The 72089-nt window shown below is 42.5% G+C and overlaps 4 protein-coding genes and 1 pseudogene across 5 annotated transcripts; 2 read left to right on the top strand and 3 right to left on the bottom strand.

The window, feature by feature from the left end:
* Window positions 1–19490: 19490 nt before the first annotated feature.
* On the bottom strand, window positions 19491–25443 carry LOC139028719 (dihydroxyacetone phosphate acyltransferase-like; annotated as a pseudogene).
* Window positions 25444–26716: 1273 nt separating this feature from the next.
* On the bottom strand, window positions 26717–46802 carry LOC111973204 (E3 ubiquitin-protein ligase TRIM9-like). Of its 2 annotated transcripts, XM_024000487.2 has the most exons (11): window positions 45958–46802; window positions 40090–40185; window positions 39249–39371; window positions 36765–36875; window positions 35351–35504; window positions 34550–34618; window positions 34148–34308; window positions 33635–33773; window positions 32107–32410; window positions 29923–30085; window positions 26717–29640 (listed from the first exon to the last, which is right to left on the bottom strand). In XM_024000487.2, the coding sequence occupies exons 1-11, from the start codon at window positions 46714–46716 to the stop codon at window positions 29590–29592; spliced, it is 2130 nt and encodes a 709-aa protein (XP_023856255.1). In that variant the 5' UTR covers window positions 46717–46802; the 3' UTR covers window positions 26717–29589. The 2 variants fall into 2 exon arrangements, with proteins under 2 accessions (XP_023856255.1, XP_023856256.1); XM_024000488.2 differs by lacking the exon at window positions 34550–34618.
* A 4936-nt stretch (window positions 46803–51738) lies between these two features.
* LOC111973362 (exocyst complex component 8) lies at window positions 51739–54327 on the bottom strand. The gene has a single exon (XM_024000705.2). It carries the CDS (start codon window positions 54178–54180, stop codon window positions 52111–52113), a length of 2070 nt encoding a protein of 689 aa, XP_023856473.1. The 5' UTR covers window positions 54181–54327; the 3' UTR covers window positions 51739–52110.
* A 460-nt stretch (window positions 54328–54787) lies between these two features.
* On the top strand, window positions 54788–57854 carry LOC111973363 (DNA-dependent metalloprotease SPRTN). Its single transcript, XM_024000706.2, has 6 exons — window positions 54788–54866; window positions 54985–55304; window positions 55494–55593; window positions 55725–55853; window positions 55934–56252; window positions 56377–57854. The coding sequence occupies exons 2-6, from the start codon at window positions 54994–54996 to the stop codon at window positions 57363–57365; spliced, it is 1848 nt and encodes a 615-aa protein (XP_023856474.1). The 5' UTR covers window positions 54788–54866; window positions 54985–54993; the 3' UTR covers window positions 57366–57854.
* A 2189-nt stretch (window positions 57855–60043) lies between these two features.
* On the top strand, window positions 60044–62417 carry LOC111973364 (protein FAM89A). Its single transcript, XM_024000708.2, has 2 exons — window positions 60044–60446; window positions 61694–62417. The coding sequence occupies exons 1-2, from the start codon at window positions 60195–60197 to the stop codon at window positions 61952–61954; spliced, it is 513 nt and encodes a 170-aa protein (XP_023856476.1). The 5' UTR covers window positions 60044–60194; the 3' UTR covers window positions 61955–62417.
* The last annotated feature ends 9672 nt before the right edge of the window (window positions 62418–72089 follow it).

Raw genomic sequence — 72089 nt, 5'->3', positions numbered from 1 at the left:
GAATTTTAAAAATAATAATGGGCAAATGTTGCACAATCCAGGTGTGGAAAGGTCTTAGAGACATACCCAGAAAGACTCAAAGCTGTAATCCGATTGCTGCCAAAGGTGCTTCTACAAAGTATTGACTCAGGGCGTGTGAAAACGTATGTAGTAAATTAGATATTTCTGTATTTCATTTTTTATAAATTTGCAAAATGTTCGAAAAACATGTTTTCACTTTGTCGCTATGGGGTATTGTGTGTAGATGGGTGAGAAAGAAATGATCTTTAATCCATTTTGAATTCAGGTTGTAAACGAAATGTGGAATAAGTCAAAAGGTATCAATAATTTCTGAAGGCACTGTAGGTGAAATAAATGTTTTTACATATTGGTATTTTCTTTGTAAATGTTTGAATTGTTATCCATGAACAATTATGTTTGTTGAAAAGGGAAAGGGAGAGCTATATTTCAAACCTAATGGTGCTTGGGGATGGTTGTCACATGGAATGTGGAGTTGGTTGTCAATATCAACTCCCTTCGTTGCTTTTTTCTGTCAATCACCCACAATCTGCAAAAACATGCAAGCACACACACATTTACTCAAAATGTCATACGTTATTCTCACGGCATAAAATTATTAATTTTGTTAGGAATATCATTCGATCAAAGAAAGGCTATTTCTAAGACTGTATGCTATATTGCTTAATTTCCTGTTACAAAAGGAATAAGCTACTAGCACACAATCAACCCCACACTGTGTGACATCCAACTCCGCGATGGGGCTGGTTGTCACAAGTGGACAGAATGTTTTTGACAGCTTATAATTCCATGTTGGAATAAGATATGAGGATTAAACGGGTGCCCATTTCACCCAAGACCTTGGTCTTTCTACTAATATTGAAAATAGTCTTTTAAGATATACTGGTGCTGAAAATACACATGAGACTAAAAAGTGTCCCCTATCTCCTGTAAGCTACCTCTCAACCCTCCTTTGATTAATATTTCATGGTTCGTCTAACCTGGATGAACAGTGAGGAGACACACCCTGTTGGAGGGACACACTGTCAGACACAACCCTTTTTAACTGTCACTTCTGAGCTGAGGGCGCTGACAGCGCTGACAGCTGTCGCTTTGCCCTCCCCCGGGAGCACCATTACCTGGGAACCATCACACCGCCAGACGACAGCGTTCAACAAGGCCAAAAACTTTAGTGGAGTGAGACAATGATCTTGTTTGCGTGCTGCTTTTGAGGAATTCCCTGTCGAGTGAAACTCAGAGTTTCATTCTGGGTCAGGGGTACAGATTAGGAAAGATTTTCTAGAGTGGAGAACTTCTTATACTGACAAACTTCCAAACTTGAACATTTATGAACACCTACAAGCGTCTTTGTATTCATAGATTGATTCAAATGTGTTCTTGTGACATGTTCTTCGGTTCTCGAGTCGTGCGGCGGTTTAAGGCACTCCATCTCAGTGCTAGAGGTGTCACTACAGGACACCCTGGTTCGAATCCAAGCTGTAATCACAACTGGCCGTGATTGGGAGTCCCATACAGCGGCGCACAATTGGCCCGGGTTTGGCCAGTATAGTCCGTCGTTGTAAATAAGAATTTGTTCTTAACTGACTTTCCTAGTTAAATAAAAGGTTAAATAAAATAAATCAATAAAAATGTAGCAACTGTGAATAAGCTAGTACAACTGTAACAGATGCCCATCTTCATGGAACCAAGTTGATTGAACTGTCAAGTTGATTGAACTGTCACTTTCTGGAACACTGAGTATACATACAGGCTCATGCTGTACTATTAACCATGAAGTTATTAACCTATTGGCCTTGGAGTCATACAATAATAGCATTAATAGCATTAAGTGAAGTTTGAGGACGGGGAACGAGAGCGCAGCTGTGACCCTCTAGCCATCTGCTCATGGTTTTACTACATGAGACTCGGCCCCCTCCAGTAGTGTCCCTGTACTCCCCACACCACCTCAGCAGCCTGTCTTTCTACTGCTGCCCCTCACTTCACTGATGACAGAGGCTGACCTCTTGGGGAGGTGAGGCACACAGCGCACTGCTTCACTGCAGCATTCAGATAACCTTGCCCTGTCATTGCATTCTTAGAACAAATCTCCTCTTATCGGAATCTTGTAGCAGCAGCAAATGCAATTTCCCAAGCACTCCTGGGTGCACGCTTCAAATCCACCACAGACAATCTGGTGGTTTGATCTGACATCTTTAAGAGGGACCTGAACCGTGCCAGTATTAACCCATTTGATAACGTCTGCTGATGCGCCGGCGCGCTCGTTTTGTTCCAGCCCACAGATCACAGGCGCACATTAGCAACTGCAGAGACCCTGTCACTGTGTGTGACGGGAACACTCTCAAAGGTAGAGGAAGAGTGTATGTGTGCGCATGTGTGTGAATAGGATTTTGAATGGAAATAAATGTAAGGTCGTCACAAGGATAGTAAAAAATATACTGTGTGTGTGTGTGCTTGCGCGCCAAGCCTGTGCGCATGTGTCTGTGCGTGGGCAGTAGGTAGATTGCTGGTTCGAATCCCTGAGCTGACTAGGTGAAAAATATGTTGATGATGCGCCTGTAAGTCGCTCTGGATAAGAGTGTCTGCTAAGTGTGCGCACGAGGCACTCTTTGTCACATTGCAGAGCAGCACTTCATCTTCTGGGTGCCCCATCCTTCCATGAGAACAGCAAATCAGTCGTGGAGGAAAGAGTGATGTATCGGGTCGCATGCCCGGGGTGTTCAAATAAACTACTTGTAAAATTGCCTTACTCATCATTTCTGGGTTGTTCCAATTCCTTTTTTATGATTATTTTTTGTCATTTTTATCCACGTTTCCCTCAGATGAAGCTGATGAAGAATGGAGCTATGGAGAGAGAAGAACCGAAATGAACTGCCTCCTTTCTCATCAAATTACTATACACATACCCTTATGGAATAACATTCAAATATTTACTTGTGAAAAAAATTGTGCATCGTAAATTGCATTACACTAAAACAAGCATTGAATTTAACAAACATATATAGCTTCATATTCAAATGTGTGTGTAAATGTCTCTTTGCATTGCAAATAAGTCATATTTACAGGTGGAGATATCCAATGGGAGCGCAAAGCGATATCAATCAGGGACCTACTTTTAGCTGGCTTCCTCTCTCTCCCACATACATTCCCAGCCATTGTCCGGGAGGAAGAATAGAGTCCATGTGAGTCACTCCCCATCAGGCCATCTGAACATTGATGATGACAAACTCATATTCCTCAGCATACAGGATGCAACGTCAAGTTGGAATGGGAGAATAGTAGAAGGTGAATTGTCTGCAGTAAGAAGACTTCACTATCTACCCCAGTCTACTACCAGAATGCATCACTGTGGCATCTGTTTAGCCTGTAGTCACTGGAGCTGACATAGAAAGGCTATAGGACCTGTGTTTTTTCTGGTAAGGGGAGTACAAAGTCAATTAAAACAGCCAGAGGTTGTTAGTGGATGTATGTACTAACTGTACAAACAAGGAGAAACATGCTATCCTGCAGACCCTATTCAATCAAACAATTCAAACATCACCCAACCTATCATGTCTCTTGTCAAAACCATATTTAAAACTGATTACAATTTCTTCAACTGATCCAATTGAACCTCCTAGAGTTAATTTCCATGCCCCCGCATAATAACAAATCCCCACAAAGATCCATCAGTTTAAGCAAGAGATAGCTGYGGTTTTTGCATTGGATGRGTCTCAATCAGTGGCGGTCGATGCCGTTTAAGATGAGGGAGGATGATAKATTTTTTTATGGGCATGACCTTATTATTTTACAGCATTTTGGATGACTGTCATTCCTATTCCATTCACCCAGTTCAATGCAACATTGATCTGTTTAGGGTACTACATGATACTCTAATTTTCCCTGTACTCATCATGAGGTTGCTACAACCTAGCCTACGAATTAAATTTTACAACGTAGGTGCACAGGTGACAGACAGTGACACATTCAATACCGGCTTGCACATTCCTGCCTGCATCTAGCTGATCAAGGGTGTAATCATTAGTCCAACAGTTGCAAATTAGACTTTCTACTGGACAAATTCAGGTATGTTTATCCCTGTTTCGTTCCATTTGCTTCCGTTTAAGAAACGTTTTCAACAGAATTGGCAGAATGAATACACCCCTGATCACACGCAAACAGTTCACTTTCATAGCAGCCGCATTGAAACAGCATGATCACTTTACTCGTTGTATATATATACGTGCTCTCCTCCTCTCACCTTTTCCTTTTGCTTGTGGACTTCATTGCACAACATATCAGCTGTCTGTGACCAGGCGAAAAAAAACTTTTCAAGCCAAACCCTCATATCATGACCGATAACTTCCCTGGGCGCCGAGGACGTCGATTAAGGCAGCCCTCCGCACTTCTCGGATTCAGAGGGGTTGGGTTAAATGCGGAAGACACATTTCAGTTGAATGCATTCAGTTGTACAACTGACTAGGTATCCCCCTTTCCCTTTCCCTAACCACTACACACAGCTACATCGTTGTCACGTCATAGTCAACTAGAACTACTAGAACTAACACGTTAGAAAACCCGCTACAATCACGCAGTACAGTGTACAGTCAGAAAGCAGTCTAGCAGTTACACCGGTGGGCCCCGGGGGCAATAAATTAATAAAACCAAACGCTTACCTTGACTAGGAAGAGTTCCAGTGTTGGATAGCCATAGCCAGCTAGGCAACATAACAACCCTCTCTGTTTGAGCCGGGTGTTTCAGTAGGCTAAACTACCTAGATGCATAGGCAGTTTAGCAGTTGGCCTACAAACTATTATGACCCCTCTATGGAAAGATGAGACTCTCACAAACACGATGGTAATCTACGACCCCCACAAGCGTCTTGGGACTCGTCTGAAGTCGGTACAGCCAATCTGCCAACTTCTGTACAGCCAATCTGCCAACTTAAAGCGTCTGAACAGTTTGGGCAACACACTCATGTTGGTTGTTTTTCTCTAGGACACCCACAGGCCTCACAAGACTCGTCTGAAGGTCCCCTGGTACCAGTTGAAAAAATGGAAAGTGTTGGTCCCATGTTTCATGGGCTGAAATGAAAGATCCCAGAAATGTTCCACACACACAAAAAGCTTCTTGGCATATCAAGAAGCTGATTTAACAGCATGATCCTTACACATGTGCACCTTGTGCTGGGGACAAAAAATGACCACTCTAAAATATGCAGTTTTGTCACACAACACAATGCCACAGATGTCTCAAGTTTTGAGGGAGCGTACAATTGACATGCAGGAATGTCCACCAGAGCTGTTGCCATACCATAAGCCACCTCCAACATCTTTTTAGAAATTGTGGCAGTACGTCCAACCAGCTTCTGCACCTAGTCAGCTCAGGGATTCGAACTAGCCACCTTTCAGTTACTGGCCCAACGCTCTTAACAGCAGACCACCGCAGACCACATGTATGGCATTGTGTGGTCGAGCGGTTTGCTGATGTCGACGTTGTGATCAGAGTGCCCGATAGTGGCGGTGGTGTCATGGTATGGGCAGGCATAAGACTAGGACAATGAACACAATTGCATTTTATTGATGGCAATTTGAATACACAGAAATACATGACGAATTCCTAAGGCCCATTATGAGGCCAAAAATAAGGGGTTAAATACATGTTTAAAACATTTTTTAAAAAGSTTCCTTATCTTTCTTATTTATTTATTTCATTTTTATGTCACATTTATTTAACTAGGAAAGTCAGTTAAGAACAAAATCTTATTTACAATGACGGCCTACCAAAAGGCAAAAGGCCTCCTGCGGGAACAGGGGCTGGAATTATAAATAAAAATATAGGACAAAACACACATCACAACAAGAGAGACACCACAACACTACATAAAGAGAGACCTAAGACGACAACACAGCATGGCAGCAACACATAACAATGCAGCATGGTAGAAACAACATATGACAACAACATGGTAGCAGCACAAAACATGGTACAAACATTATTGGGCAGACAACAGCACAAAGGTAAGAAGGTAGAGACAACAATACATCAGGTGAAGCAGCCACAACTGTCAGTAATGATTGAGTCTTTGAATGAAGAGATGGAAATAAAACTGTCCAATTTGAGTGTTTTTTGCAGCTCGTTCCAGTCGCTAGCTGCAGCGAAATGAAAAGAGGAGCGACCCAGGGATGTGTGTGCTTTGGGGACCTTTAACACAATGTGACTGGCAGAACAGGTGTTGTATGTAGAGGTTGGGGGCTGCAGTAGATACCTCAGATAGGGGGGAGTGAGGCCTAAGAAGGTTTTATAAATGAGCATCAACCAGTGGGTCTTGCAACGGGTATACAGAGATAACCAGTTTACAGAGTATAGAGTGCAMTGATGTGTCCTACTGTATAAGGAGCATTGGTGGCAAATCTGATGGCCAAATGGTAAAGAACATCTAACCGCTCGAGAGCACCCTTACCTGCTGATCTATAAATGATGTCTCCGTAATCTAGCATGGGTAGGATGGTCATCTGAATCAGGGTTAGTTTGGCATCTGGAGTGAAAGAGGAGCAATTACGATAGAGGAAACCAAGTCTAGATTTAACCTTAGCCTGCAGCTTTGATATTTGCTGAGGGACGGACAGTGTACCTTCAAGCCATACTCCCAAGTAGGGGATCCTGAGTGGTACAGGAGTCTAAGGCACTGCATCGCAGTGCTAGAAGCATCACTACAGACCCGGGTTTGATCCTGGGCTGTATCACAACCCGCTGTGATCGGGAGTCCCATAAGGCTGCAAAATTGGCCCAGCGTTGTCCGTGTTAGGGGAAAGTTTGGCCGGGGTAGTTCATCATTGTAAATAAGAATTGTTTTTTAACTGACTTGCCTAGTTAAATAAAGGTTAAATAAAAGTACTTGTATGAGGTGACTACCTCAAGCTTTAAACCCTCAGAGGTAGTAATCACACCGGTGGGGAGAGGGGCGTTCTTCTTCCCAAACCACATGACTTTTGATTTGGAGGTGTTCAGAACAAGGTTAGAAAGAGAAAGCTTGTTGGACACTAAGAAAGCTTTGTTGTAGAGCGTTTAAATCAAAATCCGGGGAGAGGCCAGCTGAGTATAAGACTGTATCATCTGCATATAAATGGATGAGAGAGCTTCCTACTGCCTGAGCTATATTGTTGATGGAAATTGAGAAGAGCGTGGGGCCTAGGATCAAGCCTTGGGGTACTCCTTTGGTGACAGACAATGGCTGAGACAGCAGATGTTCTGACTTTATACATTGCACTCTTTGAGAGAGGTAGTTTGTAAACCAGGCCAAAGACCCCTCAGAGACACCAATACTCCTTAGCCGGCCCACAAGAATGGAATGGTCTACCGTATCAAAAGCTTTGGCCAAGTCAATAAAAATAGCAGCACAACATTGCTTAGAATCAACGGCAATGTGTCTCAGATATAGGACAGACACTTAAGAACAAACATATTTTAGATTTTATTTTGTTCCATGTAGTGAATATGTTATTCAATGCGTATGTATGGGCTAATACCAGCAAGGCCAAATTCATTTTTTTTATTTAATTTTTTATTATTCAAAGGGTCTTAAAAATCTAAATCAAATAGCTAAATGATCATTGGCATGACTGACCCCCCCTCCCTCCGTCCTAGAATGTTTCAAATGAGAGTTGAGCAAACCACTATGACAGCGCAGCTCGGGAAGGCTTATTTCCATATTTTATATATAATCACTCCACAACTTCAGACTGATATTCTCCTCCTCATATACTCACGCCTCTGGAGACCGAAAAAAAGAGGATCAGTGTCATTGTAATTATGAAAACTATTTTGGCAGCTGAGTGCACTCGTAAAACGAGAGGGGAAGTTTACCTATCCACTAATTTTAATTAACTAAGGTTTGCTATTCACTTAATGAAAAGGCTCATTGAGACCCAATGGAACTCATTTCGTCATGCTAATTGAAAGGCCACAGCCAGCGAGCCTAATGCTGTGTACCCACTAATTTGAATTGTGCTGATCAACCTGCTGCTTTGTAATTTCATAATTACATTTCCAGAACTGCAGTTCTGTTGCCTGAGGGTACGGCTAGGCAATGCATCATCAACAGACTTTGATTAAATATAGCGCTGGTATACAGGAGGTGGGAGGAGGAAATCTAGCAAAAGTTAACTCCAGGAATGTGCTGCATGTAGCCTACAATCATTGGGCAGGCTAGGAGAGAGGATGTCGTATATAACTAAACAATCCAGAGGCGCATTTTTGGTTTTAGAAGTGGGGGGGAATATTTTAATCGGAGGCATCTGCATGGGCCTAAAGCTTCCCCGTTGCTTCGTTTTGTATCACATTCCAATGATAAAACTGGGGGGGACAAAAATGCTATTTCAGAATGTGGGGGGGACATGTCCCGAGTGAAAGTTTCACCCCTGAAACAATCTGAGCATTACCCACCAAATGACAATCTATGAGATCCTTTCAGTTTAAGAAATGGCTTCCTCTCCTCCTGAGCCATAGTGAATACAAAAGATCATTAGATGTAATTTCCTCTCTGTGGCTTAAGCACTTAACATATACAACTCCCCATTGTGCCCAGCAATCTGCATTTTCCCTTGAATAACCAAAGCAGGAAATAGTTTAATGCCGTTTTTTTCCCTTATACTGGGAGCATATTACTCCATAGGGTAGAATGAATATAGTGTATTTATTACGATGGGAGGTATGAGTTTAAGAGCAAAATGCAGGTGCCTTTACAATGAATAGATGTCACATTATCTCTACACATGTTGTACCTTCATTGTACCTTCAGAGCTGAACAGACTTCTGTGATCCTCATGTCTCAGTATTGGAAAGGAAATAACTAATTGAGGTGTTAGTTAAATAGTTAACCAAACTCACCACTTCAATTAGATTGTATTGAATTTTATTAAATCGTCTCCGGGCTCACTTCATTGCGGTCGCCATCCGAGGATTATTATTTATTTTCCTGTCAAACTGGCATCTCCAGAAATCCCTCATAGCTGACACGCTGCTCTGAGAAGAGAGAGGATTAGAGGACGGTGTAAGAAATGACTGCTAATGGATACACTCCCTGGTGTAATTTAATACAATGTGTTCGACATCGTGGGACATCCTCACTTGGAAGACATCTTGGAGTGGCTCTCTGCCAGGGGTGGACTGGCCGTCGGGAAGTGCGGGTCTATTCCCGGTAGGCGGTCTGAGCCGCGTGGGCGGCGCTCGACTGGCATTTTTTTAAACTCTCTCTCTCTTTCTCTCTCTCACACACACACACACACACACACAACGGCCTCTCTTGGATGGACCGATATTACAATATTTAAGGGGGTACATAATTGAACTTGCAGAACGGGTTTGGTCAATAGCCTAAGCAAAGTTTATTTTCGTATTCGTTCCGTCTTCCGCATGTTTTGCAAAGAACTATTCTGAGTAGCCGTAATGTGTTGTCGTAATGGAGAGGGGGAAAAAAGGTGGTGCGGAGAAATGAAGAGAGAAAGGCAACAGTCTCGGGAGGCAGATTCTGCACAACGGACCGGCCAGACATGTTCCGTAGGCCTAGGCTGGCTGCTGCCAATAGGGATTGCTAGGGAGATGCTTCTTGTTCCCAAATCAGTCAGCCCAAAGAGGAGAACAGATGCAGCAGCATAGATGGGATAATAAATATCACACTTAAATATTCCTACTCACTCTGTCTGTCACTCAAGTGGCACGTGAAAGGAGTTTGTCTACTCTGAAGTTTGTAAAGAAGCACCATGTCCCAAGACCACTTGGCGGGGGTTCATGTTGATGGCTACAGAGAAAGAGATACTTCTGGCCCTAGACAGTGATGGGGTTATTGCCAGGGTTGCAGAGAAAACTGCACTGCTGCGCCGCCTGCTGACCTTGTAAGGTAGGACATTCTTCCAAGGAATTTGGATGAAAATGCTGACTCTATTTTGAGATATGACTCTGTATAAAATTTAGAATCCTCTGAATTGAATTAGATCCACATGGACACGTTATTGATCTGCCAGTATTTTCATTTAGAGATTCTGGTAAACTCTTTGACGTTTCCTTTCATGTGACCTACCAATTATTATTGGATTATTCACCATGGCAACCACGTGTTAGTATAAAAATGAACTTTTCTCAGTTCGGTTGGCTTTCGTGGAGATTTTGTGTTTGTGTTTGTTTTTTAACAAATGTAAGTCAGAACAAATACTTATTTTACTTTTATAATAATCCTGTTGCTATTGTTATATGTAAATACAAGAAATGAGTGTGTAGAGGGGTAACTTTCTTCACCAGTTCTCTTACCATTTTGTACAATTATGTGATTAGCCTACCAGTTGGTGTAACTGTAATGTAAATTTTCTTGAAAGGAAGTATGGTGTGTTATTTTTCTCTTATTGTAAATCTCTGTGTACAGAGATAGCTGACATTACTGTTTAATGTCATATTGTTTATTGGATTTACATTGTAGTAATTCTCTATTAATTTTATCCTGTTTCCCTCTGTATACAGACCGAGTGTATACTCTGTTTCATCATTAAACTCCTAGACTGGGCTTCTGTGCCTATCATCACTCTTTGACCAGAGTGCATTAGAGAGCACCAGACTCAGTTTTAGACTCAATTTGGACTCAATTGAGTGAATGGTTTCTAAAATTGACAAATAGAAATTAGTCTACCTGTGATTAGAATTACATTTACTGTCTTGTTATTAAGCCTGCTATTGACAGACCTACAGGCTGAACTAAGGGAGTACAACAGCAAACAGTGCCATGCCACTATTCACTGGGGCTGGTACACTTTAAATTCCCGAGCCTATATCTGGTCCCAATTTTCCCCTGCTCTCTGCCATATCAAGAACTCTCTCCTAATGCAATGCTGTCACTGACTGTTTCATGCAACAACATTTGAGTCTTTTGAGTCTTCAAACTATTCCCTGCTGCTCCAACCAGGGTGTGAGACAGCATAGAAAGGTTGAATCTATTCTTTCTCTCAACCCCAAAGCATTACATCACTGTCATACATGCTCAGGTGGATATTACGGTGCAAGGTTACCTATGGAAATTGCCAAGGCTTACAGTGTTCATATTTATGCAGGAAGTACTCAAGGAAATGAATGAAATCAGTCAGAGACTGGCCAAGGTTAACTACAAGGCAACGACCCCTGGGGAGTGTTTCAGTGAATATCTCACATTAATGATGAGGCCACAACTCCCAGGAGCACACTACCACAAACCCAAAACAGACCAAATCAAGAGGTGGGTCGGAAGAGTGGCCTAATAGGAAAAGCAAAGATTGGTGTTTAAAACAATAAACACCATAGATGTAGATGGACAACACACCTGGCCTAATCTGTTCTACACAGAGCCGCAGCACCCCAGTTGAGCATCATTTATCTGGTTCAAGGCCCTTAAATAAAGTATGTCATGAGAAAGAAATAAAGTGCTGATATACTGTAGCTGTTAAAAGAGCTCAGAGGGCTGGATTGAGAAGGTAAAATAGTGTGTTTGAGGAGTGTGGTGACTTTAGAGAACCCAACAGTTTGTCAGGGAGAAATGGATGGAAGCTGGGGGATTGGCTGACCATATTTTCTTACTCAGCAGCATGACCACAAAACAATATGATGAAAAATACTTCCCTGATATGACACGTCCGTCCACATTACTTCCCTGGAAATCGACAACAGTATTTCATAGAAAGAGGAACAAGCCTGCCATCTATGGGCAATTCATAAATACATTTCTGCCTATAGATAACCACAACACTGGTGCAGTGGTCTAAGGCACTGCATCTCAGTGCTTGAGGCGTCACTACAGACACCCTGGTTTGATTCCAGGCTGTATCACAACCGGCTGTGATTGTGAGTCCCATAGGGAGGMGCACATTTGGCCCAGCGTCCTCCGGGTTTGGCCGGGGTAGGCCGTCATTGTAAATAAGAATTTGTTCTTAACTGACTTGCCTAGTTAAATAAAGGTTCAATTAAAAAAATTATATTGAAAAGAAATTGTAAAACATTACACAGAACTGTCAGACCATCTAACATTAGATTTCGAATCTTATTTTTTAAATGTGACATTTTCGGCCTGTAGATCTACTTCAAAAGGCATCATTGATCAAGTTTTTTTTAACAGCATCATATAGTTAAATGTTACTTTACAGAAACAGCAGTCACTAATGTTAGAACAACATTAATTCCACTTCAAAAACACACATACACATTGCACCATACTGTAACATGTAAATATATACTTTGGCAGGAAACCAGGAGTCCATGCATCTGCTGGACTTGGTAACAAAGATCTTTGTAACAGAGCCCATGGTAACATTCTTCATGTATTTGTCAAATCTGCAGTTTAAACACAGTCATATCAAAACAGTTTAGAAACAGGCGGTATAGWAAATGGCAAATCCTCAGTGGTCGGCTTACCTGTGTGATATTAGGTCCTAAATTGTAACTGAGTATTACACAATAGTCGTCATATATCAGAGTAACAATGATGTAACAATGATGCTCCAGAACCATAGCAGTTGGATATGTAACGCTGCCTATGTGTATTAAACTGATGGAAACAACATATGGCTCTCATGGAACATGTTTGGATATTTTCCCCTCAGCATATCTGATGAAATCATCACAAACCTTTTGGCTTTGATCACAAGAGGGGGTGTCACTTATTCCAAATCTGTTTTTATAATATAATCAAATAGTAAATACAATTTCTTATCTAGCCAGTGTTTACTTTATCTTAATAGGCTGGTATCCTCAATTGGGTCCATAAACAACATGATCCGACCAACTTTTGGAACAACSGTTTCCCCGATAAACACATACAAAGGCAAACGATCCCAGTGGAGGAGAAAGGGAGAGGTCCACACCACCCATAGCCACGGGAAGTAGGGGTTCTGAGGGTTCTGCAGCACCCCCTGAAAAATCATAATAAAACAAATATATTTCCCCCCCCCCAAAAGTAGTGCACTGGGCCTTTACTAGTCCTGTATTAGCGGCCCGATATAACCATCTGTAGTGCAGGCAAACATTTTGGTTGGCAATTTGGTTGGCAACCTCCAGAAATTATTCAAGCGTTGTCATATACAAAATTCGAAGAGCTRGTGTGTATGAAAAGTGTCCCAGATGGTAGCCCTGTGAAGTCCCTTTTAAAAAACGATGACAAACAGCCTTTGTAGTTGGCTAAGCTGTGCTCTCCTGGAAAATGTGGCATTATGGTAATGAAGGCAGAGTTTACTCTCCAGAGTTTTCATTGGCCCACGAAGTGAATGAATTACAGTCGAGCATGGACAGCTTTCTGAGTGGGACATTTTCTCCTGAACAGAGAGAGAAAAAAATCTACCATCAGGACTCATACACTTGTGTTGCGTAATGGAAACCCACTATAGGTTAGCTGTCATGCATGTGCCAGTGCCACATCATCCAAAGTGGGTCATAAAAATGTATGTAACAAAAAGTGTAAGTAGGCCAGCCCTCAGTATTATCATAATGTCTTCTGAGGAGAAACTGATGCAGCCATTTGAAATGAAACAGCACTTTAACAAGCCTATGTGACCCAAATAGCATGAAATACTGTATACCATCCTCTTATCTAACTTCCTGTCAACCCATCTCTATACATCTCTTCGACTACAGTAATAAGCAGGAGACGTGGACTGATCTGACTCTGATTTGATATAATTCCACTCTTACCCAGTGTATCTTCTAAAGAGTTCACAGCCATCTTGTTAACTTTGAGACTGACTTGATCAGCTCTGAAGTTAAAGAACAACTTGTTAAAGAACAACTTATTCAGTCAGTAGGGGAGAGTGGGGTAAGTTGAGCCAAAGAGTTAGTTGAGCCACCCCTTTTTCCTAGGGAACCATACACAAAATGAATCATGTGGCCAAATACTTAGGAAGAGGTCATCATTTCATAGAGTCTGTGAAGGAGGAAACCCTATGGAGAAAATGGTAAAAGCAAGTGCGGTAAAAAAACAGATTTTCACAAAGTAAAACTAATTTGACCTAGGAGCTACAAAGATTGTTCAGCCTTGAAAACAGCCATCCCTGCCTTCCCGACCAGCCTAGACAGGTAGCTAACATAGCTTACTCATACACCTTATACACAAACAAACAAACAAACAKACACACACTGTAATTCACACAGGTTCCACCTCTAACACCTCAGACCATGACATCAYTCACATGTACTGCATCTTCACTACAATGACATGTCAAGTTACAGAGTTACACCCAACCATTGGCATGTTTAGTTACAGAGCAACACCCAACCAATGGCATGCTAAGTTACAGAGTTACACCCAACCATTGGCATGTTTAGTTACAGAGCAACACCCAACCAATGGCATGCTAAGTTACAGAGTTACAACCAACCAATGGCATATTAAATTGCAGAGTTACACCCAACCAATGGCATGTTAAGTTACAGAGTTACACCCAACCAATGGCATGTTAAGTTACAGAGTTACATCCAACCAATGGCATGTTTCGTTACAGAGTGACACCTAACCAATGGCATGTTTAGTTACACGAGTAACACCAGCCAATGGCATGTTTATTTAATAGTACCCAACCATGGCATGTTTAGTTACAGATTACACCCAACCAATGGCATGTTCGATCTAGTTACACCCATAGGCATGTTTAGTTACAGAGTTACACCCAACCAATGGCATGTTTAGTTACAGAGTTACACCAACCAATGGCATGTTAAGTAACAGAGTTAGACCCAACCAATGGTATGTTTAGTTACAGCGTTACACCAACCAATGGCATGTTTAGTTACGAGTTACACCCAACCAATGGCACGCAATTTACAGAGTTAACATTCACCAGCATGTTAAGTTACGAGTTACCCCAACCAATGGCATGTTAAGTTACAGAGTTCACCCAACCAATGGCATGGTAAGTTACAGAGTTAACATCTAACCAATGCCATGTTTAGTTACAGAGTTACACCCAACCAATGGCATGGTAAGTTACAGAGTTACACCCACCAATGCATGTAAGTTACAGAGTTACACCCAACCAATGGCACGTTAAGTTCAGAGTTACACCCAACCAATGGCACTTAAGTTACAAGAGTTACAGCAACAATGGCATGTTTAGTTAGAGTTACACCCAACAATGGCATGTTTAGTTAAGAGTTACACCCAACCATGATGGTAAGTTACAGAGTTACACCCAACCAATGGCATGTTTAGTTACAGAGTTACACCAACCAATGGATGGTAGAAGTTACAAGTACACCCAACCAATGCATGTTTAGTTACAGAGTTAGACCCAACCAATGGATGTTTAGTACAGCGTTACATCCAACCAATGGCATGTTAAGTTACAGGTTACACCCAACCAATGGCATGTTAAGTTAACCTTCAGACCATTCCATGACATCAGTCACATGTACTGCATCTTCACTACAATGACATGTCAAGTTACAGAGTTACACCCAACCAATGGCTGTTTAGTTAAAAGTTACACCTATAACCAATGGCATGTTTAGTGTAGGTAACACCCAACCTGGCTGTTAAGTTACAGAGTTAACCGCAACCAATGGCATGGTAAGTTACAGAGTTACATCCAACAAATGGATGTTTAGTAGAGTTAACCCAACCAATGACATGTTAAGTTACACTTCAGAACATTCATGACATCACATCACATGTACTGCATTTTCACTACAAATGACATTTTCAAGTTACACGAGTTACATCCAACCATTGGCATTTTTAGTTACAGAGCTTACCGCAACCAATGGCATGTTTAGTTACAGCGTTACACCCAACCAATGGCATGTTAAGTTACAGAGTTACACCCAACCATTGGAATGTTTAGTTACAGAGTTACACTCAACCAATGGCATGTACAGGAGGGGACTAAGCACGCACCCCTGAGAGTCCCCCGTTTTGAGGGTCAGCATGGCAYATGTGTTGTTGCCTACTGTGTTGTTGCCTACTATTGAATGCTGAGCTGTAGTCAATGAACAGCATTCTCACGTAGGTGTTCATTTTGCACAGGTGGGAAAGGGTAGTGTGGAGTGCAACAGAGATTGCATCATCTGTGGATCTGTTGAGGCGGTATGTGAATAGGAGTGGTCCAGGATTTCTGGGTTGACGGTGTTGATGTGATCCATGACCAGACTTTGAAAGTATTTCATGGCTACAGGTGTGAGTGCTATGGGACGATATGCATTTAGGCAGGTTACCTTGGTGTTCTTGAGCACAGGGACTATGGTGGTCTGCTTGAAACATATAGGTATTAAAGACTGGGTCAGGGAGAGGTTGAAAATGTCAGTGAAGACACTTGCCAGCTGGTCAGCGCATACTCTGAGTACGTGTCCTGATAATCCATTTAGCCCTGCAGCCTTGTGAATGTTAACCTGTTTTACCCACATAAGCTACAGCGTGATCACACAGTCGTCCGGAACAGCTGGTGCTGTGTTACTTGCCTTGAAGCGAACATAGGTCCTGTGTGGCTCAGTTGGTAGAGCATGGCGCTTGCAACGCCAGGGTTGTGGGTTCATTCCCCACGGGGGGACCAGGATGAATATGTATGAACTTTCCAATTTGTAAGTCGCTCTGGATAAGAGCGTCTGCTAAATGACTTAAATGTAAATAGAAGGAATTTAGCACGTTTGGTTGGCTCGCGTCACTGGGCAGTTTGGATATTCCTTTCTAATCAGTGATAGTTTGCAAGCCCTGTCACGTCCGACGAGCATCAGAGCCGGTGTAGTAGGATTTGATCTTAGTCCTGTATTGACGCTTTGCCTGTTAGATGGTTAGTCAGAGGGTTTAGCAGGATTTCTTATTGTCACGACTTCCGCCGAAGTCGGTCCCTCTCCTTGTTCGGGCGGTGTTCGGCGGTCGACGTCACCAACCTTCTAGCCATCACTGATCCATTTTTCATTTTCCACTGGTTTTGTCTTGTCTTCCTTCACACCCGGTTCCAATCTCATCAATTACATGTTGTGTATTTAACCCCTCATGTCCTTGTCGGAAATTGTTTGATTCTATGTATTGTGCAAGTCATGTGTTCGGTGTGCGACGGGTTTTYTACCCAAGTTTATTATTTTTTGTATATATTGGTTTTGGAGTTTTATGAGCACTTATTAAACGACTCCGTTTAAACCAAGTTCGTTCTCCTGCGCCTGATGTCCCTGTCACCAACACGCACCCTTTACACTTATAAGCTTTGTATGAGTCTCTGTGTAAAGGTGAACTAGAGATTTTCTTCCTGTAGTTGCACACTTGTAGAAATTAGATCAAATGGATTTCAGTTTTCCTGTATTAAAATCCCCAGTAGCATTTTCTTGTTTGCTTATGGACCTGTACAGCTCGTTGAGTGCAGTCTAAGTGCAAGCATCGGTTTGTGGTGGTAAATAGACAGCTACCAAACATATCGATGAAAACTCTCTTGGTAAATAGTGTGGTCTACAGTTTATCATGAGATACTCTATCTCAGGTGAGCAAAACCTAGAGACGTCCTTAATATTAGAGATTGAGCACCAGCTGCTGTTGACAAAGAGACACATCCCACCTCCCCTGATCTTACCGGAGGTTGTTATTCTGTCTTGCCGATGCACGGAAAAGCCCAGCTAACTATATATTATCCATGTTCTTGTTCAGCCACAATTCAGTGAAACATAGGATATTACAGTTTTTAATGTCCCGTTTATAGGATAGTCTGAAATGGAGCTCATCCAGTATATTCACCAGTGATTGCACGTTTGCCAATAGAACGGAGTTTAAAGGCGGGTTATCCACTCATCAGGTATCCCGCTCGCCGCCCTCTTTTAACGAATGACGTGGACTTGGGCCTGGTCCAGGAAGAGCAGTATGTCCTTCGCTTCCGACTCATTGAAGGAGAAATCCTTGTCCAGATCGAAGTGAGTACTCGCTGTTCTAATGTCCAGAAGTATTTTTCAGTCATAGGAAACGATGGCAGAAACATTATGTACAGGAAAAGATCAAATCAATGCAAAAAAACACTAAATAGCACAATTAGTCTGGAGCCCGTAAAACGGCGGCAAACCCCTTCAGCGCCATCCAGTGTTCATATTGTTTAACATACAGTATGTCAATGTTCTAAAAAGAGTGCCCCAAAGGACACTGTTAAGGTCCTAAGTTATTTGCAAGACAACTACTGGTATTATTTAGTCACGGTACACATGTTTCACTCAAAACCCTGCATTTCATCTTCTCTCTCTCAGTCTGTCTGTCAGTTTGTCTGTCTCTCTCCCTCTCTCTTCCTCTTTCAGAGCTCAGGGGACACAGAGAGCTTAGTGACCTGGCAAGCAGCCAGTTGAGAGCCAACTGAGCTTCAGTCTCAAGCCTGAAGAGGACACTGGGTAAAAACAACTCTGTTTATACTGTTTACACTGTGCAGGCCTTGGTCAAATGCATTAAGGGAATGTACCACCACTTACAGGCAAGACTGCCATGACGCTCCAACTTAACAGAAACTGTGCCAACACTTCTAATGCATTTCAGCTATGTAGTATGATTTTATACATTTAGTAGGTACCCTCATCCCATCATTGACCCTCCTCTCCACCACTCCACCATCTAAACCTCTCTCTGTCCCCCATCCTAACCTCTACCTCTCCCTTACTCCACGTTCATCCCTCTCTTTCTCCTATCCCCCACCCCACTCTCTACCTCGCTCCTCAGGTTTTCTGTGAAAAAATACTACACAGAATGCTCACATCTGAGAGTTGGCAGTGGCAGTGTCATCTACAGCCACTAGACGGCAGTTTTCATTGTGTCATATAAACCAAGAGCAAGAGTGTAGWCATGAAGCCAAGGTAAGGGTTATAGCTATGGCTAAGGTAAGGGTTCAGCTAGGGTGTAGACATGAAGCTAGGATTAGGGTTAGGGCTAACCCAGGATGTGGACATAAAGCTAAGGTCAGGGTTAGGGCTAACCCAGGATGTGGACATAAAGCTAAGCGTCAGGGTTAGGCTAACCCAGGATGTGGACATAAAGCTAAGGTCAGGGTTAGGGCTAACCAGGATGTGGACATAAAGCTAAGGTCAGGTTAAGGGCTAACCCAGGATGTGGACATAAAGCTAAGGTCAGGGTTAGGGCTACCCAGGAGTGGACATAAAGCTAAGGTCAGGTTAGGGCTGACCAGGATGTGGACATAAAGCTAAGGTCAGGGTAGGGCTACCCAGGATGTGGACATAAAGCTAAGGTCAGGGTTAGGGCTGACCCAGGATGTGGACATAAAGCTAAGGTCAGGGTTAGGGCTGACCCAGGATGTGGACATAAAGCTAAGGTAAGGGTTAGGGCTAAGGTTAATGAATAGTAAGTTAAAATGTTGTTGACAATGAACATCTACTGAACATCTTCAAACTATTAATTTAGGACTATCCAAATAAAGTGATAACGTTCACGTTTGTTGTAAACTAGAGTTGTCGTCCAGCTGACTGAACCCAGACCACTCTCAAAACTTTTCAGAGAGTGAATTGAAGGTACCTGCTTGGATGAGTTATACAGCGAAGCTGCGGACAGCAGGGATGTACTGCTTCTCTGTAAAACCCTCACTGGCCTCCTCACAGAGGTACTGACATACCACCTACAGAGGACACACACACAGGAATTCAACACCACAGTCAACTCACACACAGCCACTGACAAACACAGAGTGGCACTATCCAGAGGAATGTGTAAGTGCAGTGCTGCTTTGTAGACACCCAGTAGTAACACTATAATATGACAATGCTCTGGTTATAGAGCTCCCTCTACTGGAGACTGAGCATGAAACAAGTTCATATTTCACAATATAGGCAAGACAGTTTGCCACTGTGAAATGCATTTGAAGCTTTTCGTACCTCTATCAATGTCCACAATACTGCTCAATCATCAGGTCACTACAAGTCTCTTGAGCGCTTTGAGTGAAATGTAAGAAAGATGTTATAAAGCTATTAGAAAGCTATCAGGAAGTATCATGCTCAGATAGAAACATTACATTATTGCTAGACAGAGGGCCAGTGTACCTGGTAGTGTTAAAGGAATGGTTCCAGCAAGCCATTGAAGAAGGAAAGTAGGGGCTGACCTCTGTCTGTCATCACTATGTCCTGCTGCAGCATCTGAACAGCACCAGTCTTCACCAGCAGGTAACACGGCACCTCAAAGTCCTGCAGGGATATTCCCATAGGCTGTTGACAACATGTAAACTATACTTGAAAAGATAATTACATATGCGCAATGAACACTTGTCTTCTCTCAAATACATCGTTACAGTTGTTGATTAGCTAGCTAGCAAATTAGACATGACATCAGTCAACACACCTCAAAACAAGACATGCGTCAATAATACCCAAGATAGAATGAGCTGAAACGAGACACCTATGATTCCCCACATGGCAGCTTCTTGTCATTGTTGCTAGCTATCTGACTGTTCAGAATCATAACGCACGCCTTCCAGTCACCATATATTACACAAAAATCATCACTCTGCATCTAAGTATTTCCTGGACAGTGTCCACAGGACAGAGGATGAAAGAGACAGTTTGAAAAACACACATTCAAAACCTCAGCCAAGCACCCTATTGGGACGACATAAAAGCAGCTATATTGAGTGGAAACAAACTGGGACTATACATTTATTTCAACCCTAATCAAATATTTCTAGTAAGTTTCTTCGGGTCCATGAAAAGCGCTATATAAAACCTGTGTATTATTACAAATGAGAGCAACAGCCAGGCACTCACCCTTCTTGAAGGAGGCTGCAGTGTGCATGGCCACAGCCAGCATGGTGGGCCGGAGGAACACGTGGGAGACCTGGTTCCTGTAGGAGGCACAGGAGAGCACGCTGATGGCCCGGTTAAAGAGAGCCTCTTCTGGGGTCACCGGGCCCTGGGGCTCCCCCACCACCAGACTATCCAGGCCCCCTGAGACACACAGCAAGCTCCTATGAAGAGCCAGGCTGGACGACACCACCTTAGTTGTGGGAGCATGGTCTGGAGGAGAGAGAGAAAAGACAAAGACAACGAGAGACAGATAGACAACAGAAAAGGGAGTCAGACAATGTAACAAGGTGACATGAGGCCCAGCAGTGAGCTCCGTCTGGACAGGCACGCCAAGGGTGTCTAACTGAGACGATCCTACAGACACAACATCTTGTCACAACACCAGTGACTCATTAAGGATGGCAGGTGACATCCCCAAAGCAATGACAAGGGACTCATCTGAGGCCTTGAAGGGCCATGAGAGCACCATCTGGCTCTGGTTAGCAAGCCGAGAGGTTCACACTGAGCTAATTATATATTTTGACATCAAAGGGAACTGGATATCAAACATCATATTGCATCAGGAGCAATGGGTGTAATAAATCATATGAGTCCAATCAAAGTCAGTGAGTGAACTGAGATTCTGAACATTCAGATGGCTCATGAAACACTTTTGTCCGAGAAAGACTTCAGCAAGGAAATTAAGATTCATTCCCTGGCTAAATTCCAATACGACCATATTGCAATCAATTCCCTGATTACATATCTTGGGTTTTTGCGGGGCAGTTTTTTTTTAAAGATAATTACATTGCCTTTGATTACATTCTAAAGCAATGTGTATGACATTCACTTGCTGCCTGGAGTGGCACCAGATGTGCTGCATTTATATTTAGGCTAAGTTGTGCTGAGGCTACATCAATAACAAAACACTAAGCAACAGCAACAAGGAGCTTACTGTATCATTTGAGGTCAACTGGAGAGTTAAAGCCAGAAGCACAATAAACGTGGAGTTAAGAGTGCCTTTGGCTGGGTTTGGATCCTACCAGACCAGTCCAGGAAGGCACCATAGGACAGGGCCAGGTTCTGCAGGAGGAGAGAGGCCAGTCCAGACGCACTATCCTGTAGGCCGTGTCGTTCACAAACTACTGGGTCTCCTCCAAGGGCTTCATAGGGATGTGTCTGTAACAGGATAGGACTCAGTTAGGAGGACCAGTGGTTACTGAGGAACATGACAAACCAACTCAAATTAAACAGGGTCTCAATTCAACAACAAAAAATGACAAAAACTGAGAGAAAAATACACTTAAGTGATAGTGGAGAGAGTTATCAGTTATCGAAAGTTATGAGTGTAAGGTTTGTCCGACATAGCCCGTGATATGGGTCCGCTAATACAGGACTATTAAAGGCCCAGTGCACTACTTTTGTGAAATATATTTTTTTTTACAAAATATAGTCACAGTCAAAAGTTTGGACACACTTACTCATATACAGGTTTTTATTTATTTTTACTATTTTCCACATTGTAGAATAATAGTGAAGACATTACAACTATGAGATAACACATATGGAATCATGTAGTAACCAAAAAAGTGTAAAACAAATCAAAATATATTATATATTTGTGATACTTCAAAGTAGCCACCATTTGCCTTGATGAGGGCTTTGCACACTCTTGGCATTATCTCAATCAGATTCATGAGGTAGTCACCTGGAATGCATTTAAATTAACAGGTGTGCCTTGTTAAAAGTTCATTCGTGGAATTTCTTTCCTTCTTAATGTGTTTGAGCCAATCAGTTGTGTTGTGACAAGGTAGTGGTGGTATACAGAAGATAGCCCTATTTGGTAAAAGACTAAGTCCATATTATGGCAAAAACAGCTCAAATACGCAAAGAGAAACAACAGTCCATCATTACTGTGAGACATGAAGGTCAGTCAATACAGAACACTTCAAGAACTTTCAACGTTTCTTCAAGTACAGTCGCAAAAACCATCAAGCGCTATGATGAAACTGGCTCTCATATGGACCACCACCACAGGAAAGGAAGACCCAGAGTTACCTCTGCTGCAGAGGATAGGTTCATTAGAGTTAACTGCACCTTAGATTGCAGCCCAAATAAATGCTTCACAGAGTTCAAAGAACAGACACATCTCAACATCAACTGTTCAGAGGAGACTGCGTGAGTCAGGTCTTCATAGTTAAATTGCTGCATAGAAACCACTACTAAAGGACACCAATCAGAAGAAAAGACTTGCTTGGGCCAAGAAACATGAGCAATGGACATTAGAGCGGTGGACATCTGTCCTTCGGTCTGATGAGTCCAAATTTGAGATACTTGGTTCCAACCGCCATGTCTTTGTGAGATGCAGAGTAGGTGAGAGGAAGATCTCCGCATGTGTGGTTCCCACCGTGAAGCATGGAGGAGGAGGTGTGATGTTGTGGGGGTGACACTGTCAGTGATTTATTTAGAATTCAAGGCACACTTAACCAGCATGGCTACCACAGCATTCTGCAGCGATACGCCATCCCATCTGGTTTGCGCTTAGTAGGACTATAATTTGTTTTGTCAACAGGACAATGACCCAACACACCTCCAGGCTGTGTAAGGGCTATTTGACCAAGAAGGAGAGTGATGGAGTGCTGCATCATATGACCTGGCCTCCACAGTCACCTGACCTCAACCCAATTGAGATGGTTTGAGATGAGTTGGACCGCGGAGTAAATGAAAAGCAGCCACCAAGTGCTCAGCATATGTCGGAACTCCTTCAAGACTGTTGGAAAAGCATTCCAGGTGAAGCTGGTTGAGAGAATGCCAACAGTGTGCAAAGCTGTCATCAAAGCAAAGGATGGCTACTTTGAAGAATCAAAAATAAATTTTATTTGTGTAACACTTTTTTGGTTACATAGTTTTGATGTCTTCACTATTATTCTACACAATGTGGAAAATAGTACAAAATTAAGAACAACCCTTGAATGAGTAGGTGTGTCCAAACTTTTGACTGGTACTGTATATATTTCCTTTTCTATTCGGATTTTTCAGGGGGTGCTGTAGCACCCTCAGCACCCATACTTCCCGCGGCTATGATGACAGGCAGGACAAGGTCATAGGTGTACAGAATGTAGGACATCAACAGGAAGTCCATGTAACTACAGTGACTGGGGAGCAGCACCACAGGATGCTCCTGGATGGCCTGTTTGAGCTGAAGAAATGAAGAATGTGTGGATATGAATTAACTTTATTAACAGGGAAAATAGTTAATATCCCACATGCCCCATAATCCTTAATGTACTACTTTGCATTACATTCATAACAGACCTCAGACTCAGAATAGTTGCATTAATACATGTTAATACAGACATGTTGCAAGAGCGTTTTGAAGTCCTTGCTAAGGGTGAAGGCAAAGAAGTGGACGGTGCTGATCTGGAGCCGGTAGGCCATCTCCTCCAGAATGACACAGGACTCTTCCTGGATGATGTCAGGGGCTTCGCCAGACTCTTGTGACACCTGGGCATGATCATCAACCACAATTTTAGTCTACATGTGTAGATGACAAAATGTGTTGATCAAAGTGTGCAGGAATGTAACTTTGTATTGCTTTGCATGCAGGGTCATACTTGACCTTATCACTAAGGGTTAATTCCATCCCTTCAGTGTTTAAACCAGTTTGACCACCAATGACTAATGTCTTGACAACTTTCTCTGAAACTGCCTTTGGGGTTAGGCAATGCATGTATTATAAGGTCAAGTATGAGGTCAAGTATGCCTACCAACTATGCCTACCAACTATTAATAATACATGCATTGCCTAACCCCAAAGGCAGTTTCAGAGAAAGTTGTCAAGACATTAGTCATTGGTGGTCAAACTGGTTTAAACACTGAAGGGATGGAATGAACCCTTGAGTGATAAGGTCAAGTATGACCCTGCATGCAAAGCAATACAAAGTTACATTCCTGCACACTTTGATCAACACATTTTGTCATCTACACATGTCGACTAAAATTGTGGATCAGAGGGGTCGAGATGTCACTGTGGTGTGAGGCTCAATAGAAACACTGAGATTTTAACACTTCACAACCTATAACAACCATGACAACCTTTGCACATGCGGCCGATGGTATTAATTACCTACCTGATTAATCACATAGCGTAGTTTATCAGAATAGACGATATTCTTGAGCATGTTTGCATTGCAGGGAGTGAGTCCCTTGTAAAGAACCGGTGAATATTTCAAGTCGTTGGAGTTCCTCCTCTCTTCCAAAATGTCTTCATAGTCATCTCTCTTTTTTAGCGTCGGTTCCCTTTGCTATAACGTTAAAAACACAATGGCAGCTAAATATGTTCTCAAGTCCGATCCAAGAGTTGAACGAGCACAAGATGGCGCGCGCGAGCAAGATGAAACATTGCGCGAGCAAACGCAATCGAGAGAAGAAAATGGGCACGCGAGCAGACGGGTCCAGCGAGTGCACGGGTCAGTCAAGAGCGCACATTAAACTTAAGAGCTTCATTGTCACAGATCAAAAATAAAACGTTCTCAATTGATCAAATTGCTCTCTCAAGTCTTGGCACCTTTGGGTTTGGATTTCAGGCTGATGGAGGTTTAGTTTACCGTGGATGGGTGTCTAGAAACCTTCGATTGGTCACTTTCACTGGAATGATGGATGAACTTAAAAAATGCCTACCATTGGCCAGTCCAGTGTTCGCCAGTCCATTGGCCAGTCCAGTCTGTTTGCTATGCACTGCAGAAGTTTCTGTTTAGCTAAGTGTTGCCATGTTCGTAGTTTTTCAGTCAAATTGGGCTACTTTGAAAAAGATGTCCCAGGTGAACAGGTATTGGCCACGGGTTGCGCTATTTCTAAATTGCTATGAATGTATATATATATATATACACTACCATTCAAAAGTTAGTTGACACATAGAAATGTCCTTGTTTTTGAAAGAAAAGCACATTTTTTGTCCAATAAAATAAAATAGATCAGAAATACAGTGTAGATATTGTTAATGTTTTAAATGACTATTGTAGCTGGAACCGGCTGATTTTTAATGGAATATCTACATAGGCGTACAGAGGCCCATTATCAGCAACCATCACTCCTGTGTTCAAATGGCACGTTGTGTTAGCTAATCCAAGTTTATCATTTTAAAAGGCTAATGGATCATTAGAAAACTTTTGCAATTATGTTAGCACAGCTGAAAACTGTTGTACCGATTAAAGAAGCAATACAACTGGCCTTCTTTGGACTAGCTGAGTATCTGGAGCATCAGCATTTGTGGGTTCAATTACAGGCTCAAAATGGCCAGAAACAAAGACCTTTCTTCTGAAACTTGTCAGTCTATTCTTGTTCTGAGAAAGGAAGGCTATTCCATGCGAGAAATTCCAAGAAACTGAAGATCTTGTACAACGCTGTGTACTACTCCCTTCACAGAACAGCGCAAACTGGCCCTAACCAGAATAGAAAGAGGAGTGGGAGGCCCCGGTGCACAACTGAGCAAGAGGACAAGTACATTAGAGTGTCTAGTTGAGAAACACATGCCTCACAAGTCCTCAACTGGCAGCTCCATTAAATAGTACCGGCAAAACACCAGTCTCAACGTCAACAGTGAAGAGGCGACTCCGGGATGCTGGGCTTCTAGGCAGAGATCCTCTGTCCAGTGTCTATGTTCTTTTTCCCATCTTAAACTTTTATTTTTATTGGCCAGTCTGAGGTATGGCTTTTTCTTTGCAACTCTGCCTAGAAGGCCACCATCCCAGAGTGGCCTCTTCGCTTTTGATGTTAAGATTGGTGTTTTGCTCTGATAGGTTGGATATATAAAACCGTCCAATGTGAAGAATTGAAAACAGTGATGAAGAGTTGCATTTTTGTTGCATTTCTAGGAGTTTTGCAGAGTTCATATGAAGATACAGATTGGATAATTGATGTCCACGCCTCAATCAACATAACCCCAGGAAGACTACAGAAAAAGATACTGACGAGCCCATTCATATCCCATCACAGTTACTKATTTATTAATTTTAAAAAAGGAAAAAAAATACATTGCTTTTTGCTTTTCTTTTACACTGTATAATATGAAAACAATGCCAAGTACAACGCATTTCATATACAAACCACTTAGAAGTACAAAACGTTTACATTGTAGGAGAGATGAGAACTAAAGAACATACACATGAACAGAATTCTAGAAAAAGAAGCACAGCTTTTTGTGGACACATACTGTGGACATAGATGCCACAGTGTCCTAAAGGACCAGTTGACATTCCCCATGAGGTTTGGTGGTGCACCCGGCCTAGTTCTCTGGTAGTGTGGCAGTGAGGGCAACAGGCACCCCAGGGCATGAGATGCGTGCCTGCCTTTAGAAGAGAGATGCCCCACAGACACTGCAACATCTCCTCCCCCCACATGCCATAGTCAGGGTGGGTACAGTAAACATGGGAAAAATAAAAAGATTCAAATGCAAACGTAATCTGACAGTAGTGACTTTCTAGCACCATTTTTTGGTTCTTTTTTGGGGGTTCACATTCAGAAGCAGGCTACCATGTTGGGGAGGGGAAACCCATGCCAAACACACTAATATACAACACTTAGAGAGGATAAACTACTATCTGCATTTACTACTAAGGTTCTTTTGATATTATGGTCTGCAACTGCAGTGTTTTTTTTGTGCCATTTCCATAGTGATTGCTGAGAGGCTACATGGACCCCATTTTGTTTGCCTTTGGGGTTTCGTTACACCTCACACTTCCCTATACTGTAGTTGCCGTCACAAGCACTAATTCCGTTTTATATGAATGTCTTCATAAAAGGGACGGTTCTGTAATTGACAACATTCACTTGGAGACACTTAACTCAAAATGGGGTCCACTTAACCCAAAATGGGGTCCAATAACTCAATACATGCTGGAATACAAAATGGCTCTAGCCAATGATCAGTCCAGCCTAACAGCTGTCAACATTTCATGTACATTTCCCATCCATTTTATTTACCCTGGGAATGGTCACCTCCACGTTTTAGCTATGGACATACTTTAGTTCCATCAGACAGTCTGCTCTACATCATATCAACATGTTTAATGTACAAGGCAATGGTTCTGTTCAGAAAACACCATTAACACAGCTAAATAACCCCAATATTAGATTTAAAGACTATTAAAAAATGCCAGTACTATATTTGGTGTTTTTACAAAGAGAAAATATTGCGAAAGCAGTACAAATCATTTTCACCAATAGTGTACCACAGTGCTTCAACACAGACTCTGAGCAGAATGTTCTTCTAATGGCAATAGCTTTGGTATCCTTAATCCAAAAACATATTACCATTTTGGATTAAGGGCACATTACTTTGAAGCAACACTTTTAGTAGCAGAAAGAGATCAAGATGTTCACAAAATTATAATTAAAGAATATAATACAAAACTCCTAACTGCATCTAATGCAGATTTATGATATACCTGTACGTGAACTCAAACATAATGAGGACATGGTCAAATCTAAATGTGGGATAATAAGCCCGCCTAGTATCTACAATTCCATAAAGATTCCCTCTGACAAATCACAAATGCACTGCTTAACCCTCTTCATTCATTTTGTCATCTGACATGGCATGTTAATATGCTTTAGCCCCATAAAATGATTTAACATGTCACATAAAGATAAACGATATACTGTGGTGAAATTAATCTGATGCTGTAATGCTAACTCAAACTCTAGGGGGCAAACTGTTATTGTACTGTAATAGGTTGTTTGAAAGGCTTCCGTATAGCACTGTTGTGCATTGTTTTACTATATACAGATAGAGTTTTAAGTTAACTAGTTAGCTTAGAATACATGCTTGGGAGACAGTCGTATTTACAGTTTCCTTACATATCATGCAAACTTGACCCTCTGGTGGTCTGTCAATACAATACTTTTAACTGATTTAAAATACCTTTAACAATACCTGTTCATTCAAACATCACATGAGCATACACCCTCTTAATAAATATTTCAATAGTGTAGTAAAAGTCAATGCATTAAACAACAAATACTTTGAAAGAAGATACTATCTGCTGTATGTAGATAGTTTGACAACATACACATGGCAATGTTACATCTCAATGTCACAGTGGTTTGGCTTCACTTCGACCCAAGTTTTGTCCTCTAGCGACAGAATTTTGTGTTTGATAAGATACAGTTTGTCCTCTGATTTGTCCCTTATACTGATTTGTTCTTTATACTGATCTGACCACCTTTACTCTCTTATTGAAAGTGAGGCTGGGGTGAATTCCATTTCATTTTCATGATATGGAATTTATAGGGTATAAAATCCCCAATACGTCATTTTCAATTGACCAGAATTGAAACTGAATTTACTCCAGCTCTGGCAAGGCTTTGTAAAGTTGAAAAGACAATACAGTATATCACCAATAATATGTCTGAGAAAATCTATTAATCTCTATTTATGAGTTAGATAGGCTGACGTTCCGTTTCCTCTAAAGAAATAGGAGTATACAAACTCTCTATGAACTAACCTGAGAGAAGAAGATGAATACAGTAGAGACATTGTACTGTAGGGCATCTCATGACTCTACCCTAGTATGGGATTTTGTTTCAGAGATGCACTTAATTAAAGCACCCGGTGGCATTTTGACTGTAAACACAGAATCTGATTGTACGGATTGAGATTAAATTAAGACTTGGAAAATTATAAAAAACAATATAATTGATGTACAAAAGTCCCTTGTATATAAGATTCCCTCTAAGGGTGATATTTGATCATAGGCATTGAACAGCATAAGATATATAGTAGAACTAAGGGGGGGGGGTGGAGCAGGAGGAATCCATGTTAACATTGGTGGGACTGTGCCTAGACACCTTGGGAGGCTACTGCTGCTTAATATTCTTTGGCACCTCCATTCCTGTTAGTAGGGTGACCTGCGAAGGACAAACAGTTCCAAATGAGATCATGACAGATTAAACTGCTGACTCGAGGTCCAGGATTTGAACCACAGAGCTCATTAACTCAGCATGATGTATATTTGCTGGTTAGTAACAATTGAAAAATATATATGTGTACAGCCTATGTAGTTTAGCATATCCTCAATCTGGAGATGAATTTCATTTATAAAATAAGCCGATAATCCTTGAATTTCGAGACAAAACTATCTGAATGAATTTCTGAAATCTAATCAGCTCTGTCTGACTATCAGTGCTCACCTGGACATTTCTGTTGATGCTGACAGCAGGCATGAAGACTCCCTCCAGGTTCTCAAAGGCCACGGGGCCATGCTGCTCTTTGTTGATGAAGAACGTTAGAGTGTACTTGTTCAGATCCAGCAGGATGCCCACAGTGGCTCCCTTAGAGATTCCCCCCTCGGCCCTGCAGAACACACACACACAGAGAGTCTAGGCCTAATGTACTATATCAAAACAGATCACACAGGCCCTTTGAGAGTGGTCTGGGATCTCTGATGGGTAGAGGGATCCCAATGAGTCCAAATACAGTTTGGAGCAAATGGCTTTGAGCGGATAATTGTTTTCTCTATTCAAGACATTAGATTTGACCTAATTGCTAAATCTTTCGTGTTTGTATGTAGGCTATGTGTGAATTGATGTACAGTAAATCCCTAATATATTCGGAATACTTGTAGTCCAACAAATATATGAAAACATTCCCAAGCTTCTCCTTCAGGGTGTATATCTTTTCTCCATTCCAATGGAATAAAGAAAACAACCTTAGGCACTAAGTCAATAAACGCATCCATATCCAAACATCTGAAACACTTTGGCAGTGCAAAGCCGTATGTAAATAGTTACACTCAAACCAGTCAACTCATTGGAAACCGCAAAAGCCAGCAGTGTTTTTGTTTTTGAGAGTGAGCAGCTCAAACAACAAAATGGTGGACGTGTGAAAGTGTGCCCCCAGTCAAACAGCTATGTCACAAAGCTAACTGTAACGGCTTTCGTTGGTGGAAGGAGAGGAGGACCAAAATGCAGCGTGGTACGTATCCATAATATAATTTAATCAAAAATGAATACAAAATTAACAATAGAATGAAAACCGACACAGTCCCGTATGGTGCAAACACTGAAACGGAAAATAACTACCCACAACCCATAGTGGGAAAACAGGCTACCTAAGTATGATTCTCAATCAGAGACAACGATCGACACCTGCCTCTGATTGAGAACCATACTAGGCCAAACACATAGAAATATAACGTACAGAACAAAACATAGAAAAACAACATAGAATGCCCACCCCAACTCACGCCCTGACCAAACTAAAATAAAGACATAAAAAAGGAACTAAGGTCAGAACGTGACACTAACTGGGCTCTACAGGGGCTTCCAGAGAAATCCGCTAGGCTAAAGAAACAAACAAGCAGGATTGCGGCACGATCAGCCTTTGATGATTACCTGACATACAGTACATGTATCGTTGGCACTTTAATGAGGGAAATGAGTGAGTCATTGTGGTTGATAGGCTCCAACGTAACAGCTGACAGGAAGATAAATAATGAGGTTGGAGAAACAAAAAGATGATGTGCTATGAAAGACAAAAACAGGGAAACTCTTTAATCAGCGACTGAAAATAGTAACTACTACTGTATTATTGGTTTAACGAGGAAGGAGGATTCTGCTCTGGATATTCATGTCCCTGGGGCTACTGTAGGTTGCTAAGCCTGTGGCCTCTTTGTCTTTGAATCTATGTATAATATTACTCTATGTTACCCTGTGTAAAATTCAATCAAAACGGATATTCACAAAACATAAGAGGACTGCCCTGAGAATAATCTCTTCCATTTCCAACTAACTGCCTGTCACACCCTGATCTCTTTCACCTGTCTTTGTGCTTGTCTCCACCCCCCTCCAGGTGTCYCCCATTTCCCCCATTACCCCCTGTGTATGTATACCTGTGTTCTCTGTTTGTCTGTTGCCAGTTCGTCTTGTCTCGTCAAGCCTACCAGCGGTTTTTCCTGTACTCCTGTTTTCGCTCTAGTCCCTGTTTTCTAGTTTTCCTGGTTTTGACCATTCTGCCTGCCCTGAACCTGCCTGCTGTTCTGTACCTTGTGACACTGCCCTGGATTACTGACCTCTGCCTACCCTGAGCCTGCCTGTTGTTCTGTACCTTTCGGACTCTGCTCTGGATTACTGACCTCTGCCTGTCCTTGACCTGTCATTTGCCTGCCCCCCTGTTTTTGTAATAAACTTTTGTCACTTCAAACTGTCTGCAACTGGGTCTTATCCTGAGGTCTGATACTGCCTGCCAAGTATTGTAAGTGCGTACGTGTTTTAGTCCTGACAGCATGACACACAAAGCACATGATGGCTATTTCTAAACTCTGAAGCTGCGGAGGAGTAGGAGTCAGCCTTCCTCCCCAGAGATGTCCCACCTACCTGTTGGTGTGGGAGTTGTTGTGCATGAACCAGCTACGGTTGTTGTCCACGTACATGGCCCAGGCCTTATCATCCTTCCCCAGCATCATGTCCTTCATCGTGTTGATCCTCGCCACCCCGAACGCAGGGTCCGGGTGGTTGTCATAGCGATCCACCCTGAGCTCCCAGTAATGGACCCCCTTGGAGAAAGCGGCTGTCCCCAGGACCACACGGTCATCGTAGCTGTTGCAGCTCACTGTACGGTTCTCATTGGTCAACATGATGTCCCTGTGAGCCGAGGTGGGGTCGAAGGTGAACCAGGCCACTGCAGGAGAGACAAAGTAGAGCAGTAGGAGGAGTCAGGGCAAGATAAGAGCATTTCCAGGTCTCTAGGGCATGGCTGTCTTGAGTGAACCTCATTGGAGGATGGAGCCCCATAAGAGCATGAAACATGATGCCATTATAGAACGGCACGGTCAGCTAGGACCCCATGCTGGGCTGTATACTGTGAGATGACACATGAAATATTCACAGAGCACCACAAAAAAATTCTACTTCTCATTTAAAAGTCAAGCACTGGATTAATTTTCATTCAGCAGCTCCTTGCCCATAAGGCACTGCTGTGTCAAACCATTGCAGTGTATTGCCTTAATTAGCCCCATTCCTCAAAGAGGCACTGCTATGTTAGAATAAACAGTTAACTGGCACACGACAGGCACTCACTAAGGCCTCCACATGCAGAGATCCATTGTTATTGCAGCTGGCAGAGCCAGAGCTGGAGCCGCCTGTACTCTGCTCAGTCTAAATTCTCTCCTTGTCCCGCTGCTCTGTCAGCTCAATCAATGGCATCAACAACCTATCCTCTCTCCCTCTCCCTGTCCATCCCTCCACTCCCCATCCCAGTAATGGGAGGACAGGGAGAAGGAGGAGAGGGAGAGAGGATAGGCAGTTTATGCCATTGATTGAGTGCAAGGCTGGGATGGGGAGTGGAGGGATGGATGGGGAGAGCACGGCAATGCGTTGACAGCTGGCAGGCTAGAGTAATCACAGTCTGGCACTCTGTCGCTGTGATACTTTGCTAAACTGCGAGACCACTTCCACAGTCTGTCAGCCCTATATCAGGACTGGACATCTCTTTAGTGGAGCTCCTTCAGCTCTGGCTCTGGCATGGTGTTTACTGCTCTAAACCTGGAGGTTTCTGGGGGCCCAGAGCTGACTAGTACCACCACACCCAGCCAGGACAGTGACAGATTGCACCAGTCACCAGTTCTAATCCACCATTGCTGTGGAATAGAACTCCGTAGTTAAGGACACAAACAAGAGCGTTGATGGGAGGGCGAGGCTTTGTCGGCAAACAGCAGGCCTGGATGTCCCAGAGGACTAGCTCGGCTCAGGAGCGGTGAATAAAGAGTATCATTCTGTACCCCGGGCACTAATTAAGCCTGGTGTCCCCTGGTCCCCAGTTGGATGGGGCGGGGGGTTCTTCTCTTCCTTCCCTTTCATGTCTACAGTTAGGTCAACACAAAGTGACAGAATACAGAACACCCACCATCAGATGTCTTCAGCACCACAGTCTTGCTATAGGGCCCCACCCCGGTGGAGTTGTAGGCCTTGACTCTGGCATTGTAGGAGCTGTTGAAGTGGAGGCCGTCCACAGTGCACACGGTCTCCTTCCCTACATACACCTCCTGGGACACAGAGACATACAGTACAGCACAGGACCATCTGGCGTTAGTTAGAGCTCTGACTGCAGCATGTGCACTATGAATAATAAAATACGTGGCAGAAGCGACAACTGTTATCTGTAGGAAACGGGTAGGACACCCTACTGCACATAGAATTACAGTGGAACTGTATTACGCATATTGAAATGTGCCTGGCTAAATAAAACACAGCTCATGCAAACCTTTCATTGCATAATGAGCATCAAACGTTTACATTCTTTGACTTAATCTACTGTTAAAACACCCGAGCGTGAAGTGCTCCATCCTAGTGTCAGACTACATGGAGCGTCGGACATGATGACACGTTCTCTAATGTGTGAAGTGAAGGATTATCTGACCCTGTATTGACCCCCGTTGCCGTCGTCGAGCTCCAGGATGTAGCCTTCGATGGGGTTGCTAGGGGGCACAGTGACCCTCCAGGCCAGGGTGGCACTGTTGTTGCGGGTGCAGCACTTCTCCAGCTGCAGCAGGGGGGCCGGGGGCACCGTGGCAGACTCCACTTGAATAGAAACGGATGGCAGGAACATCACAGAGGAGTTAACATCTATCTCTGCATGGATTGGTTGTGGTTGATAGTTGTTGTTGTTGTCAGGCAGGTGAGAATATTGTAAGGGAAGAGTGCGGTAAAACATGCATGGGAGGAGAGCACTCTATCCCCTTAACGTGGTGGGCTGGTGTGGGCTGGCAGGTCTCAAGGAGGAAAAGGGGATTTGGATGATCATATAGCAACTCTGAAATACCTCCTGCGCTCTCCGTCTCTTTCAATCCACCTGCATGCATTTGTTTCAATAATGGAGTCTCCTGAATATCTGAAACATGATATTGGACATGGGTTGATGTGTGGTGCTTGACTTAGTTTGCAACATAGTGGAACTGATCAACTACTGTGCTTTCTCAGGGGAATGCTGGTTACATTTCCCATGGTTTCAAATCTCATTTGGTTTTATATGACGTTGTATTTGGAGCAGACTAAGTTGGTAACTGTGTATGGGAAAATCGTGTCTGCTTCAGTAGACAGATATGGAAAAGTGTTGGAGCGAAATGAAATACATCCTATTTATATGAAAAATATATCATGGTATTCTAGGACATTGCCAGGGGATATACTGTGCACTATAAATCTTCCTCAGGTTTAGTCAAGCACAATATTTAAATAGACTAATGAAAAAATTGCTGTGGACACATAGTATGTTTGAATCAGATACTCAGAATATTGAACTTGCTCACATCAACTAAGCATTTGGAGTGTGAAACATGGAGACCTTTTTGGTCAGTTTTGCTAAAGCATTTCTACCACTTCACCAAACTATAAAGCACAGAATGAGTACAGGTGATGCATATCACAAGAGACAAGTGTGTCTACTTAACTGCTGAACAGCCATACAAAAATACATTACAGGCACACTTGAAAGATGAGTCCACTGCAAGACTATCTAACAATGTAACAATATACTGTATGAAAATGTGTACGAATAGACTCACACTACGCAAACAGTAGCAAGTATATGAATATGACTTAGAAATGAACACATATTGGTTACCTTTGCTCTGGACAAAGTCCAGCTGTAGTATGGTCTGCAGCAGGGGGTCTGTGTTCAGGGTCAGGTCAAACTCAGGGCCCACCTTGGGCTCCAAAGCCCCTTTGACCCACTGGTCCTGAGACGACGTCACACGTTTGATCAGCGCATCTGAGATCTACATAGAGACACAGAGCAGGGGAGAACCGCTTCAAACCAGCTACAACTCCAATAAAAGGTTCAGCTACAGTGTAATATACTATTACAAAGTGCAACATGGTTTTAACAGACTTTTTATGGTGTCTCTGAGGCTTTGTGCTTCTTGAAAAATGCCAGCTGGAAATGTGCTGCATTAAGGTATAGCCAACCCTGTAGGTTACCAGCTTTTGTAAGGATTTATATAAGCTTTTATGATACAGAGCACAGATTTTGTTCAGGGGTTATAAGAAACTGTACAATCAATATCGTCATAAACATTTCAAGGGGGAGGGAAGCACCAATTTACAGAAGAGAGTCTTTCATCTCTATTTCGTCTTATTCAGACCGTTCTTTTTTTTAAAAAGAGGAGAATCAATGGCTTCCAGCTAATGGTAAGGGGAACTGAAGACGACAAGTCAACGTTTAACTCGATAAGCGTGTCACATATCAATGTTAACCGTTATCAGGTTAACCTTTATCAGCGCAAGTCAACGAGTATTGGTTTGGGATGACCTATTTATTACCTATTAAGTATCAATATCTTCATTCACATTTAGCCAACAACACATTTTAATCAACATCTTGCTACAAGCTTATCATATACACTCTGAATCAATATTTATTAGTATAGTAAAATATATAAGCGGTTCTTTCAAAGGTCTTGATGTTAAGAATTTTTATGGCTAGAGTTTTCTAATGATCTTTAAATTATTTGTTTTCAACCCGTTTTAGGAAAAATATTTGGGGAAAATAGTTGTTGGCCTTAGCATTTAACAGTAGGAAACAAGGACATCTGAGGGGAATGTGAGGGAAGTCTCCTCTGTGTGAGGCAAGCAGGCTAGCCTCATCCACAGCCTGTCACGCCCTGATCTGTTTCACCTCTCTTTGTGATTGTCTCCACCCTCCAGGTGTCGCCCGTTTTGTTCTTCTAACCTACCAGCGGTTTCCCCCTTGCTCCTGCCTTGTCTATATTCCTGTTTTCTACTTTTCCCAGTTTTGTCCTTTCTGCCTGCCCTGACCCTGAGCCTGCCTGCCCTTCTGTACCTTTGCCCCACTACTCTGGATTACCGACCTCTGCCTGACCCCGAGCCTGCCTGCCGTCTTGTAACTTTGCCTGCCCGTGTTCGAATTAATAAACTTTTGTTACTTCGACATTGTCTGCACCTGGGTCTTACCTTCAAACATGATACAGCCTACTAGCAGAGCTCTAGCCCCATTCATCCATACACCACTACTGTACCTGCAGGAAGCCACTGGGGTCGTTCTCTTTGATCACCTCCAGACAGTACTCCATCATTCCCGTGGTCTGACGCAGCTTCATAGTGCAGTGTGTGATCTGGTCACGCACCACCTGAACACAGGAGAAGCCAGGAGGACACAGACGGGCACCCTTTAATGTAATATTAATACTAGGCAGGCATTTCACACACACATACAGACACACACACATGCACACGTACACACACATACACACACACACACTCGCGCGCGTGTTTTTCCTTTTGGCTAAACACAAAGCACTGGGGAAAATGGATTTGGGTGGGTGTCAAAGCCCTTCATTCACAGCTAATTGAAATTCAGTGGACTGTCAACATTTTATGAGCCTTTGTTTGGGCAGACCACTTATACTTGCTCATGTGTTTAACTTATCTTTGCATTTCTGTGAAAAAGTATGGATTTTTGTGTTTATAAGATTATAAATGAAAAGGTCAGAAAAGGTTGATTAATTGGAAGGTATTTAATCACTCTATCAAATTAAGCCTTAGAATTCAAAACTAATGTAAGAAATAATTAGATTAAGCCACTGACACATTCAGGCCATTAGCCTATCATTAATTCAATATTCATAAACCTGTCAACCGGTTTCATTATTTAAATAAATCCATGAAAAATATTAAAAATTAAATAAGCATAAAATGAACATTCCTGAATGGTAGACAGAATAAAATAACCCCAAAATATAAACAGACCAGAGGACAGTCATGTCTATCAAATCATAATTAATATACATTTAGGTAAATCAAATCATATATAACAACTCAGATTGAATTTACTATATAATCCTTACATCACGCAACATTAAAACAATGCCACTCCAGCGGTCTATGGATTATGCCTGGACTAGACTGTCACGAGTCACAAAAATGACTCTCTCCCTGGGAATGTGTAGTGTGGCGAAAGAGACCACTGATAAAAATACTGCTGACAGATTAATGGCTCGGATGAAATTAATTAGAGTAGAAAATGACGTTCACCGGCACACAAACACAACACTCCAGACTATTGAACAGGGGGAAACAAATGCCCTCCAGTTGGGATTGCATGATAAAAAAAACATTGTCCTGTAGATGACATAAAGTAGTTATTCTCAACAGATTACGGTCACAACTGTTCCTAAAAAAGGATTTCATTAAACAAAGCTGACAATCCAGGCTCTCTTGGTTGAGAGTTGAGGAAAGACTGACTGCATCGCTTCTTTTTTTAATAAGAAACAATAATGTGTTTTGTTTGCATAGTCAATTTACACACAGCACTGACACACACACCACCAGACGTCTTTTCACAGTCCCCAGGTCCAGAACAAATTCAAGGAAACGTACAGTATTATACAGAGCCGTGATTGCATGTAACTCCCTTCCATCTCACWAGTGAACAGCAAACCTGGTTTAAAAAAACTAATAAAGCAACACCTCACAACGCCTTTCCCCATGTGACCTACTTTTTGTGTGTATGTACTGACATGTATGTGTAACTGATAGATACACACACACGCACACTACATGTTCATGTTCTTAAATGTATGTGAGTTGGATTTTGTCTTTAATGTATTTTTCTTTTGTGTCAGACCCCGGTATGACTAGCTGTCGCCATTGGCATTGGCTAATGGTGATCCTAAAAAATGTCATAAATCCAAGTTAATCACCAACCATCTATCTCCACCATACTGTGGGAGATAAGATGGTATTGATACCGAATGCTGTCAAGACAATTGCTCTTTACTGGCGTTACCATGTGGTAGTGTACTAAACTCCAAAAAGCTCTTATTTTCCCATTGTAATCTTCTGAAAAGGACACATCAGTTTGACATCCTTCATCATAGTGAAATGAAGAGACCTTTTTTCTGCTGTGTGATGCTGCAACAGTCCTAGCTGCTCTTCAGCTTCAGCCCTGCTAAACACAACAGCTGTCCTCTGGAGCCCCAATCCCCAAGCCTGCACATTGAGCCTGGGCTTGGATCCATGTGACRCACTAAGAACTTAACACCAGCCAGCCTGCAGGCCCAGGCCCTCCGCTGAGGCTTCAGGGGGAGAAGAGAGGACAGGGAGGCAGAGAGGACAGAAATCTGCMTCCAGATGCACCTCGACCTGGGCCAAGACAAGTTCACAACCTTGGATACCCTTTGTGACATGAAAGAGCTGCCAGCTGAGGTACTTAGGGTTGTAATATGAATCATTTGTATCTATTGATCATCTGTGTTAAGTATGCAAAGTATGGTTAACATATCTGATGCAGAGAGTGTACTGTGATTATTGTTATCAATAAACCATGGCCCTGCTGTGTTTGTCCGCCCATCTGAATCCTGCCACCTGTATGTTACAGTCAACATGACCTTGTCCCCAGGATAATGGTGCACATACAATCTGAGCTTGGGAAGAAGTGTCTGGGGCAGTCAACATGACGTTGTTATCCATTAGCCGTCGCAGCGTCCATCCTTCTGACCCACCTTGAGCTTGTACTCCCTCTCCTTGGTGACCTTGGTGAGGAGCTTGGCTTTCTGCCTCGTCAGAGCCTCAATCAGGGCGTCACACTGAGCCACCAAGCAGGCCTCGAACTCCACCCCGTTCTCCTGCGAGGGACACAACACAACACAACGCTCAATAAAAGAACAGGGAGGTACAGGAAGGTACAGGGTGCTAGGGCCAGGCACAGGGGGGACAGGGGGGGGCAAGGACACTAGCGGACTACATATGATAACACCACAGTGATTGCTGCTAAATCTTCCATCATCACTACTGCATATCAATAATTTACCTAAGCGCAGATGAGATAGTGAATTCTATTCTAGCTACACTCTGCACCTCAGTTTAAGGATGAGGAAAATGGTTAAAGACTCTAACTCTACTGAGCTGAGCAGAGCTGGGATTTTACTCAAATACAATCCCCTCAACCCCAGAATAAGAGTCTTAATACACAGCATTGCTGCGACTGATAAGACATGGCAGTGCAGTAAGTGTATAAAAGCTGTGATAGGCTGGGGCAGTCCATGTGCACAGCAGCCCTTTCCTACTTTTGCTCTTAGCGTGGTCACAAACAGATACTTTTGTTCCCACCGGGCGATAAGAAGTGCTTTAAATGTAGTGCCAGTGTTCGTTGCAGAATAAAAAGAGTCCAGAATGTGACATTGTATGATTCTGGAGCATCCTTCCTCTTTCTTTTTAGTATTTCGTTAAAGCTGACAGGCACAGGTAAGTAGGTTATGGGGAAAACAGGTTAAATTGATATTTCTATACATGTTGATATTCTCATTTGATCTACCAGACACGTAATCAAAAAGAGAATGTTACCTGTATCTGCTGAAGCATGTTCTTCAACTGCATCAGGAATTCCTTGGCATCCTTGGCTTTATCTGACACACCATTCAAAGCTTGGGAGAGTTGACACTGTGAATGAAAAACTGGCAATTATTAATCCAAAACGAATCAAAACACTCTCCATGTCACTTCTCTAACATGTTATGATTAAAGCCAATTGTCCCAGAAATATACAGTATGGGCAGTAATTTATACTAATTAACCCCGTACTTAAGCCCAACCACACAGCAACGACCTCTGAGGTCATAGTAATCAAGGAGATTACAAATTCAAACGAGGGCCTCAAAACCATGTTTAGAGGTCAAACCTTTCAGTAGATCTGCTCTGAGCTGAGGCTCATGGACCATGAGTGAAGGGTAATCATGGTGTACACCAACCCTGCTGTGATCAATCTGGCCCGGATCCACACCTCCCTCTTCCCACCTCCCTCCCGCTCCTCCCACCTGCCCCTATTCCTCTGGGTTTCTCTATCAGTCTCAGTCAGGGCTTCTCTGGGGCTGGGCCTCTATGGGCTGCGTGCGTCGGGTTCAGGAGGGACACAAATCAAGCCAGCCCTCCACGGTTCATTCATGTGCCATCTGGCCCAGCAAGCTGTCTGTCCGCGCCGCTAACAAGGGGATGAGTGATTCCGCTCCCCTGTGTGGTTTCTTTCCACCAGGGCCCCAGCCACAGCTCCAGACAAGACAAGGGGGCTGGCCCAGTGTTTATCGGCTCAGCCCTTTTTCTCTCTGTGACACTGTGTCAGGGTGACCTCAAGGGGTCAGGGGGAGGGGGCTGGTGGCCCTCCTATGGGGAGAGAGCCTGTCACTTGACAACCTCCTGCATATCACCAATTCATGTCCTTTCACTGGGTTGTGCTCGTTTATCCTAACAGTGTATAATGTGAGAGTTTGATTCAATATGGACCAGAAGGATGCTACTGCTTAACATGAAAACATTATCAAGGGACCCATATCGTCAAGGTTTTATCAGTCTTGTCATGAGCCCCCCTTGTAAGATGTAGTTATTCTTTATGAGCTAATATTAAACTTCAGTGTAATTAGGATCGGGATGCTGCCCTCGTGTGGCTCAGAACTGGCAATGACCTCATTAGTGGTGGTGGAATACAGCACCAGCCCCTTCCCTGTCACTAAGGATGACAGGTCAGTTATAGCAGGAGAAACCTGTTAGAGTAATATCCCACTGGGCAGAGTCGTCAATTCAACGTCTATTCCACGTTGGTTCGACGCAACTTCGTTGAAATGACGTGAAAAAAGCGTTGATTCAACCCGTGTGTGGTCAGTGGGAAGGGTCATAAGATGAAAGGTGAGGCTCTATTTAAATGACTCATTTTAAAAAGTACCCTTCATTGTAAATGTATTTCCTCCAGACAAATAGGAAGAGGCATCCTTTTTCCTGTCAGCAGCATTCTTCCTCTGAAGGAGCCTCAGTAAAGTCATCGGAGAGAGAACACTTAAGTAATGTGCGTGACATTCAAGAGCAGAGGGTTTCAAGTAGGGGGGAAGGTGTGTTATCAATTTCTAACGCAGTGTTTGGGGATCGGAGTAAGACAATACATAGCTGCAGTGTTGATCTGCGGTGTTGACCTTGATTCCAAATGGGTCCTCAGGGACACGCCAGGAGGACTGGGTCATATTCAGGAAGCCCCACCGCCTCCACCTCTTTCTCTTTCCCCTCTTTTTCCTCCATCTCCTCCGTCCTCTCCTCCCTCACTCAGCAGCTGTGTCATTAGCGCTCCACATCTGGATGAGAGCAGAACCAATCTCCCTCCCCGGCTCAGCCTCACACAAATCCTCTGGCCGTGTGGCACACTGCTCCACCACTGATATTTTACAACATGGCCACAACAGCCATCACAGCCCAGCATGGCCAGCACAGCCCCATCACAGACCAGCACAGCATGGCCAGCACAGCCCCATCACAGACCAGCCCAGCATGGCCAGCACAGCCCCATCACAGACCAGCACAGCATGGCCAGCACAGCCCCATCACAGACCAGCACAGCATGGCCAGCACAGCCCCATCACAGACCAGCACAGCCAGTACAGCCAGTACAGTCCTGCTACACCAAGCCTCTTGTTTCATTTGAAGCATAGCATCAGAGAGATTGCACACGCTGCCAGGCAAATTAAGAACAACCCAAATAAAGCATTAAATCAGAGCACACACAATATTTACCAGTTTAGGAAAATCTCCAGAGGATGATTCAATCGAAAATGTAGTAAAAGTAATATTGCCTTAACAATTGATCAAATATTGATAGGATTTGCTACATTAATATATTGCGTGTATGAATATGCAGAATATGGACACATTTCATGATATTAAAAACCAGTACAAATTACATTTMCAAGGAATAATTAATTATTTCTTTTTTCATACTAAGTGACAGTGTTACAATCATTGATAAACGCAAAGTATAACATCTATTTGAGATATCACATATTGTAAAGCTCGTTACATACATTTCAAAAGGTAGAGTCATGTTATCCATTAGGCCTCATTTTCAGCAACAGTCTGGTAACTTGCCTCCATGTATCCATGGTAACCCTTGAGGTATGCGCACAAAGCACTACACAAAGGTCTTGTCCAAGCACTCATTCTTGCCTCTAAAAATAGCTCAAAATGATTCTCCTGTTTCTATGCCTTTGGTTACAGTAGTTGCACACATATAGTATACTCATCTTTTATGCCTGGCTACCCCATCACCAAACATTTATTCAACACAACATGGACCAAGTCTTGTGCACTGGGTACTGTACAGCTAGAGTAATGCACAGCACATATATTCAATGGGATGGGAGATACTGCACTGTACTTAACCTACATTCTGGAGCCAATGCCGTTGCAGGGTCTGGGAGAGGGGCTCTGTATGCCTGAGGTAGCAGAACAACCCGTCATTAGCTACAGTACCATTAGCTACATTAGCTACAGTACCATCTGAATCAGCCAGCTGACCCGGCCAGACTCTGTGCTCTTACTTGGCTAGCCCTTTCCTGTACTGTACTGTACTGTACAAGCTGGGGGCATCCTCTCCTATATGAATCTCTTTCAATGGTCAAAACCAAAGACTTCTGTATCTATTCTTATCCACCTAACCGCACTGGAATGTAGCCCCATCCTCCATTATCCAATAGTACTCTACAAATGCGTTGATCAGATTCTATCCATGACTATGACATTGGTCCATAATTAGGTTGATGTAGTTCAAATGTAGGCCTTCCCAATATGTCATCCTTTCTCTTATTGACAAGATAACAACCCCATTTCACAAAATGCGYAATTGAAAAGAGAGGAACCATGGTTTCTTTCATCTCCTAAAAGGTTCTTTGTGGTCATGTATAATGTGCGGTATTTGGGAATTCAGGACAAAACTAAAGGACCTGAGTCAGTTGTAGTGCTGAGTGATTAGTGCTTTTTGAGGTCAGTTCGGTTTCGGTATTATAATTTAAAAAATAATAAAGTTTTTTCAATTTCGGATTCAATAGAATTTTTTTTACATTAAATGCACTATGCATTATGTGGGTTGAATGCTGTAACAACACAGAATACAACATTTAATCCAATTCCGTGATGGTAGAGACTGCCCATTTACTGCTTATCACTTATTAACCATCATCTATTCACATGACTTTACTTCTGTTGTTGTGTATATTACATTTGTTTTATTTGATGACTTTATTATTTCATTCCATGTCATCATCTGATCTCTATAGCGCTGCTGCCTGTGCTGTCTGACAAAATCACTATTTTAGAAGTTCTTCAAAGTAAATAAGGCATACTTTTATGACTGCTGAATACCAACTATCAATCACTTGTGTATTTTCAGGTAGAGATACAGTAGGTCGCGAAGCAACTGCTCTCTATCACTCTTAATCATCTTCTGTCTCTTTACTGATGTCGGTCAATAAGTTGTTAAAACATTTTTTTAAATACTGACATTTCGGTTAATTGCTCAGTAGTAGTCGGTTGGGCCCTTCACTGGACTTGGCAGGGCCCAATTGCTCATGCCTGCTGCAGCCTGGTGAGCAATGCCCTGGCCTTGTGTACACATGTGCAGAGTTTGGTACCAATGTGTGGGGGCTTTAAATATACTATACACTGAATCTGGGTGTTTCTGCTTGGCTGCCCACAGGACATTCATAGGAAACTACACCACTGTGACTTACCATCCAATCCCTCATCTGTGGTTTATCCACTAGTAAATACATATTCATGATGTATTCCTGGTAATATTTTTTTTCACTAACTCACAGTGGCACTGTAAACGGAGAGAAAAATATCATTGATACCCTAAGGCAGTCCCTTGTTTTCCGTTTGTTCCATTTGACATACTGTAAATAACATAAACACAACTTGACATTACTTTCAAATGTTTGTAAAAGCATCCAAGGAGGAATATAAGATTGACTACTGAAGGTCCAGCAAAAAACGAATGGGGGCTCTCATTCCCTGTGGACGTGGGTCAGCACACACAGGCGTCTCAATTATCAGTACCATTATCAGGATCTCTGCAGCATGGAGGATGACAATTGCCTCTGAGACACAATCTATCTGTGGTCATAAAACAATCCTCGGAGGAGTAGCCGTTCTCTCTCTCTCTCTCTCCTTTCAACACTGCAATCTCCAAGCCCTCCTACCCTAACTAACAGACTGGTTGTTGAATCTATTCAACTGAGTTTTCTGTCAGCTCCTAGAGGAGGACAAATGATAAAGCATGTCAGAGCCTGAGGGTGGATCTGGAGCTGTGGATGGGAAGGAATGTGAGTAATAGGTTTGTATTAGTCCCCAGTGTCACAACAAAATCCAATCCAAATGACATAGATAGCTGCCTGGTGCAGTAGAATCATTCAAGGGGAGGCATGCAGAGTAGACCCAAACCAACATCTACAGTGAAGAGGGATAGTGTAGCTTCAAGAGGACTCAGAGATAATTTGCCATAATAGTAGGCCAATACATTCATGTCCTTTTCATCACCTAATGTCTCCCTCCATCTCTCCCTCCCTCCCTCTCTCCCTCCCTCTCTCTCTCTCCCTCTCTCTCTCCCTCTCTCACACACACACACTCCCTCCAACCTGAGCAGAGCTCACTTGACCATCCCATTCTTGTCAATACAGATTGTTGGCCATAAAATACAGCACAAAATGGACAGCATGCTGGAGTGTATTCGATCTCACTCAACTCCAGGAAATATATTAACTAAGCACTTCTGCATTTGGTATTTATAAGGCTCATCACTTATAAACACCGCTTCACACTTACAGTATGTGATTTTCATGGTCCATTTGTGGGACAGTAGGCTAGTGTGATAAAGGTGAACTGTATTCATAACAACCCTTATCAGTGAGTGGGAAGGAAGCATGCTGTTTGATGGGAAGAATACCGCAGAACTCTCCAAATCACACAAAATGTACAATTAGTGACCCAATTTAATTGGTGAATTTGGGTGTGATAGATCAATGTGCATCTCTACTATCTATCAAAGTGTTAGTCTGCCTATAGGCATCCTATGCCTCTTCACCATGTAGTGGGCGCTGAGGAAACCATGGGGCATATTCGCAAATTCAAATGGCAAACCCAGAGCTGTTGGCAGGAACAATCTGGGATAGAAACTGGAGAACAGTGACCTGACACTGGTGAGTCAGGCTATTGGGCGGATTTGTTTTCTTTCTCTGTGATTAGGCTATACAGTGTTGCTGCCTGGTTACTGTAAGTAAAGGCTACCACTGATGCACTCAGTTGGAGTGATTTAAATGGCACTGATGACATGTGATGATGTGATGCTGCAGAGCAGCTTATTATGATGCTGGCCAAGGCCATCCCCACCGCCTTCATCCTTACCTTGTGCTGTTTCCACATGGCAGCTAAAGGTTTTAAATCATGACTCCCGTGCTTGCCACCCTCAAGACACTTCATACACACTGGAGTCTTGCAGTTGACGCAGTACATGCTAAAGTTCTCCATGTCATGGTCTGCACACGTTCCTTGTTTGCGTATGGTGCCGGCGGGCATCTGCTGGCTTCCAGCCGCGGGCGATTGGGTCGGTGGCAGTAATCGATGTTTGGCCAGCGGTCCACGGGAAGGGTGGCATCGCTGCTGGCATGGTGTGCAGTAAAACACGTCGCACTGTTCGCACATCACAGTGGCATCGACAGGGTTGCGGTCACACAGCTGACATTTCACGTTGGCAGAGCGGCTCTGCTGATAACGAGACACGATCGCCTCCAGTAGCCGGTTACGTGGGAAGCCCCTCAGTCCCCGCTCATCCAGAGAGACACTACGGTGACAGAGAGGACACGTTATGGAGCAGTGGCGGTGCACCAGAGTCGGAGGAAACACCCGTATCCCATTTGGAGACTTGAGGCACGGCGTGTATGATCCATAGCCGCTGTCCGTTTCACTATACATGCTCATTTTGTCCATATCCAAATAATCGTAGTCCGAGTTCCCGGAGGCACGGTTTTGCGGAGGTGTTTCGCCTTCTGGGGTCTGTACAATGATATTTCGGGCACACGCCAAACACACATTGTGTGAGCAAGGTAAAAGAATAGGATCCTTGAAAAGAGAGCCGCAAACGGGGCATTTTAATTCTTCATCCATCGTGTCTTCTATAAAACGCTCCTCACACAGTACACAAGAGCAGCGATCAATGAAAACAGACCAGCACTTATATGACACGAACAGCTCCCTCGACTGGTTTACGCAGGCGCGCGCGAGGGGGGGTTGTTGGCGTTGTAGTCCGAGTGGATGGGTTCTGAAAACGCATCTCCACAATAACAAGTTCACTTTGAACAAAAAACTACAAGACCCGTAATCCAAGTGAGCAGCCGTGAAAAGTATTGTGGAACCAAGTCACACCTTGGTGATAAATCTGTTATTAACCAGTATCTAACCCAAAGGGTAGCAGTGGCACCTGCCCTGCACATTTCCGAGGCTATTGAATGTGCAATGCATATGTTGGTGGTGATTTTATTTTATTTAGAGTTTCAACCTAATCTTTTAATGAAATTCAAGATGCATGTTCTGAATTAATAAAATTGCCAATTTTCCCAGAACGTTTCCCTTTTCTCACTGACATACATACGGACAGAACTACACTATATATGCAAAAGTATGAGGACACCCCTTCAAATTAGTGGATTTGGCTATTTCAACCACACCCGTTGCTGATAGGTGTATAAAATCGAGCACAGGTCATGCAATCTCCATAGACAAAATTTGGCAGTAGAATTGTCACGGCCGTCGTAAGAAGTAGACCAAAGCGCAGCGTGGTGAGCGTACATATTCCTTTTATTTAGGATGACGCCGACAAAAACAATAAACAATACAAAAACAACCGTGAAGCTTAAGGCTATAGTGCCACAAACAAAGACAACTTCCCACACTGAAAGGAGGGAAAGGGKTACCRAAGTATGGTTCCCAATCAGAGACAACGATAGARAGCTGTCCCTGATTGAGAACCATACCCGGCCAAAACATAGAAATACAAAATCATAGAAAACAAAAACATAGAATGCCCACCCCAAATCACACCCTGACCAAACCAAATAGAGACATAAAAAGACTCTCTAAGGTCAGGACGTGACAAGAATGGCCTTAGTGAAGAGCTCAGTGACTTTCAACGTGGCACCATCATAGGATGTCACCTTTCCAACAATTCAGTTCGTCCAATTTCTGCCCTGCTAGAGCTGCACCGGGCAACTGTAAGTGCTGTTATTGTGAAATGGAAACATCTAGGAGAGACAACGGCTCAGCCGCAAGGTGGTAGGACACACAAGCTCACAGAATGGGACCACTGAGTGCTGAAGCGCGTACCACATAAAAATAGTCTGTTCTCCATTGCAACACTCACTCCCGAGTTCCAAACTGCCTCTGGAAGCAACGTCAGCACAAGAACTGTCCGAGCAGCCGCTCACAAGCAGTGGAAACACGTTCTCTGGAGTGATGAATCAGGCTTCACCATCTGGCAGTCCAATGGACGAATATGGGTTTGGCAGATGCCAGGAGAACGCTGCCTGCCCCAATGCATAGTGCCAACTGTAAAGTGTGGTGGATGAGGAATAATGGTCTGGGACTGTTTTTTAAGGTTAGGGTCCCTTACTTCCAGTGAAGGGAAATCTTAATGCTACAGCATACAATTACATTCTAGACGATTCTGTGCAWGTGTTTGGTGAAGACCCTTTCCTGTTTCAGCATGACAATGCCCCCATGCTCAAAGCGAAGTCCAAACAGAAATGGTTTGTCGAGATTGGTGTGGAAGAACTTGACTGGCCTGCAAAGAGCCCTGAACTCAACCCCATCGAACACCTTTGGGATGAATTGGAACTCCGACTGCAAGCCAGGCCTAATCGTCCAACATCAGTAGCCGAACTCACTAGTACTCTTGTGTCTGAATGGAAGCAAGTCCCCGCAACAATGTTCCAACATCTAGTGGAAAGCCTTCCCAGAAGAGTGGAGGCTGTTATAGCAGCAAGGGGTGACCAACTCCGTATTAATGCCCATGATATTGGAATGAGATGTTCGACAAGTAGGTGTCCACATACTTCATGTACTGTATATCTATCCATGACTCACATGCTTTGCATACGAACCCGTTGTTCTTGCCAGATTGGTTGGCATTACTGTGTCACTGTCATTGAAATGTGCAACTGTCAGGCATAATTAACCAGTCAGGACAATATAATGTGTCCTCTGGCCCTAACATGTGCATTTCAGCAGTTACATCCATTGTTGCAGTTTATAAATCAATTGGTCTCAGATTACCTGAGATCCAATCAAAGGGCTGTCATATTAGGATTCTAATTGCTTCATACAATGGGAAAAACATCACAACATGAACAATTCATAATTAATGCTTTGTATGACACAAACCCAAATTAGACAATCAAAAAAAGACTAGCTATCTTTAATTTCATGATTTCAAGAGTAATCTTTGATTCCAATTATGCAGGAAATATGGTAGCTGTCACAACTCTCTCCCCAAAAATGTCAATCATATCCATAGCAGTTATTTCAAATGGAAAATAATTGTCTCTCGAAATGCTTCATCACACAGAATATGATTTATCACCTTGCCTACTATGTGAGTTTGTTACAATAAGTTTCACTGATTCATTTGGTTTGCTCAAAATGAACCACTTGTCACGATCGTCGAAATAACATTTGGACCAAGGCGCAGCATGATATGGGTCCCACATATTTTTATTTTTGAAACGCACAAACCAATAAAAAAACAGCAAACTATACGTGAAGCTATGGAGTGCTCACAGGCAACTACACATAAACAAGATCCCACAAAACACAGTGGGGAAATGGCTGCCTAAATATGATCCCCAATCAGAGACAACGATACATGGCTGCCTCTGATTGGGAACCATACCAGGCCAACATAGAAATAAAACAACCTTGATTACCCACCCTAGTCACATCCCGACCTAACCAAAATAGAGAATAAAAAGGCTCTCTATGGTCAGGGCGTGACACCACTCAGCAAGTGGCTGAAGAGCGTCCTTGAAGAATCTGCACTCTTCGTGTCCTTTCCCCAAAACACATGTAAATATTGGACGATAAATTGTGCCTTCCTGTATTATACTTACAGTTGAAGTCGGAAGTTTACATACACTTAGGTTGGAGTCATTAAAACTCATTTTTCAACCACTCCACAAATTCTTGTGAACAAACTATAGTTTTGGCAAGTCGGTTAGGACATCTACTTTGTGCATGACACAAGTCATTTTCCCAACAATTGTTTACAGACAGATTGTTTCACTTATAATACACTCTATCACAATTCCAGTGGGTCGGAAGTTTACATACACTAAGTTGACTGTGCCTTTAAACAGCTTGGAAAATTCCATAAAATGATGTCATGGCTTTAGAAGCTTCTGATAGGCTAATTGCCATCATTTGAGTCAATTGGAGGTGTACCTGTGGATGTATTTCAAGGCCTACCTTCAAACTCAGTGCCTCTTTGCTTGACATCATGGGAAAACCAAAAAAAATCAGCCAAGACCTCAGAAAATAAATTGTAGACCTTGACAAGTCTGGTTCATCCTTGGGAGCAATCTCCAAACGCCTGAAGGTACCACGTCCATCTGTACAAACAATAGTGCGCAAGTATAAACACCATGGGATCACGCAGCCGTCATACCGCTCAGGAAGGAGACGCGTTCTGTCTCCTAGAGATGAACGTACTTTGGTGCGAGAAGTGCAAATCAATCCCAGAACAACAGCAAAGGACCTTGTGAAGATGCTGGAGGAAACAGATACAAAAGTAGGTATATTCACAGTAAAAACGAGTCCTACATCGACATAGCCTGAAAGGCCGCTCAGCAAGGAAGAAGCCACTGCTCCAAAACCGCCATAAAAAAGCCAGACTACGGTTTGCAACTGCACATGGGGACAAAGATCGCACTTTTTGGAGAAATGTCCTCTGGTCTTATGAAACAAAAATAGAACTGTTTGGCAATAATGACCATCGTTATGTTTGGAGGAAAAGGGGGGCGGCAGCATCATGTTGTGGGGGTGCTTTTCTGCAGGAGGGACTGGTGCATTTCACAAAATAGATGGCATCATGAGGGAGGAAAATGATGTGGATATATTGAAGCAACATCTCAAGACATCAGTCAGGAAGTTAAAGCTTGGTCGTAAATGGGTCTTCCAAATGGACAATGACCCCAAGCACACTTCCAAAGTTGTGGCAAAATGGCTTAAGGACAACAAAGTCTAGGTATTGGAGTGACCATCACAAAGCKCTGACRTCAATCCTACAGAAAATTTGTGGGCAGAACTGAAAAAGTATGCAAACAAGGAGGCTTACAAATCTGACTCAGTTACACCYGCTGTCAGGAGGAATGGGCCAAAATTCACCCAACTTATTGTGGGAAGGTTGTGGAAGGCTACCCGAAACATTTGACCCAAGTTAAACAATTTAACGGCAATGCTACCAAATACGAATTGAGTATATGTAAACTTCTGACCCACTGAATGTAATGAAATAAATAAAAGCTGAAATAAATCATTCTCTCTACTATTATTCTGACATTTCACATTCGTAAAATAAAGTGGTGATCCTAACTGACATAAGACAGGGAATTTTTACTAAGATTAATTGTCAGGAATTGTGAAAAACTGAGTTTAAATGTATTTGGCTAAGGTGTATGTAAACTTCTGACTTCAACTGTATATGTTCTTATTCTTATATTTGATTATTTCTTATTGTTGTTGCATTGTCGAGTAGGAACCTGCAAGTAAGCATTTCGTTGGACAATGAATACCATGCGTATCCCATACATACGACTGATAAAACTTGAAACCTTTCTCAGAACTGCAGTTAGAAGATTTTAAGGGGTGGGGTCAGGTTATCCCCAAAAGCAAGCTTCACTCCCATAGCCTAATCCCAGCATGTAGTTCAAGGCAGGGCACAAATTTCAACCAATTGAAATATTTTAAATATCCAATCCATTACCTATTTTGAAAATCATGAGATTTGCAAAGCCTAGGTCCAAAGCTATATTATAAAGTCTAAATCCTTTTTCACCATTTGGCTCAATAATCCTTACAATTTCAATTTTTTTGCAGAAATCAAAACAGTATATATAAACTAATGGTTTTTTCAATAAACTGGACAAAATTGTTATAATGCATTCCCTTTTTATTTTGTGAGAGAATTTGTGTGATACCAGTGTTTTTCAGAGGCGCATTTGTACAAATCAATAACATTGTCAATGCATTAGGATAAAACATTAAATCAGTCATCCTATTGCAGTTAGCCTACTATTCATAATGCTATATCATCAAGCATAGAAAAAATAAGGGAAATTCAAAATTACAAACTATCTCGATGTAATTTTCTTCAACATCATATTAAAACAGAAAGAAGCATCACTGAATAGCCTATACGACAGAAATAATAGATTTCATAAATTCTGGCCAAAGATTTGAAGTTCAACAGTGTCATCAAAGTGCTGTTCACACCAGGTAATCATCCACCCACTAGACCTGAGACATAGTACTATCAGGATTGACACGAATGGTCCGTCCACTCTTTCTCAAGTCTTGTAACTGCTTAGCAGGTTTCCCCACTCCTTCCTCAAACCTCTTCTCCACCACAGGGAGTACAGTATCGTGAAGGAAGGACGCATTTTGTAGAATGAAAGCTTTCTTCTCTGCCTCCTGTTCACACCGCAGGCTGTAATCAACGTGCTGTACAGCCACAAGAATGATCTCCCTCAGGCTCTCCAGCAGCACCATGTGCAACTCTGGGAAGTAGAGCTTCAGCCCCTCCTCTAGGAAAGCCATCATCTGTTTGGTGAAGGCCACGAGGGTGTAGCTGAGGTTGACCCAGCAGTCGTCTCCTGTATACTGACTGAAGCTGCTCATGCCGCAGCTGCACATTTCCTCCTTCAGCTTGGTCAGTGCCTCTGGAGTCATCAGGTTCATCTTCCTCCACATCTCCTCAGAGTTGCGGTGCTTGGTGGCCTCAATGATGATCTCCTTGTAGCTTTGCAGGGCTGACTTGATGTCTTTAACCAAGAGGGACTGCAGTGTGAAGGTGAGGTCCAGGCCAATCTCACTGAGCTGCTTGCAGTGCTCCTTGGCCACCTTGACACACTCAGCTGCAGTGGAGAGGCTCTCTTTGCTGTCAAACACCTGCCCACTGAATGCATCCACAAACATCTTCATGGATGACCGGGACCAGACCACAAATGCAGAGTAGCAGCCTGTGTTACCGGCAAAGTCCATCTCAAATTCTTTGGCAGTCTCCAGCAAGCTAGTGAAGAAGATGTTGCAAAGCTTGTGTATGTAGAGCAGAGTAGCCCCCTCAATGCGCAGCTGGCGGATGGCGGTCTGCACAGCAGCGGCTCGGTTCTTKAGGAAGAGCWCACAGGCRTTGGTGGYCTGCCCCAGCCGGATTAACTGAGACACMGCCCGACGGGTRGCTTTGGGTCCRCCYCGGAGGGAACGGTCAGGAGAYAGCTCAAACACCAGSACCTCCGTCAGCTGTCGGACACGCTCATCCACCTTCACCCTGAYYTRRTTCACCCTCYMYTTGACAGGCTGGTCCTTCAGGTASTCYTTCAGCTTGTCCAGGAGGTCCACYSCACCTTCAAAGTCCCGRTGGGCAATGCACACYTCCAGGTCCTCGGGAAGCTCCTGGATCCACTCCAAMCRCAGATCCACTGCCTCCTCTGAGTCAAAAGGGTTGGRCTCTTRGTCATCAAAAGGGTTGGTCGAYACCYAGGCRTCTGGTCTCACAGGTGAYTTGGGKAKCTCTACCTCTTCCMTRTTYTGTTTTTCRTMWGTSACTTTYTTTTTCTTMGTCTCATCAAGGATCTCCAGCCACTCCTTTTTAATCTTGCTGTTCTCTGCCTGAAATATGCGGCTTTCMGGGAACATCAGGATTTTYAACATGTCCTTCATTGGGGGYTGGTCRTTCACGTTGACYATMGCAAAGCTCTCCAGATCATACAGTGCATTGTATTTGTACTTCACTGTACCYTGGCGATTCGCTAACCAGGTGGCAATGAGAAGGCAYTCATTCATCAGGAAGGCATGCACTTTTTGAAGTTGTGCCATGTTGTCCACATCATATTCAACCAGGTCGCCATTGTACACTAAAWACCTGCCTGGGGTGTCCATAATGTTTTTGCACCCCTCCACTTTCTCAAGCAGTGTAGTCAGTGTTCTCTGTTTCACTTCCTCTGTGTCTTTAGGGAATGCTGCCAGCATCTCCTTCGCAGTTTCATCCTTATCTGTTGAGAGCAAAGACTGGGTAATGCTCTCCATTATACTTTTCTGCTCTGTCAAAATATGACTCAGTTGGTACATCTCACTCTCCAAGTATGAAATCTCTTTGGCAGTTTCGATGAACTGTCTGTAATTCTTGTAGACATTTTTCTTCAGGTTTTGAGCCGTTTCATCTGCCAGTGTCTGTATTTTTTGACGATGTTCCTGCAAATCTCTGTCGCCATCAGATTGTTGTGAGAGATGCTTGACATAATTCTGCGGGTCGAAATTAGCTGATTCTAATTGCTTGCGCAGTCTGTTCGCCTGCTCTGCCATCTCCCAGGTTACTGGGTGTCTTCTTCTGATTAATTTTTTTTTGTATTTTTCTGATTAATATACATAAATATGTGATGTTTTTTAGCTGCTGCGCTGACAGGAAATATGTTAACACCCAAAACACAGACAGAACAACTTCTTTGCCCAAAACGTCACGAGACGGAAATTAGGTGGCCAATAGAAGGTCTATGGTTTAAAAAATAAATGTAAAATAAAATAAATAAAATAAATTGTGCGCTTAGTCATTTAAGTTATAGTCATATTGAGAGATAAAAATTACAGTCAACATTTGTATTTTATAAATGTTCTTTCATTTCAGCGTATTTATATAAAATCCCGAGTAACTATTTAGTTGGACAACATTTATTCGCGAGTGCCACTGTGGCGGAATAACGTATCCCAGAGTTCCCAACAGTACCATAGAATGAAGGATACCACCGTAAACTAGGAAAGCACTTACACAGGAAGTATTTTGAAAAAGAGCGAAAACATTTTTTCTGTAGTATTGCCCGTTAACTAGCTAAATAATTACAGAAATGAATCTACATTTAACTTAAGCTGAATATTGAGATACTCTTACGTAGATATAGCTATATGACAATCAAATTGATTAGACCGCGATGACAGTCATCTGATGGTTGCTAAAGTTAGAGCTATCCAGCGCCAAATCATATGATTGGGTTTTGGTGCGTTCATTAGCCTACTGGCTAACGTTAGCTATTTAGCTAGTCAACGTTACAACACAAGCTATCTAATTTAGCTATCTTATATCCATCTAACTTGAATTATATGTTCATTCATCAGTAGTTGAACATGGACGAAGATTTCCTGCTTGCCATTCAGCTGCAAGAGCAATTTAATTCCGAGGCATCCACAAATTCAACAAATGATGACAACAGCTATGGCCAAACCACCAAAAAACGGAAAGTTGAGTCTAGCAGCGATGTCATCCCCTATCCACGTCCATCTATTGCTCCAGAGAAACCCATGTCAATCGTGGATGAGTCGTGGGAGACGCTTGACCCAAGCCCAGATGTGAGGGCGATGTTCCTGGAGTTCAATGACACGTTCTTCTGGGGAAAGCTCAGTGGTGTTGAAGTCAAATGGAGCCCCCGAATGACACTGTAAGTCATTGTTGTATCAATCATCAGATATGATTCACGTGTTTCTGATTGGAGCTCTTACATTAGAACATGTTGCCCATTCACTATCCGTGTATAACTCGAACTGTGATTGTTTTCTTGTGGTTAGAGTATTCCCTTATGTTATATTATTCAATGTATTTTGTCCCCTCATAAAATCTTAAATTGTAGGTGTGCAGGTGTGTGCTCTTATGAAGGACGAGGTGGACTGTGTTCTATTCGACTCAGTGAACCTTTACTGAAACTCAGACCCCGTCGGGATCTTGTACAGGTACTTTGACTAACAAACCTGAACCTTCTCAGATTGATAACAATTGTATAAGATTTAACACATGCAAAGTGGCTGTGGTGGCATTTATTCAGTATAGCATAACATGAAAAATACTCTGTTATTTATTCCAGACACTTCTGCATGAGATGATCCATGCACTGCTCTTCGTGACTCTAAACAACAGGGATCGTGATGGGCATGGACCTGAGTTCTGCAAGCACATGGACAGAATCAACCAAGCTACTGGCACTAAAATCACAGTAGGTTCTTCTCTGTGTCCAGTCAAAGTGTACTTGGTGTTGATATGCATCTGACTTCTGAATCAACGGTGTTCCACCAGGTCTATCACACATTCCACGATGAAGTGGATCTCTACCGTCAGCACTGGTGGCGCTGTGATGGGCCCTGTCGAACTCGCAAGCCTTACTTTGGATACGTGAAGAGGGCAATGAACCGTGCCCCCTCAGCCCAAGACACATGGTGGGGGGACCACCTGCGTTCCTGTGGGGGGACTTATACCAAGGTCAAGGAGCCGGAGGGTTATGGAAAGAAAGGCAAGAAGACAGACACCAGCCAAGGCAAGACAGACACCAGCAAAGACAAGAAGCCTACAGACAAGCCCACAAGCAACAGCAAGCCTTCCAGTACAGCTATTGCAGGTAATACATGTCTCTTTCTCGTTTGATGAATGCTGAGAGCAGTAATATAATTTATAATTCAAAATATGGCTTAGTGAATGTGTCTTGGTGAATCTACATTTTATTTCCAATGTTTTTGTCTCAGGCTCTGGTTTACAGGACATAAGGAATATCATCCCATTCAGTGGCAAAGGCTTTCTGCTTGGAGGGAGTTCGCAGCCATCGTCATTTCAACTCAAGAAACCTATTGTCAACAGTCCCACAACACCCTTCACTACTCCTGTGTCCCCCAGGCTTGTGCTGTCACCTCCAGCTCAGGCGACGGCAAAAGGAATTGACTCGCCTGGACGGCCAGGTCTGAGCTGCCCACAGAAGAAGGGGAGCACAAGCACCACAACTTCCATAGCAGGGGGAGCACACGGTCCATTCAGAGGACTGAAACCCCATGTTAAAAAATCTGTCAGCAACACCAAGGCATTTGTCAACATCAGTGGCTCACCTGTTAGGATTTACAAATCCAACACCACTGTGTCCAAGCCACAAAGTGACTCCTCAGACACTTTCAAGACCAAAACAGAGCAAAGGTCTGTCCAAGACCTCTTTAACGCCAGTGGCTGGAAGTCTGGAAGTGCAGCTAGTTCTAGTACCTCCACTGCCTCAAAACCTCCAGATGAGACTAAAAGTGCATTTTCAACTGTGGGTGGTTTGAACTTTGGACAACCAGCCAAAGCTGTCAGTTCCTCAGACACCAGACAACTGGATAGCCATTTCTCTGGTGTTGCGGCCACATCAAAACCTGCCGTGTCCCTCGAGCCTCACCCCTCAAAATATTTCAAAGGCCCTAAAAAGCCTAYTGGAGTCAACATTCCAGTTTCTAGGAAGAGGCCTTGGGAAGACCGCACCTCTGCTCACATCTTTGACTTCTTTCAGCAGACAATTGGTGAGTCATCACCATCCACGTCAAGGAGTACAAGGGAGGACATTGCCATGCCGACAACCCCAGCAGCCCATCCTGCAGTTCAGAACAACTCTGCCAGCTCTGCAAGCCTTACTGTGAACGTCAGCTGCCCTGTATGCCAAGCCATGGTGCAAGAGTCAAAAATCAATGGACATTTAGATTCCTGTCTCTTGTGAGAACTGAAATGTGAGGAGAATGCCCTGCAGCTGTTTTATATTGCACAACCTCTAACAGGTCTAAGCATAGGTTAAGTTGCATAGTTTGTTTCCCTGAATTCAAAGCCGGTTTTGCTAATAAGTTGAAATATCATTTGTATCTCATGTAGTACTGCTGTAATTAGAGATAAAGTTTTCCAGTTTGCATCTCCTACATCATGTAAAACCCTCTGAAAAACCCTGTTGGTTTAAGTCTTAAAGAAGAACATCTGGACTGCACCGGGTTGTTACGTTTATGGTAGTTTGCAGAGTGACTTGTGCCTTAGTAGATCCATGTAAATATTTCCAAAAACGTTGATCAATTGTGAAATGCTACCTCAGATAACCATGTTTAAGAAAATGTTCCAAATGTTTTAGCATTGGTCTTCGCTCATGAATAATTTATTTCATTGGTGCCACTTTGACTTGATGGGTCAAGGCGATGTTGCCATTGCATAGGCAATTTGCTGCGGTCTTGAATTTGGAAAGTGTCTTCCTGGTATGCTGATCGGGCAGTATTGAATTTCACACGTGCTTGCTATTCACTTCTCTAGGCCTTAGAATTCGTCACATTCGACAGGGTCAAGTATTTTACAAGGGCATGTGCTGACTCATGTCATCGATAATAGTTTAATGCCTTGTTCAATGGAAAGCACTAATGTGAATTTCTCTTAAGCCTCTGTAAATTATCCGTAGTAGTAGTGTGTAGCCAACCAGTAACAAGGCTGTTATTGAAGATATTTAGTGTTTTAGTTGTCTTGTTTTTAAATTTTCATTGGTAATACCATCATTGAAATAGTATTAATGTATTTGCAGATTATTTTCTGCATGTGTGCTGCTGATATAAATGTTAAATTGAATGTTGGATTTGTTTTGTTTCTGATGAAGTAAGACCAACGTTCATGTTTTAATTGGAATGTTTATGAAGGGAAAATTAAATGTTCTTACATACCTTCTATGTGTCTTTTGACTGAATGAGTCCTCCTTCCTCAATGGCAGACTAATAGAAATCAATAAGATGGTCTCAAATACCATTTCATCATATAAATATACTAATTCAATTAACTGAAAAATGACATAATTCTCAGACACATACTTCAATGCCCTTACATGCTTAGACACATTTGAATAGAATTCCTGCCCTCCCAGGGGCATAGAGCATTGTTGAGAATCCTCTTTTGATTCACATTCAAAGAGTACAGGAAGGTGTTATGGGGACGTAACTAGACCGGGCCAAGAGAGCAATGACAGTTTCTGAAAAGAAAAACTGCTTGTGCAATATAATACCAATAGTGCTATTTTTGTCTGTGGTCTTACATGTACAAAGGAAGGTTTTCCCTGAATGATTTCTGGTTCATTCTGGAATAAAATCAAGGCATATGTTATTTGGGGAAGGATGATGCAGGGGCAGTGGGGTGAGATATGTCATGGCAGAGGGGCAGAGAGGGAGGGCAGTAGAGTTCAAGGCACAACAATGAGGCAGGCAGCTGTGTCACAACTTCTGCTCATCCTGACCTGCTAGATTCTGAGGACATCCCAGATGATTAGCACAGTGAAAAATAGCATACAATGCATTTTAGTGAGAAGACACACAAATGAGAAGCTCTAAGATAAGTTGCACCTGTTTCCTCTAGCCTGTTTTTAAAGCACATGTCCACAGGGGTAAATTCATAATCCGTTCATCTTGAGTGCACTGCAGTCAAAAGTCACCAACACTTAGGAAGGCCTAATGGGGTAGTCACTCAATAACTGTCCTTGTCTTGACTGTGCAGTGTATCATCAAAAACACATTGTGAGTACATTTCAACTCGTATTGACGCACTGCCAATTCATAGAGTATAAAATAATGTTTTTTAAGTAAGGGAATAAATTGATCATTTCGTTTTTCACATTTACAATTACACATAATTTGTTGAGACCTTGCTTCTTCAATGACATCTGCCCTAGTATAGGCCACATGTGCCTCTGTTGGGTGGGCTTTGTCTCTTTGTTGAGGGGCTGTTAATGAAACAGGACCATGGTTGGAAATCCCACCATCTGTCCTTCATACTGAAAACCTTTGTTCTGCAGACACATGTCATGAAGACCTCAGCCTAAGTAATGCCTTTTGAACTATTCTCAGCCGTATTCATGTAGCATATGTCATGTTTGTTTCTTTGCGAAGTGTGCCATTATACTAAACAACATTATATCAATGCACTTGTATCCCACAATTGGAGAATTGCAAGAAAATAAGCTTGATAACTTTCATTTGATAAAATATGAAATTATGSCTATTAGGTGGTTCCTCATTATCATTGGTTACGTTTACACAGGCAGTCCAATTCTGAACTTTTTCACAAATTGGCCTTTTGCCCAATCACAACAGATCTTTTCACAGCAGGTGTTTTTCAGAGCTGATCTGATTGGTCAAAATACCAATTAGTGAAAACAAATATCAGAATTGGACTGTCTGTGTGAATCCAGCCAATTGTCTTATAAATAAATCAAATCCTCACACTGTAGAGCTGAATTAGATAGGAGCGTCTCTAACACCCCCCCCCAAAAAAAAATACTGGTGAAGGTTGTAAATATTCAACCACACTTTCCTGTCCGTCACCGTGGGTGACGCCCAATCCAACTAGAATGTGTTAAAGGGACAGGAAGTGCGAGCCAGAGCCATAAAGGAGATTACGGCTGTTGGCGTCAACGAATAATTCTACTGTTGCATGGTGCTCGTCGGAGAGGCGAATTTCTTTACCGAATGTGGTTATTTATAACCACTAAAACTTCTTCCCACTAAAGTATTGAATTTAAGGTAAAGGTATAACGATGAACGGTAAATCGGCAAACGGCACAGCGGGCGGAACACTGGCCTTCATTGAGGGGCTACCCCCACTGCCGAAGAGCCTGAGCGGCTTGCTGAATTCAAGCGGCGGGTCTTGGAGAGAGATGGAAAGGATGTATGCAAAGAAAACCATGATCCAAGACGACCTTAGTCGTGGGCGAAACAATTCCGACAATCTGCTTGCGAATAAACCGGCCAACCTTGATGCGGCTTTAGCACTCCTCCGAAAAGAAATGGTAAGTGGAGGGGATGTGATTTCTGATTGCAAACAGGATCGTGATGGGTTGTTTTCAATCTKATTTTACAAGGCAGAATGGTGAAATCACGAGAACAGCTGTTCTGACAGTCACGAAATTACTCCAAATGACTTCATTAATTCATGGTCTAATTAGTACCGTAATTTTTATAGTCAGCTGAAAGATGTAAACAGAAATTTTACACTAGCAGTTTCTAATTMCTGTGATAAGATTTGCAACACTGTAGCCAATACTCAACGGTGGCAGGACCACGATGAAACATGATACATTGTTGTTGCTTGTAGGATTTGATGCCAGTTTGGGTTTCTTTGATAGCCTACAGTCTATACTAAATTTGTGAATTTGATTTGTAAACAGATGTTTCTTTGAGTAGCTATTTGAAGGCTTACAAATCGAAATGAAATCCTCACTGTAGGCTTGTCTTATGATTAATATTTTATCCCATAAAATATTGATTGAGTGGAGAGAAACAAATATTTCTAGCTGAAGGCAGGAAGTAGCCCTTGATCATGACTGTTCCATTACACTACCCAACTCACTGGATGAAGCTATCTTCTGTAGGGTGGGAGCCGCGACGCTCGGTCTGAACATTAACAGGCATCACTTGRAGTACGGTTTTGGAAGCATAAGGACTTTCTCATTTATAATATGAAGGAGCTATTATCGGCGAAACATAATACAAAAAATGTTGCATTGATACATAACTTTATAGGGGTAGTGTTCCCACACGGCCATATTTTATGCTACAGCACTTGTTTACGAAAACAGATTGAATACAGAGTTAACTACCTTCTAATTAGCTATCTGCGTCTAATTGGCTGTCTGCAGAAGACAGAAGCCATACACATGTTGTCACTGAAATACTGTCTGCTGSAACTGTTAAAATCGGTTAAGTGAGCAGTAAGTGTGTATTTTGCACTTGGGAAATTATTTAGATGTATTATGAAAGTAGGGGGATTTATGTTTCAAGAACCAAACTACAATTGGCAACTGATTCACCTTTTGGATGATGGAGTTGGCTTCCTGAGCCAATTCGCCCTTTAAACAGAACATTTAGATGCATAGACTGCACCTTTACTCCTTAGTTGTTGGGTAGAGAAGAAGCAATGTTAGGCTCCTTTAGTCCAATATTGGGCTCGGCATGAAGTACCATCTGCTCTTTTGTCTAATCTCTAAAGTTTAGGTGAGCACTTAAAATAATCCTGGTTTAATTTTGTATTTTCCAGGTGGGGTTGCGTCAGCAGGATATGTCTTTGCTGTGTCAGCTCTGGTCCCTTCACGAGTCAATCCAGGAGTACAAGGGCAGCTGCCATGACCTCAGCGCCGGGCACGGGATAGAGAATGGCTACTTTGATGAAGATGATGAATACTACCAGGAGACGAGCACAACACCAACTGACCAACCGGAGGGAAGTGAGGCGACYTCTCCCAAAAACGGGACTAGCAAGGACTCCTGGCTAGGAGACTCTTTCCACATCACCATCTGAGAGACTCATGAGCTGATCTGCTTGACTCCACACATTTGAGGCAATATGCTTTTTTTAATAAAGAGCTGTGCCATGCATTGTTTTGCTGGCTTATAGTACTTTTTCCGCAGACCTTTTCATACAAATATATAAACAAAGGTTCATTATTTATTATAAATTATAATATGGTCTTTTTTTTCCTCATTACTATGGACATTTTTAGTTGAGTTTTTTTTAATGATTCGTTGTGAGTACTTCCAAGCTCTGTCAACACAATGTTTACAGGGTTGAATTCCCAGAGACTGGGAAGGTCTTAATAAACAAAYGGGATGGGATTCCTGTCCCTGCAATCAGTGCGGGAGGAAATGAACTTTTAGATGGCATGTAGTGGCAATGTTGACTGTTATGGATTTGTGGACTGGGTGGAGTAGGCTGGAGAAAAGTATAGAAATGTGAAAAAGTATTAAAATGCTGGAAACGCTTACTTCTGGAATGGTTTATACCGGGGTAAGTAAGCATGTGCTTCTTCGAAGCCCTATGGTGTGCTTAATTTCATATTGTGCTGTGGCTCTCCATACCTTTTCAGTTAACAGTTCTTCAGTTATCACCATCGTAACCATTGTTTTCATTTAACAAATCAATACAGGGTACTCATGAATTCATATATTGACCCCACTAGGACATGCATTTAGTGCACGTATGGCAATTGTGTCCATTACGGTGTTCCATAGCCAACTGACACCAAGTCTGCACTCTCAACATTTAGCTGCGTAGACTGCTCATCAAAATAATATAGGCTAGGAAGTCCATTCTAGAAGTGAAATTTAGCTTTTGTATCCAGACTTGTTGTGTAAACTGGTCCACAATTCATGTGTTTGTGGTACGCAAACCAAAGAGTACAATTGACACACCTGGGCTGAATTGTAATGGGTTTTAGGAATGATATTGTGCAATGTTCTTCTAGATGCTCCTAGTCAGTTTTATTTTTCTTCAGTGTTACACAATATAATGAATGTTGAGGTTAATGAGGTTGATCTGTTTAGACATGTGTTTTCTTGACTATGATTAATGCCATTTGACAATATACACACCAGCGGATGACTGGAGGTCAGCTACAGCAGGCTTTCAAAATGGGGAGTTAAAAGAAAATATCCTTGGTAACTATGCCTCAATGTGTTATGTACTAAATTTTCTACCTCCAGCTTCACCGAAAATGTATATATTACTGCCACCAGCCCCACATTGAAAGTCAGTATTACAGGATAGCATCTCTTATTTTTCTGCATCACACTAAACAGAAATCTCCACACTTAGTGCCTTTTGTGCCTTTAGGTCTCCAYCCTTGGCTATTGCTGTTATCTGTCCCTTCATCTCACAGCACTTTTCTCAATCTGGTCATGTCTTTCGGACGGTCTGATGGCACACGTGGTGCATAGTATGCTGTAACTCCAGCACAGTTACTTGTTCAATTCCCACCGTAAAAGGAAACAAGGTTTCTTCACCAGCGTCAATAATCCAGAGTAATACAGATGTGAAATGTATACAACTGCATCCCGATGAGATTCGGTTTCATGTGGCGATATCCAGATGAACAATGTTTTTGTGCATCTGCATTGCTWACTGTTTGGGGTTTTAGGCTGGGCTTCTGTATAGCACTTGGTGACATCTGCTGATGTAAAAAGGGCTTTATAAATACATTTGATTGGTCTTGATTTCATCCAATCAGAAATCTGTTCTTTTACCACAGTCATTTCAAGGAGTTAGCGCTGAATCAGAATCTACAGAGAGCCAATATAGGCCRCAAGCCAAGGAAATTAAACTTCAATCTTAGCAAACATTTTACGATCAAAGTGTGAAGAACATTGATGTGTTTTAAGTTTAGATTTGCTTCTCTACTCAATGATTTCAGTCCATATTTTGAATGAAAAAAGTCAAGATGAATGAATCTGTTATCTACGTAATATGAATTTCATCTATGATGTATATTMGATTGTTCCCTCTGACAGAACTCAAAGACAATATTTGAAGGTTATGTTTTGTTTCAATCCATTCCTCATATTTGTTATTTTTCAGTGAATGACCATACTACTGTTTTTGGAAATTTGGTTTTATGTGATAGTTATACGTATGGATTTAATAAAATGACTTTACTCAGATTTGTCTGTTATTCCTGCATGAAACTGTTATTCACAGGCAACTGAACACAATTGTCTACTTTGTAGCTCTAAAATGAGCTTTGGCTTTACAGGTCAGCATGCACCACTTGATAGGGTATTGATCAAATGCCACCTTTGGCACCAACAGAACATTGCATCATTGCACTTTAGAGTGACTTTGGATAGTTTATTATAGCTGCCATAGAGACATTCTTCTTTGACTGTGTTTAGAGAATTGTGCGCAATTTCAACACTATTGCTGTTTGACAGTTTAAAGAATGATTGTCTTGTTCAAAATAAGCACCAATTAATGTATATGAAGTGTGACATGTAACTAGACATCTACTGTATATGTACTGCTGAAGATAACAGTGTTTCTATCTCATAGTGAAAACTGAGAAGCAAAGCTTCTGGAATGTCCTGCTCAGATAAAGTAGCGAGCTATTGCACAATCTGGCTCTGCAAGTGTTTTCTTATTAGGTCAAGGCTCCGTAGACAAATCATGTGAACAACACTGGTGGACCCTCAGATAGTTTCCCTGTTACTGTATCTTCTCACAGGCAGTGAGCGTCAACCGTCGTTGTCATATACCAAGTAACCCAGCTGGGCAGTTAATATCAGGGCAGAACTAATCTCCTCTCCACACACTCAGACTTATGTGTGTTCCTCAGAGTACAGTATGGGCTGCATGTATTCAGATGAGAAGTGCCCTTTTGGAATGCAGCCTGTACTGAACACGACTCTGTGCTGTGCTGTGCTGGGCTGAGCATCTGTTGAGGAGATTGTGGTGGATTAACATAATCTTCATTGAAAGTAAATCCAAGGTACAGTATGCGTGACTCTGCCACACAAGCACTGGGCTATGTGCAACCGGGCTGTGTCAACACTCAGACCACAAACACACTACTCACCTCAAAGCTTAATCAATTAATGGGAAAAAAAAACAATTAAATTCCCTTGGTTTTACAAACTCCAGAAAACACTCTGAAGTATAAACCATGTAACTAGTACAGTTTAGGAGTTTTCAGATGAAGTAGTATACACCATTCATTTTTCACATAGGGGATTTTACAAACACTTAAAATAAGGGCTGTGTTTTGTGTAGGATCATAATAATGGAGCACACTTCTTATTGCTTATTTCACATTTCTAGCATTGGGCTGCAATAGAATTAAGAATGGAGTCAATGGAARGGCATCAAACACATGGAGGCTATGTGTTTGATATATTTGATACCATTCCACTAATTCCGCTTAAGCCATTACCACGAGCTGTCCTCCTTTTGTTTTTGCCTTTAGTAACCTTCTGTTTTATGTTACCATATCATACTAATTTGAGTGTCCCGGATTTAGATTTACTATGTTATGTCTAGTCTATGAGACCAAGTTGATTAAGCATAACAATTTGGGTTAAGGGCCTTGCTCAAGGGCCCATCGGCAGAGTTTTCACCAAGTCGGCTCAGGGATTCAAACCAGCGACCTTTCGGTTACTGGCCCAACGCTCTTAATTGCTAGGCTACCTACCGTCCTTGGTTAACTTGTCTAGAGCTCACAGCTTGGCTTTGGCACAGAACAGTCAGCTCTGCTTCAGTGATCCTGTCTGACTTTTACTCTCTGAGCCCTGGACCTGGCTGGAATTATCATCATGAGRTTACACTGAGCTCTTGTTCATCTCCTTCACTGACATAGAGAATTATAAATCACACATGATCTATTCTTCATGACATCTTTTGTCCCTATGAATCAAATGTTATTTCCCTTTAAGGGCACATTTATACACTGGTCTCAAAATTGTAATGCCTCTGATGTGATTCTTGTTATACTAATCTGATTATCCAGACTCATGATCAATCACTTCACCAGAGGGGTATACTGCAAAGCAGGATCAATAAGCTAGCTAACGTTGACAAGCAACCAGAAATTACTATTGATTACTATTCATTAACAAAGCTAAACTTAGATACACTATATGACCAAAAGAATGTGGACAGCTGCTAAGTATGTGGACAGCTGCTTGTCGAACATCTCATTCCAAAATCATTGGCATTAATATGGAGTTGGTCTTCCTTTTGCTGCTATAACAGCCTCCACTCCACGCTTTCCACTAGCTGTTGGAACATTGCTGCGGGAATTGCTTCCATTCAGACACAAGAGCGTTAGTGAGGTCGGGCACTGATGTTGGGCGGTCAGGCCTGGCTCGCAGTTGGCGTTCCAATTAATCCCAAAGGTGTTTGATGGGGTTGAGGTCAGGACTCTGTGCAGATCAGTCAAGTTCTTTCACACCGATCTTGACAAACCATTTTTATATGGACCTCGCTTTGAGCATGGGGGCATTGTCATGCTGAAACAGGAAAGGGCGTTCTCCAAACTGTTGCCACAACGTTAGAAGCACATAATCATCTAGAATGTCATTGTATGCTGTTGCATTAAGATTTCCCTTCACTGGAACTAAGGGGCCTAGCCCAAACCATGAAAAACAGCCCCAGACCATTATTCCTCCTCCACCAAACTCTACAATTGGCACTATGCATTGGGGCAGGTAGACTTCCCCTGGCATCCGCCAAACCCAGATTCGTCCGTCGTACAGCCAGATTGTGAAGCGTGATTCATCACTCCGGAGAACGCTTTTCCACTGCTCCAGAGTCCAATGGCGGCGAGCTTTACACCACTCCAGCCGACACTTGGCTTTGCACATGGTGATCTTAGGCTTGTGTGCGGCTGCTCGGCCATGGAAACCCATTCCATGAAGCTCTCGACGACCAGTTCTTGTGCTGACGTTGCATCCAGAGGCAGTTTGGAACTCAGTAGTGAGTGTTGCAACCAAGGACAAACAATTTTTACTCGTTACGCGCTTCAGTCCTCGGCGGTCCCGTTCTGTGAGCTTGTGTGGCCTACCACTTCAAAGCTGAGCAGTTGTTGCTCCTATATGTTTCCACTTCAGAATAACAGCACTTACAGTTGAACGGGGCAGCTCTAGCAGGGCAGTAATTTGACGAACTGACTTGTTGGAAAGGTGGCATCCTGTGATGGTGCCGCGTTGAAAGTCACTGAGCTCATCAGTAAGGCCATTCTGCGGCCAATGTCTGAAGATTGTCTATGGAGATTGCATGCCTGTATGGTAGATGTTATACACCTGTCAGAAATGGGTGTGACTGAAATAGCAAAATCTACTAATTTGAAAGGGTGTCCACATACTTTTGCATATATCATGTACATGTTTTGTTTTTTTATCAATTAGACCAAACCCATTTTAATCTTATCTTAAAAAATATACAGTACCAGTCAAAAGTTTGGACACACCTACTCATTCAAGGGTTTTTCTTTATTTTAATATTTTTTATACATTGTAGAATAATAGTGAAGACATCAAAACTATGAAATAACACATATGGAATCATGTAGTAACCAAAAAAAGTGTTAAACAAATCTAAATATATTTTATAATCGAGATTCTTCAAAGTAGCCACCCTTTTGTGGAATTTCTTTCCTTCTTAATGTGTTTGAGCCAATCAGTTGTGTTGTAAAAAGGTAAGGGTGGTATACAGAAGATAGCCCTATTTTGTAAAAGACCAAGTACATATTATGGCAAGAACAGCTCAAGTAGACAAAGAGAAACAACAGTCCATTATTACGTTAAGACATGAAGGTCAATCAATCCGGAAAATTTGAAGAACTTTGAACGTTTCTTCAAGTGCAGATGCAAAAACCGTCAAGCACTATGATGAAACTGGCTCTCATGAGAACTGCCACAGGAAAGGAAGACCCAGAGTTACCCCTGCTGCAAAGGATAAGTTCATTAGAGTTAACTGCACCTCAGATTGCATCCCAAATAAATGCTTCACAGAGCTCAAGCAACAGACACACCTCAACATGAACTGTTCAGAGGAGGCTGCATGAATTAGGCCTTCATGGTCGAATTGCACCAAAGAAACCACTACTAAAGGACACCAATAAGAAGAAGAGAATTGCTTGGGCCAAGAAACACGTGCAATGGACATTAGACCGGTGGAAATCTGTCCTTTGGTCTGATGATTCCAAATTTGAGATTGTTGGTTCCAWCTGCCGTGTCTTTGTGAGACGCAGAGTAGGTGAACAGATAATCTCTGCATGTGTGGTTCCACCATGAAGCATGGAGGATGAAGTGTGATGGTGTGGGGGTGCTTTGCTGGTGAAATTGTCCGTGATTTATTTAGAATTCAATGCACACAACCAGCATGGCTACCACAGCATTCTGCAGCGATACGCCATCTCATCTGGTTTGCGCTTATTGGGACTATCATTTGTTTTTCAACAGGACAATCACCCAACACACCTTCAGGCTGTGTAAGGGCCATTTGACCAAATACGAGAGTGATGGAATGCTACATCAGATGACCTGGCCTCCACAATCACCCGACCTCAAACCAATTAAGATGGTTTGGGATGAGTTGGACTGCAGAGGGAATGAAAAGCAGCCAACAAGTGCTCAGTATATGTGGGAACTCCTTCAAGACTGTAAGAAAAGCATTTCAGATTAAGCTGGTTGAGAGAATACCAAGAGTGTGCAAAGCTGTCATCAAGGCAAAGTGTGGCTACTTTGAAGAATTTGTTTAACACTTTTTTGGTTACTACATGATTCCATATGTGTTATATCATAGTTTGTATGTCTTCACAATTATTCTACAATGTAGAAAATAGTAAAAATAAAGAAAAACCCTTGAATGGGTAGGTGTGTCAAAACTTTTGACTGCTACTGTATACTGTATATGCCACCACCAAGCTGCCACCACCAAGCTTCACTGTAGGGATGGTGCCAGGTTTCCTCCACATGTGATGCTTGGCATTCAGGCCAAGATTCAGAGAATCTTGTTTCTCATGGACTGAGAGACTTTAGGAGCCTTTTGGCAAACTCCAAGAGGGCTGTCATGTGCCTTTTACTGAGGAGTGGCTTCCATCTGGAAGGTTCACCCATCTCCAGAGGAACTATAGAGCTATGTCAGAGTGACCAACGGGTTCTTGGTCACCTCCCTGACCACAATTCTCCCCCGATTGCTCAGTTTGGCCGGGCAACTAGCTCTAGAAAGAGTCTTGGTGGTTCTACACTCCATCCATTTAAGAATGATGGGGGCCATTGTGTTCTTGGGGACCTTCAATGCTGCAGACATTTTTTGGTACCCTTCCCCAGATCTGTGCATCGACAGAATATTGTCTCGGAGCTCAACAGACAATTCCTTCGACCTCATGGCTTGGTTTTTGCTCTGACATGCACTGTCAACTGTGGAACCATATATAGACAGATGTATGCCTTTCCAAATCATGTCCAATCAATTGAATTTACCACAGGTGGASTCCAATCAAGTTGTAGACACATTTCAAAGATATTCAATGGAAACAGGATGCACCTGAGCTCAATTTCGAGTCTCATAGCAAAGGGTCTGAATACTTACAGTTGAAGTCGGAAGTTTACATACACCTTTTTCACAATTCCTGACATTTATCCTCGTAAAAATTTCCTGTCTTAGGTCAGTTAGGATCACCACTTTATTTTAAGAATGTGAAATGTCCGAATAATAGTAGAGAGAATGATTTATTTCAGCTTTTATTTATTTCATCACATTCCCAGTGTGTCAGAAGTTTACATACACTCAATTAGTATTTGGTAGCATTGCCTTTACCTTTCTTAACTTGGGTCAAACGTTTAGGGTAGCCTTCCAAAAGCTTCCCAAAATAAGTTGGGTGAATTTTGGCTCATTCCTCCTGACAGAGCTGGTGTAACTGAGTCAGGTTTGTAGGCCTCCTTGCTCGCACACGGTTTTTCAGTTCTGCCCACACATTTTCTATAGGATTGAAGTCAGGGCTTTGTGATGGCCACTCCAATACTTTGACTTTGTTGTCCTTAAGCCATTTTGCCACAACTTTGGAAGTATGCTTGGGGTCATTGTCCATTTGGAAGACCCATTTGCAACCACGCTTTAACTTCCTGACTGATGTCTTGAGATGTTTGCTTCAATATATCCACATAATTTTCCTGCCTCATGATGCCATCTATTTTGTGAAATGCACCAGTCCCTCCTGCAGCAAAGCACCCCCACAACATGATGCTGCCACCCCCGTGCTTCACGGTTGGGATGGTGTTCTTCGGCTTGCAAGCCTCCCCCTTTTCCTCAAACATAACGATGGTGATTATGGCCAAAACAGTTCTATTTTTGTTTCATAAGACCAGAGGACATTTCTCCAAAAAGTGCGATCTTTGTCCCCATGTGCAGTTGCAAACCGTAGTCTGGCTTTTTTTATGGCGGTTTTGGAGCAGTGGATTCTTCCTTGCTGAGAGGCCTTTCAGGTTATGTCGATGTAGGACTCGTTTAACTGTGGATATAGATACTTTTGTACTTGTTTCCTCCAGCATCTTCACAAGGTCCTTTGCTGTTGTTCTGGGATTGATTTGCACTTCTCGCACCAAGGTACGTTCATCTCTAGGAGACAGAATGCGTCTCCTTCCTGAGCGGTATGACGGCTGTGTGGACCCATAGTGTTTAAACTTGCGTACTATTGTTTGTACAGATGAACGTGGTACCTTCAGGCGATTGGAGATTGCTCCCAAGGATGAACCAGACTTGTCAAGGTCTACAATTTATTTTCTGAGGTCTTGGCTGACTTCTTTTGAATTTCCCATGATGCCAAGCAAAGAGGCACTGAGTTTGAAGGTAGGCCTTGAAATACATCCACAGGTACACCTCCAATTGACTCAAATGATGGCAATTAGCCTATCAGAAGCTTCTAAAGCCATGACATCATTTTCTGGAATTGTCCAAGCTGTTAAAGGCATAGTAGTGTATGTAAACGTCTGACCCACTGGAATTGTGATAGAGTGAATTATAAGTGAAATAATCTGACTGTAAACAATTGTTGGGAAAATGACTTGTGTCATGCACGAAGTAGATGTCCTAACCAACTTGCCAAAACTATAGTTTGTTAACAAGAAACTGGTGGAGTGGTTGAAAAATGAGTTTTAATGATTCCAACCTAAGTGTATGTAAACGTCCAACTTCTACTGTATGTAAATGTATTTCTCTTTTAATTTGTAGTAAATTCGCAAAATGTCTAAAAACCTGATTTCTCTTTGTCATTATGGGGTTTTGTGTGTACATTTATGAGGTTATTTTATTTTTTAAATCCATTTTAGAATAAGGCTGCAACATAACAAAATGTGGAAAAAGTCAAGGGGTCTGAATACTTTCCGAATGCACTGTACAGTGGGGAGAACAAGTATTTGATACACTGCCGATTTTCCAGGTTTTCCTACTTACAAAGCARGTAGAGGTCTGTAATTTTTATCATAGGTACACTTCAACTGTGAGAGACGGAATCTAAAACAAAAATCCAGAAKATCACATTGTATGATTTTTAAGTCATTAATTTGCATTTTATTGCATGACATAAGTATTTGATACATCAGAAAAGCATAACTTAATATTTGGTACAGAAACCTTTGTTTGCAATTACAGAGATCATACGTTTCCTGTAGTTCTTGACCAGGTTCACACATGCAGCAGGGATTTTGCCCACTCCTCCATAACAGACCTCTCCAGATCCATCAGGTTTCGGGGCTGTCGCTGGGCAATACGGACTTTCAGCTCCCTCAAAGATTTTCTATTGGGTTCAGGTCTGGAGACTGGCTAGGCCACTCCAGGACCTTGAGATGCTTCTTACGGAGCCACTCCTTAGTTGCCCTGGCTGTGTGTTTCGGGTCGTTGTCATGCTGAAGACCCAGCCACGACCCATCTTCAATGCTCTTACTGAGGGAAGGGATGTTGTTGGCCAAGATCTCGCGATACATGCCCCATCCATCCTCCCCTACATACGGTGCAGTCGTCCTGTCCCCTTTGCAGAAAAGCATCCCCAAAGAATGATGTTTCCACCTCCATGCTTCAAGGTTGGGATGGTGTTCTTGGGGTTGTACTCATCCTTCTTCTTCCTCCAAACACGCGAGTGGAGTTGGACCAAAAAGCTCTATTTTTGTCT

The sequence above is a fragment of the Salvelinus sp. IW2-2015 genome, linkage group LG14 (genome assembly GCF_002910315.2).
Source record: "Salvelinus sp. IW2-2015 linkage group LG14, ASM291031v2, whole genome shotgun sequence".
NCBI classification, from domain to species: Eukaryota; Metazoa; Chordata; class Actinopteri; order Salmoniformes; family Salmonidae; genus Salvelinus; species Salvelinus sp. IW2-2015.
This window is presented reverse-complemented; position numbering and strand designations above follow the sequence as displayed.

What these genes read in the sequence shown, in the direction of transcription:
- LOC111973204 (XM_024000487.2), bottom strand. Translation starts at nt 46,716, where the DNA reads ATGGATGAAGAATTAAAATGCCCCGTTTGCGGCTCTCTTTTCAAGGAT. An exon ending in AGAGGGAGTACAAGCTCAAG is followed by an intron (nt 36,876 to 39,248) that starts GTGGGTCAGAAG and finishes TCCTGTGTTCAG; the next exon opens with GTGGTGCGTGACCAGATCAC. An exon ending in ACCCCAGTGGCTTCCTGCAG is followed by an intron (nt 35,505 to 36,764) that starts GTACAGTAGTGG and finishes GTCTCTATGTAG; the next exon opens with ATCTCAGATGCGCTGATCAA.